This window comes from Triturus cristatus, chromosome 2_2, assembly GCF_964204655.1.
Source record: "Triturus cristatus chromosome 2_2, aTriCri1.1, whole genome shotgun sequence".
Lineage (NCBI taxonomy): Eukaryota > Metazoa > Chordata > Amphibia > Caudata > Salamandridae > Triturus > Triturus cristatus.
This window is the reverse complement of record NC_140582.1, coordinates 209,108,876-209,180,964: the sequence shown is the minus strand read 5'-3', so window position 1 is coordinate 209,180,964 and position 72,089 is coordinate 209,108,876.

Sequence of the window (72,089 nt, the reverse complement as noted above, 5' to 3'; positions counted from 1 at the left end):
CATGATGGACTGCTTCTTTCCAAGCAGAGAGGGATCAGCAGAGTGTGGAACTGTTTCCGTCACATGAGGTCGAATTTACATGCATGAAGGCTGTGTGTCTTTCACACAGGGTAACTCCTTATATAAAAGTGAAGAAGAGGGACTACAGGATGTGCTTTGCCAGAACTGTTTTATCAACGTGAAGTTCAGATGCGATGGGAGACGGCTGTGAGTTTTTTCACACAGAAGGACTGTTTTTGTTTTTATGAATGAAGACCTATAGAGACGCTTTGCTGCGATCGGCGTAGATATTTTCTGACTTAGTGAACAGTAATAACCTGTAGCTATATGAGTTTGGCAGTAGAGTTTCCAGTTTAACCATTAGAGGCATTAGGAGCATTCAAAAGCTTGATTCGTTTATTTTGTGTCTTCATTTAAAGGTGTATCCAGATATCTATGAGCTATTTCTAGATGCACCTGAGTTATTGCTTTTACATGTATTTAGAGAATGCAGACTTTACTTGCTCCAAAGTGATTATCATATACTTTTGATGAGTTTTTAAGTTTTGCAATGGAGCATTTCGATCATAGTTGCTTTTTAGTCATGATAGGTTTTGAATTATGTATTTTTGTGTAGCCACTTCAACACATGAGTTGCTGTTTCAACATGTGTTTTTTAGTAGTTGTGACTTTTAATTTAGAAATGTGGTTTTAAATGGTTTTGCTTTCAATTGAGATATGCAGTACTTTAATGATAGTTTTGTTTTTCAGTTATGTAATACAGTTGCTATTTGCTAGATTTTGTTTTTGACATATGTGAATGGTGATGATCGAGGGTCATGGGGTGCAATGTAGTGAATCAGCCACTTTTGTGGTCTGACACCCTATGATGACCCTCGACCACCACCATTCTGTGCTGACTTAAGTGTGTTCTGCCTTTTAGTGGAATAGTCTTTCCAAGAATAGAAGGTATGGGATGTTGAGGTGCAGTCTTGTGGGTGGTGGTGCACACATGTGCTCAATGTTGTATACTGAGGGATTTAGTGTATAATGTTATTTGGGTTAGGTGAATTATGACTTTGACCTATTGGCTTTGACGTGGTATAATGTCATTCTGCCTTCTGACTTTACCTTGCTTCAAACTTTTCTGTGTGCACAGTGGTGCTTGTAAATTGTGTGGATGAGAATTATAGGTGCTCCTTGCTTTTTTGATTCCATCTTGCTTTGGGCCTTTGTGTGCATGGCTTAACTAACTCTGAAGCCATTTTCTGTGAAGAAGAGGGCATGTTTTGCCTTCCTGCTGTTTTTCGCATTTTACTGACTAGAGAGAACTGGTTCTTATCAGAGGAATGTACATGGTGTGACTTTTAGTCATAACAGGGGCCTGATCAACCCTTGGTCTGACCTTGAAGCAGGCTGGTGCTGGCTCTCATGAGAACTAGGGGGTGTGGCTTGCTAGAAGCTTCGCTGTGTTTTGAATGTGTATTAAAAAGGGGAGTCTACACTGGCTCGGTGGAAGTTCATCCGTGAAGCAGACGTGTTGTCACGGAAAGTGGGGTCACCTTTGAGCTTTCGCCCGGTTCAAGCAATGGACTCCCCTTGAGCAAAGTGGGGTGAAATGATGAGGTGAGGTGTCTCTGCTACTAACTGTCTCTGAATTCTTTCCTTTCCTTCTTATTTTCTGATTCTTAAATATATATATATATATTTCTAAATATATATTTGTCTTGATTGAGTTTCAATCATACTATTGATATGTTAGAGTCTGCTATGTTAGGCGCATTTGGCTTACTGTGTGATGCTATTTACTAATAAATACATCCCAGATATACCAATTCGTCTTTTCCTTGTAGCAGGAGGTGTGGACTCTTCTTGGCCAAGTATTCTGTTGTAGAAGGATGGGTGAATTCCCTTCTAGCAGGTAATTGTGTTATAGGAAGTTGGCGCTACTCCTCACAAGTGATGCGCAAATTATTGTTTTCTTGCCTTGCCTTTGGGGAGTGTTGAAAGTTTGCCCACCTTAGGAAGTGCTGTGTATATGTTATATTCCATAAGTTTGGAACTGATATTCTCGCCCTGGGAAAGTGACGGTACATTCCTTGGTCCAGGGGAGATCTAAGGTTTGTCATTACAGACATGAAGGGGGGATAGTCTCAAAGGGGAGAGAGTAGCCCCTTCATACTCTCTGCAAAACCCGCCTGACCGACCCAATGGTGCGCCAGTGGGGGAGGTGATGGCAAATCCTGCCGTCCACTGGAGTTTGGTGGCCCTGAAGTTACTTCCCTTCGGTAACGCTTTTTCTGGTGGATACAGTATCTACCTGTGGATTCCTCACCTTGTGAATATCCCCTGCGCCAGCAACATTCGGAAACTTTTGTAGCAGTCCACGCCGATGGGGTCGAAGACGACGTCACAGAGACACGGCTCCGCTCGCGACTCCGCTGACGTCACCGGCTCCATAAGAAGACCCCGTCAGCGTGATGACGTCAGTTCCACCCTTTTTTCCGTGCCTTCGAGGCACACGGACGGACTGACAGCAGTATATACACAGTATACACAGTACGTAATATACAAAGCAACACACACAGTGTGGAGAATAAGTTGAAAGGCAAAAGAAACAACACAATGCCTTTGAAAGTAATAAACATAACTTGAAACACCATCATATACTAAAGGTATACAAGGGTGGACAACGGGGAGGCGGGTGGGTCAGTGAGGAATCCACAGGCAGATACTGTATCCACCAGAAAAAGCGTTACCGAAGGTAAGTAACTTGTTCTTCTGATGGATACATCTGCCAGTGGATTCCTCACCTTGTGAATAGATTCTCACAGCAGTCCCACTCCCGGAGGAGGGTGTCCACTCTTCTATACCAGAAAGTCCTGAAGGACGGAACAAGCAAAGTGTCCGTCCTTCCTCACCTCGGTGTCCAAGCAATAATGTTTTGCAAAGGTGTGAAGGGAGGCCCAAGTTGCCGCCCTACAAATGTCCTCCACAGGAATGCCCCTAGACAAAGCAGAAGTGGAAGACTTTGCTCTAGTGGAATGAGCCCTTAAACCCTCTGGAGGTTCCTTACCAGCCAGGGAGTAGCATATCTTGATGCACATGACAATCCATCTGGAAAGGGTGCGCTTGTGCACCGCTCGACCTTTCCTGCAACCAACAAAGCCCATGAAGAGCTGGTCATCAACTCTGAAGTCCTTAGTCCTGTCCAAGTAGAAGCTCACCGCCCTCTTAGGGTCCAAACGGTGAAGTTTCTCCTCCTCCTTGGAAAGGTGAGGGGGAGGGTAGAAGGAAGGAAGGGTAATGGACTGCCCCAGATGGAAAGGAGTTACCACCTTAGGCAGAAATGCAGCCCTGGTCCTGAGTACCATTCTTTCAGCATGAATGGTCAAAAACAGGGGTTTTGAACTTAGAGCTTGAAGCTCACTTACCCTCCTTGATGAGGTAATTGCAATGAGAAAGACCGTCTTAAAAGACAACAGTCTCAAGGGACACTTGTGTAAGGGCTCGAAGGGAGAACCCATAAGATAAGTCAAGACAAGGTTTAAGTCCCATTGAGGCACAATAAAGGGAGTAGGAGGAAACCTGTTTATGAGGCCCTTAAGAAAACGAAGAACAATAGGTGATTTGAATAATGACGGCTGATCCGGCAAGCAAAGGAAAGCCGACAAAGCCGATAAGTATCCTTTTACAGTAGCCACAGCAAAGCCTTGCTGAGCAAGAGAAAGGGCAAACTGTAGAATGTTAGATAGACGAGCCTTCAAAGGATCAATTGACTTCTCTCCACACCAGAGAACAAATTTAGACCACCTATATGAATATATAGATTTGGTGGAATGACGTCTGGCAGACAAAATTACATCTACCACATCAGGTGGGAGAGAAAAAGAATTCAGGTTGCCCCGTTCAATCTCCAGGCATGAAGGTGTAAGCTCTGGAGGTGGGGGTGTAGAACCTGCCCCTCCGATTGCGAGAGGAGGTCTGCCCTCAGAGGGAGACGGAGTGGAGGGCACGAGGAGAGGTGGAGAAGATCTGAATACCACACCCTTCTTGGCCAATCCGGGGCGATCAATATAACTTGGGCCCGGTCTTGGCGAATCTTCCTCAGAACCCGAGGAATCAAGGGTATGGAAGGAAACGCGTAAAGGAGTCGTGAGCCCCAACTCAACTGAAACGCGTCCCCCAACGCTCCCTGCATCGGATACTGGAGACTGCAGAATTACGGGCAGTGAGCATTCTCGTGAGTGGCGAACAGGTCCACCCGAGGAGTTCCCCACATTCGAAAGACGTGACGAACCACCTCCAGATGGAGCCTCCACTCGTGGTCGGCGGAGAACTGCCGACTGAGACTGTCCGCACGTACGTTTAGAACCCCGGCCAGATGATTTTCATCAGACAAATCTGATGGTGCTGAGCCCAGGACCATAAATGCAGAGCCTCTCTGCAGAGACAATGCGACCCCACTCCTCCCTGTTTGTTGATATACCACATCGCGGTAGTGTTGTCCGTCAGTACTTGAACAGACTGACCGCGAAGGGAAGGGAGGAAGGCCTTGAGCGCCAAACGAATCGCCCGCAATTCCAGAAGGTTGATGTGAAGCAACCTTTCCTCAGGAGACCAAAGACCCTTGATCTCCAGATCCCCCAGATGAGCACCCCACCCTAAAGTGGATGCATCCGTAATCACTGTGGCCACCGATGGAGGTAGATGGAAGGGCTTTCCTTTGGGCAGATTGCCCTCCACGCTCCACCAAGACAGATCCGCCGCAGCTTCTCTGGAGATCCTCACAGACTCCCTGAGATCTCCCTTGTGCTGATACCACTGCCTGCGGAGGCACCACTGGAGCGCCCTCATGTGCCAGCGTGCATGGTTGACCAACAGAATGCAGGAAGCAAACAAGCCGAGCAGGCGAACGACTTTCAGAACTGGAACGACCGCTCCATTGTAAAACAAAGGAATCATTTCCTGTATGTCGAGAATCCTTTGAGGAGGAGGGAATGCTCGACACACAGTAGTGTCTAGTACCGCACCTATGAACAGGTTGCGCTGAGAGGGCACCAGGTGAGATTTGGGCACGTTTATCGAGAAACCCAATTTGTACAACAGCTGAGTTGTATCCTGCAGATGATGTAGTACCTTCTCTGGCGACTCCGCTTTTATCAGCCAGTCGTCCAGATAGGGGAAAACCGTGATCCCCGACCTTCTGAGATGGGCTGCCACCACTGCCATCACCTTCGTGAAGACTCGGGGTGCAGTAGTAAGACCAAACAGAAGGACCGCAAACTGATAATGTTGCGATCCTACCGTAAACCGAGAGATACTTCCTGTGCGACTTCAGGATGGGGATGTGGAACTACACATCCTGCAAGTCGATCGACACCATCCAATTCTCCTGATTCAGCGCTTGAAGAACCTGAGCAAGGGTGAGCATCTTTAACTTCTCCTGTTTTAGAAAAAGATTCAAGATTCTGAGGTCCAATATCGGACGCAATCTGCCGTCCTTTTTCGGAATCAGGAAATACCGGGAGTAGCATCCCTGACCCCTCTCCTGCCCTGGAACCACCTCTATCGCACCTTTTTGAAACAACTTCAGGACTTCCTCCTGCAGGAGAAGATGGTGGTCCTCCGAGCAAGCCCCTTGACAAGGAGGGTAATTTGGAGGGAATTCCCAAAAGGGAAGGGCGTACCCAGTTTCTACAAGATCCAGAACCCAGAGATCTGAAGTTACAGAGTCCCAATCTTGCAGGAAATGGGTAAGCCGGCCCCCCACAGGACCAGTATGATCCAGAATAGCAGATCTAGGGCTGTTTTGCGGTGGTGGGAGGGGCCGAGGAGGAGGCGGAGAGTTGACGGCCACAAGAGTGACCCCTGTTTCTACCTCTGTAACCTTTGGACACAGAGCTTTGCTGCTTTTGCTGCTGCTGCTGCTGGGTCTGTCTGTATGAACGAAAGGATGCACTTCCGAAGCCTCTGTATCTTTTAAAAGACCCCCTTGACTGGCTTTGAAGGTCCAAAGACCTAGCGGTAGCCTTGCTCTCCTTAAAGCGTTCAAGAGCAGCATCAGCCTTCTTACCAAACAAACCAGACCCATCAAATGGCAGGTCCAACAAAGTCGACTGCACATCCAGGGAGAACTCAGAAGTCTTCAGCCACGCACTCCTCCTGGTGGCAACAGAAGACCCCATGACTCTTGCTACTGAGTCTGCCGTGTCCAGCCCACTTTGTATTACTTGGCGTGCTGCCGCCTGGGCATCAGTCAAAACTTCATTGAAGCCGGCTCTATCCTGCTCAGAAAGCTTTGGCGCCAATTTCTTCGCCGAGTCCATGAGCGCATGGATATAGCGTCCCAACAGGCAAGTCGCATTCGTTGACTTAAAGGCAAATGTTGGCCGATGAAAAGACCTTCTTGGCCGACTGGTCTACCTTTTTAGCTTCTTTGTCCCCCGGAACCTGAGGGAAAGCACCCTTGGATTTACCCGAACAAGCCGCCTGAACCACCAGGCTCTCGGGCGATGGGTGCGACGTTAAAAACTCAGGATCCCCTGGAGCCGCCCTATACCTTCTTGCGACCGTCTTAGAGACTGCAGGAGCAGAAAAAGGCTTACGCCATACCTCCAGAAGAGGGTCAATAATGGCCTCATTAAAGGGCAACAATGGCTCCGAAACTGTAGTGGGCGAATGCAGCACCTCAGTCAGAATATTCGATCTGAACTCCGTAGTTGGCAACTGAAGATCTAGCAGCTCCACAGCCTTCCTGATGACCGCATGATACGGAGCCACATCTTTTGAGGGTTCATCTGAAGGTGGAGTGATTTCCCACTCAGGAGACAAATCCAGTCCACTAGCCTCCTTAAGCTCCTCATACACCTCATCAGACTCAACCAGCTCTCCCTCTTCAGTTTCCACCACTCTCTGTGCTTCCCATCTGGATTGAATCCGCACAAGCGGCGTCGGCGGCGCCGTGATCGAATCCGACAGCGCCGGCACCAGCATCGAGCGTGGATCCGCAGGAGCAGCCAGCATCGAACGAGGTCGAGCCGGCGCCGGTGAAGATGGAAGCGGCGTCGACGTCCTCGGCGCCGGTAGATGCCAAGACGGCGTCGCTGGAAAAAACGGCATGAAAGGGGCCTGCGGATAGACCTGCGGCACCCCCAAATTAAACGCCATTGGACCCATCGGACCCGCAGGTGCACCAGTGGTGTACATGGCTCTCGCGAACACCCCATACATCGCATTCAGATATTGCGAGGGGTCCTGACCTGGCACAGGGAATGCAGGGTACTGGTCAGGCATCACCGGACTCGGGCCAACCGGCGCCGACGGTGGAACAAGCGGCGTCGCAGGCTCACCTGGACTTGAAGATCCTCAACCGGGGCCAGAGACGGAGCCGGAGATAGAGCCGGAGATGGAGCCAGAGTTGGAACCGGCGTCGGGGATGGCATCGCCGGAGCCGGCGAAGTCACTGGAGAAGAAGGACCAGGAGAATCCGGGACCGGTGAAGGAGACACGGATTCCTTTCGGCGTCGAGCCGGCGACTTCGGAGCCGAACTCTTATCAGAATGATGATGAGAAGAATGCCTCCTCTTCTTCTTATGCTTCTTGGTTTGCGAAGTATGCCCCGAAGTCGACTTTGACGCCGACCTCGATCGTGACCTCGATCTTGACTTCCTTCTTCCTCTCTTTTCTTTTTTCATCTTAGCGATGAAAAGCTTCGCCTCCCTTTCTTTTAGAGCTTTGGAACTCATCTTGCGACAGCAAGAGCAACCAACCACATCGTGGTCGGAAGAGAGACACCAAACACAGTCTTCATGTGGATCTGTAATCGACATGTGTTTGCCACATTACCGACAGGGCTTGAAACCAGACTTCTTCGTCGACATCTTCTTCGAAGAGAAACAGGGAAAACCCAGAAGAAAAACAAAGTAACAGTAAAGCTACCAACAGCAATTCCCGAAATCCGTTGGAGTCGACGGCGCGGAGAAAAGGGAACTGACGTCATCACACCGACGAGGTCTTCTTATGGAGCCGGTGACGTCAGCGGAGTCGCGAGCGGAGCAGTGTCTCTGTGACGTCGTCTTCGACCCCATCGGCGTGGACTGCTACAAAAGTTTCCGAATGTTGCTGGCGCAGGGGATATTCACAAGGTGAGGAATCCACTGGCAGATGTATCCATCAGAAAGGTTGGACTAGTAGGGGTTGTAGGCTGCTGCACAGGGGGCTGTGGTGGACTGGCCCTTCCGCTGGTCCCCAGAAACACGGCGCTCGTTCCGGTGTCCCTGACCGTGCATCAGCTAAACAGCTTGTGCCGGCCTGGGGCTCTGGGTGGGACGTGGCGGGGCACACCTTCCGTAGCCACGAAAGGGGTGGGTGATGGAAAGGCCTAATGACCTGGCCATAGCCCGAGAGTCCTTAAAGCGCTCCAGCGCATTGTCTGCCTTGTCACCGAATAGGCAACGGCCATCAAAGGGCATGTCCGTAAGAGTGGATTGGACATCCCCAGAAAAACCAGTTGACCTCAACCAGGCGTAGGGTCGAAGGGCTACTGACGTAGAAATCGTCCTGCCTAGTGAGTCGCGGTATCCAGCCCACAGCGGATTGTAAACTTCGCTGCATTTCTCCCCTTGGCAACTGCACGGGAGAGCCTGCCCGGGCCTCCTCCGGGCACTGGGGCAGCACCTGCGCTACCATATCCAACACATAGTGGGTGTAACGGCCCAACAGACCTGCTGTGTTTAACAACCCCAGTCCCAAGCTGGAGGAAGAAAACCTTTTCTTCCCTAGGTGGTCCAGCTGTTTGGATTCCGTTGGGTGGTGCATTAGGGAATGCGCCTTGGGAGGTGGAGTCCTGGACCACCAAGCTCTCGGGGGTGGGGTGTTGGGAGAGGAGAGTGGGGTCGCCCAGAGCTTGGCAGTGGCGTCAGGCAATCATCATGTCCACAGGAGCCCCTATGATGGGCCTGGACCATGAGGGTCCGTGAGGGCTTCATTAAACGGCAGCGGGGGCTCCGATGAGCTCGCTGCTGGTTAAAGCACCTCTGTCAGGAGGTGTGAGAAGTTGGCCTGATATATGCTGTCCACTATTTAAAGTGGGCACCTTGTACCAGTCCAAACAACCCTTATGGTGATTAAGTCAAAGATAACCTTTATTGAAAGCTATCCTAGTGGCAGCTATGGAGAGCAGCCTTCAGGCTAAGTCTCGAAGGATTGATAAGCAACTTGTTTTCCCAGAATGTAACCTTATAATATTGGTTAAATGAAAGGGAAACCACACAGTAGTTATACAAATATGTATTTATTATCTATAACTCTCTAGTTTCCTCTACAAGAGGATAGAACATAAATCAAATAATACAGTTGCAAAGAATCAAAAGTAAGTAGCACAATACACAGTGGGCTCCAGGGGGAGATCAAACCATATACTAAATAAGTGGTATAAGAACCACGACTCGGGACTAGACTTAGTCTAGCGGGTGTAGAATTCCTGGGACCCCACAGAACCACCCAAAGTGAATGAATAGGGACCCCACGGAGGATGGTGCAGAGTGAGAACACGACCGCGTGCTCTGTACAATTCAATTGGAAAGTTGCGGTTGGAAAATCAGAGATTAAGGACCCTTCCCAGCAGATTACAAAGACAAACCTTGGAATTTAGGAGTTTGCAGAGCCACCCCACCTGTAGATACCTTTGTACCAGAGTTACCTATCCCAGAGGAGACGGGTGCATAGGTGCGAAGGGGCATCGGAAACCCTCGTTTACTATGGATGTCGACAAAGAAATGCTGCTTCTGAAAGTACGAAAAGTGTCCGGTGGAATCCAAACGTGGATTCTAGATGAGAAGAACCTCAAAGCAGAGGGGACAGAGTCTGGGTCACTTTGGAGTGACCAGGGGCTCGGTAGACGAATGCCCACCGATGTCGGGTGCTTCAGGTGTGTTGACGGTGATCTTGACTCTCAGCTGCGAGGACCCGGAGACGTCTAGGAAAAACAGGAGCCGGAGGCGAGCTTTCCCACGATGGATGTCGAGTGCTGAAGAGTCAGTGTCCGGCTGGAGCACCAACAAGCCTTGGCAGCGGCAACAACTGAGATTGTCAAATTTGGTGTTGATCTTGCCCAGCAAGGACCAGGAGACTCACCACAGCAAGGGGAATCAGGGCAGGCCTGGAGCAACCAGGGAAGCCCAAAGAAAGCAAAGTTGACCCTCAAGTTGACCTACAGGCCGAAGGAACAGGAGTCGTGAGGAAACCTCAGGCGGTTTCACAGGATACCAGCTAGCAGGGCACAGAGTGCGAGGATGCCGGAGTCCTTCTCAGAAAAGATGCGCTGGGGTCAGGACAACTGTTCTCAACAAGGTGTGCGCATGAGCGCGCGCGCACCAAAGTTACCCCAAGCGCGCAGTGTGCGGTATTTAGCACGCATACACACAGCACATCCCTCGAGACCGTTCGTGCCGCCGATTTTACAATGCAAGCGGCGCGAAAAACAGTAATTTCCTGTTTGCGGGAGGAGGAAGAAATGACGACAACACAAGGGAGCGGCAGGTACGTCTCTCCCTTATGGCTCTGGGATTAGGGAGGGCTTGCGTTCCCAAGCAAGTGGCTCTTGCACTTGCTCCATTTCTTTTCTTAATAGTGCGAGGCTGCGGGGCTGATTGTGGGTATTTGAGCTAGTATTAATGTTAATTGCAGAGCACACGAGTGCTGCAATTAACATGAATACTAACTCAAAGACCCACAATCAGCCTTGCACTATTAAGAAAAGGAATGGAGCAATCTAAAGCACTACTTGTGCTTTCAGAGGATTCTTAGAACACAGGTGGTGTTCAATACTCTGCATTCCCTTTCTTAATAGTGTGATGCTACGGGGCTGATTGTGGGTATTTGAGCTAGTATTAATGTTAATTGCAGAGCACACGGGAGCCGCAATTAACATTAATACTAACTCAAAGGTTCACAGTCAGCCCCATAGCCGCACTCTATTAAGAAAAGTAAAGCAGAGTCTCAAACAAAACATGTGCTCTAAGAATCCTCTATAAGGACATTCCCTCTTTGAGACTCCACTTTTCATAATAGTGCGAGGATACAGGGCTGATTGTGACCCTTTGAGTTAGTATTCATGTTAATTGCAGCGCACACGGGCGCTGCAATTAACATGAATACTAAATCAGAGGGTCACAATCAGCCCCGTAGCTGTGCACTATTAAGAAGAGAAAAGCAGTCTCAAACAAAACGTGTGCTTTAAGAAGCCTCTGAAAGCACATGCCATCTTTGAGATTCAGTGGCGGCTGGTAAACTTTGAAAGTGGTGAGGCATAAATACCTGCACCTAAATGCACTGAGCCAGCGATTGAGCCTGACTTTTTGTAGGAAAATTTGAAGAAGTTCTACACCACGGGCCATATGTAGGTAGCCCAATACCGGTCGGTAACGGCCGATTTTCGGTAAATATACCGTTACCGACCGGTATTTTGGCTTTTGATATGTAGGGGGATCATTTCTGTATTCGGTAATTTACCGAATCAGTAAAATTACCGAATCGGTAATTTTACCGAATCGGTAAATACCGAATACAGAAATGAGATGTAGGGGGAGTGTGTGGTGGGTGTGGGGATTCGTTATTTACCACCAACTGAAAGTTGGTGGTAAATGACGAATGACTCAGTTAATGCATTTTTTGGCCCTTAGATGTGTGCAATGTGGCAGACACACATGCCCTCAGGGCATGTATGTGTGCCACATGTGCACACATGCAGGAATCAGGGGTGCAACTCCCCCCATTACCGATTCGGTATTTACCGATTCGGTAATGGTAACTGGCTTCCCATTGATTCCTATGGGCCTCCTGGCCCATAGGAATCAATGAGATACAGGTTACCATTACCGAATCAGTAAATACCGATTCTAAAATACCGACACTTACCGAATCGGTATTTTTTTACCTACATTACATTTACCGATTCATAAATACCGAATCGGTAAAATTCGGTATTTAAGAATCGGTAAATGTAATTTACCTACATATGGCCCCACATCTTTTTGAAAAACAGGGCCAAATAGCACATTTCTGCGCCCAAGCCCTTATTAATATCCAAAGCACATAGGTTCTGGAGGGCACTGATTACATATTACAATAATTTCATGCTCTGACAACTAGGCCTCACCCACGACAACATTGTTTGTGGGCTCGCCTACCACAGCAGAGTTTTTAAATATTTGCTGCAAAACACTGCCTTTTTCAGCACAATTGCCCCAAAATTGGAGACACTGCCCAAGTCAAAATGCGGCATAAGAAATGCTTTGATTCCACTATACAGCACACAAAGCATTGGGTTTGCTACTTTTCTTCTACTCACTACAACCTTATTCTTGAATAGAAGTAGAGTAGTAAAGGTCAGTTCACGCCTGCATGACATTATGAATAGGCATTTTTACCAGCAAACACAAACAAGTAGAAAGTATTACTACATCGGCACTACTAATGATCCTACTCAGACAGAAAACAGATTGTGGTCTGTGAGAGACTTCCGATGACCTGGACATGAAGGTACCCAAATCTGATAACGCTGCCAGCCCAAACTAATGGAATTACAGCACAATACACATCCCTTAACATAAAATCCCATGAGGATGTAAACAATTATGGCATCAAACGCAAATGTGGGACATCACTGTAAATAATAAGCTATGCAGAATGCAAAAATCCAGAAAGTAGTGCAACATGGTCGCAGGCATGAAATATCGGACTTCATCAGTTTTACTGTTATTGTGAAAGTTTAATTTGAGTTAAACCACAAAATACCCTGACAGGGCCGAAGTTAATCACATTTACAAATAGCGAAAATACGAACCAAAACACAATATTCATTGCATGGAGGACTAACATACTGACTGTGGTCCAGGTGCACATCTGCTATGGATAAATTCATTTGTAGATGCTATGTAAACAGTAACTGTGCTTCACGCCCCTATGGAGGAGCAGCCACTGTTGAGATGCTGTTTTTTCCTTCTTAATAGTGCGAGGCTGCGGGGCTGATTGTGGGCATTTAAGCTCGTATTCATGTTAATTACCATGAATACTATCTCAACGAGCCATAGCTGCCAAGGTTTCAGATTGTCAAGTGGGACATTTTCATAATTTCAGTGTAATTATGAGTGACATTTTAACAACTATGATGACACATGCCGGACAAAGACAATTGCCGCTACCTGCCCAACCCCAGCCACAGCGGCACCAGTGATCACACCAGCACCATCTATCTTTGAGATTATTAACGAGGACCCAAGGGACAAGAAAGTTGATATTGTCTCATTTAATAACAATCAAAACAATACTATTTTAGCCCACAGGGGCTCGAGTGAGAACCCTGTTATTAACAAGGAAGATATGTCTAGTACTTCAGCCCATATGTAGAGCCACCTGGATCAACTTTCTATTTCTACATTGGAACCTCCACATGAAGCATGGAAAAGTCAAAGGCATAATAAGAAGCCTTTGCTTAGTAATAGAGAAGAGCCATCTTCAACAAGCCGACTTACAGACTTTTCTTAGAAAATATAATTCCAATGTGATTAACTTTGTACCTGAAAATCTGGTAGATAACTCAGGCCTCTATTAATCAGCTGGCCCATTCCCCTCATCATTCATCGTTTAAAAACATTGCAGGCAGATCTTTTATTAATGTTGCTTCCCTTAGTCACATTGGGACCCAGTTCCCACAGTTATCTCGGGGTCATCGGGCAGTATCATGAAATGATCAATTCTCTTATTAAACATGCCGTAGTTTATACAGAGGCCAAGCATCTGCTGGTTTCTCCTTCAGACTTCTCGCCCTAAGCACTGCTAGCACAGAGATACGAAAAAGCCATGACGCAATATGATGGCACTTCATCTTACAGCCACTTTGCAACACGCTCTAATTTAAGAAACTTAGAGGTTTCCCTTAATTTAGCAGCATATCCATAATGGAAACAGGCCAATTTATATTAGTTCTCTTAGTAATACGACGAATGTTGTCCCGATCAAAGTTGTGGCAGAACAGTCGCAGCTGTAATAAGCATGTGAATCAGGTAACACCAGAATGGCCTCCTGCTCATCCGATTCTCGCAACCATGGGATCTATGTGCAGGGCATTAAACACTATCGGTGGAGCATTTACTCAGTAGTCATCCAAAACAGACATCCACAAACCATTGGTACAAGAAATAGAGTGGCATGGTACAGGGGAGCCAGCCTGTCACAGAGCTAGGACAGCCGGCTCTGCTAAAGTGACGGCAGACGCTCAGGCCGTCAATTTAAACCAGAAAGTAAAGATCAGTGACCAGCAGTGGGCGGCGGCTTCTCTACGCAAAAAGTAAGTTAGTGCCATGCGTCTCTGATCTGGACTCTGATGAATGCACTGAAACTGGTATGGTTAAGCACAGGCGTGGTGGCAGCATAAATGAGCGTGATTGCGCGCTAAACGTTTTTTTAATTAAGGATGAAATAGCATGTCAGTACAAACATCACTCCAGGCACTTACTACTTGCAGCGAGCTGCGGCAAACACGCCTGCTGGTAGCTGCTGCCCACAAGTTCAGACTCTCTTTGCGGCTGGGCCAGCTCGTGGCCCGGGCACAATTGGTTTTGAGGGCTGCTGGTGTGCTCGGGTAGGCTGAAGCTCAGCTGAAGAACCACTTCTGCAGCTAGGTTTACTCAGCTGTTGGTGTGGAGCCTACTCGGGTGTCCGGTGGCGGGATTCCTTATTAGATTTAGTGGTGCGAGGTGCCTCATTCATTGCCAGCAGTCAAAATGTCCTCATGAACTGACGCTGGCGCACGACCCACGGCACTTTAAGACGTCACTCAGTTGTGTCCATATTAATGCGGCGGCGCGCTATGCCAAGTGAATGTGTTACAGCCAAAGCTGCAAGTGGCTGAGCCTGCCCCCAAGCCTGGAGCAATCCGCAGCATGCACTGTGACTGCGTTCCGAATACTCAGAAAAGTGAGAATGCATGACAGGTTTAGGCATATTTCTATTACCCTAAATGTGTTTGTAAATACAGCCCAAATACTCAAGCAAACAAAAAGGAAAACACATTAAAAAAATATTTCACGTAGGAGGAGCCTAGCGCGCATCCAAGATGGTCGCGTGAGCACAGGGCTCCCCGGACCCTCGCTGCTCCTCGGAATTTATCCTGACTCTATCCTGACTTGGTTTTTTTTTTTTTCTTTTTTTTTTTATAAAACCTTTATTTCTGCAAGAAGCTGGACACAGCTATTCAGCCGACAACCCGGAGGTTCGGCAGCTTCGGTAGGAGAGGACAAAGAAGCGTCCACAGTGCATTGAAGGAGCAGTGAAAAGGTTCCATTTTTAAAAATAATTACAAACACACAACAAACCCCAGCAAGGCAACAACACTGAATGCCCACGGTGTTAGCCCCTCAGGGGGGAGCCGGACCCCAATCGTCTAACAGTTACAGTACTGTGAAAAGAGGAAAACGGGGGTATCCTGGCTTGGTTGGTGGAATCTGGGAGACGAATGCTGGCTGAACACTAAACTCCTTTCGGAAATCAAATCGGACCTGGCAATCCGGAGTTATGGTGGTTTGAACTTTTGAGGCCCACCCGACGGCTGTGCCCGATGCGAGGGTGATCTGTGGAGCCGGGGCGTAGTTGAACAACAACGGCAGCGGGGCTGTGCCAGTGGCCGTCACATCACTTTCGGTTTCACTTTTGGTCTTTGAGGGGCTGGACTGTGGACTTGCTTGGTGCGACTGGGCTTTCATTGTGCCTTCGCTTGATGCCGGTGGCTTCGTCTGCTGCCAGTGTGCTCATTGACGGTGGTCCCTTCGCTCCGCCATATTGCGGCCTGTGGTGCGACACGCGTCTGCCTGGCCTGTGCCACCTCGACGCTTCCTCGGTGGTCCCCTTCGGCGATCGAGGTTCTCATGGGAGGCAAGGGAGACCCCGAGAGGCGTAAGACCAAAGCATCCCTACGTGGGGGACCGGTCCAGACGAACAACATGGACCGCTACACTCAGGGTAAAGGATCCCCCGGGACGGCCAATGTCCCCCCGGAGGACACCAGTGGTGGCCCGTCCGTTTCTTCGGATCTGTCCCTGCAGGACATCATGGGCGCCATTAAGGGCATCAGAGAGACCATCGCTACGCAGTACGAGGCCTTGGCCCGTAAAATCGACACGGTGGCCATTGACATTACGCTAATCCGGGCGGATCTCTCTAAGACCAACGAGAGGGTTCAATCGCTGGATGTGCGGACGTCCTCCCTTGGTACGGACGTGTCGGACCAGCAGGCCACTCTCGGCGATCTCAAGTCGGCCAATGATCTGATGGCCCGGCGGCTGGAAGACTTCGAGGGACGGGCCCGCCGCAATAACATCCGCGTCATAGGCGTTCCGGAGACCTCCGATAACCGCCCGGTTGATCTTCTGGTCGAGGAGCTCATCCTCGAACATCTTGCTCCCGCTGGCCTGAGTAAGTTTTTCGCTGTGGAGCGGGCCCATCGAGTCCCAGGTGGCCGGCTGCGACCGGGTGCCCCCCCGAGGCCTATCGTTGCGAGACTTTTCCATTACAGAGACCGAGATGCGATTCTGCAGGCCTCACGGGTCCATGGCCCGGTCCGACATGAGAACTCGTCCATTAACTTTTTCCCGGACTTCACCCAACTTGTCCAGAAACAGCGGATGGGCTTCCAGGGGGTGAGGCGGCGTCTCCGGGACCTCGGTCTCAAGTACTCTATGCTTTATCCTGCAAGGCTCCGAGTGGAACATGAAGATCGGACTACCTTTTTTGACTCTCCTGCGACTGTGAGTGACTGGCTGGATTCGCTGCCGGACCGGGGTGACCGGACTGGGCCCTCTGCTGGTACCGAGGGTGGCGGGTCTCCTTTGGAGTGACTTATGGTCCCGGACTCTGCCATGTTGTACTGTTCGGCTGGGTTCTACTTCTTTTGTGCATTTTGTTTCACTATGTTGTGTGTGGGGAGCGGGCGGGGACGGGTCCCTTCCCTCCTCCGGGGTCTTTTCGTAGAATGGGGTTTGTAGGGCGACAGGCACACTGCAAGTTGGGGTGGTTTTTTGGACCGCAGGGGTGCAGCGTGGGGGGTGTTGGAGTTGGGGGGGGGTTGGTGGGTGCGTGGGGTTGTTTGGATTTGTGTTTTTTGTTTTCAAGGCGAAGTATTGGCTATGGTTCATCCTTGGGTGTTGAGCTCTTTGCTAGGGGGCCCTTGATCTACTGGAGGGGATGGGGGGGGGGACGGGTTGAGATTGATGTCTTGGAACGTCAATGGATTGGGGGACCGTATCAAACGGGGTGTTGTGCTGCAATATGTGCGTCGTCTGACTCCTGATGTGGTGTTCTTACAGGAGACGCATCTGGTTGGCAATGTTTGTCGGGCTATGAACAGGGGGGGATATCGACTTGTGGCCCACTCTGGTTTCACCACTGGTTCGAGAGGGGTGGGCATTCTCTTGCGAGCTTCACTTCCGTTGGAGATCACCAGGGTGGTCCCAGACGATAGAGGGCGCTATGTGGCTCTGACTGGGAGGTGGGAGGGGCAGTCCCTTTCCTTGATCTCGGTCTATGTTCCCCCGGGCCTCCAGAATTCCACCTTCTCAGACTTGGGTCGTATGTTGCTTGGGCTTCCTGACAGTCTTTTGCTTATGGGTGGGGACTTTAATTCGGTTGTCTCGGGTGACCTGGACCGTCATCCGCCCAGGGCCCTCCCTGCTGCCCAGGCGTGGCTGGGCGGGCTCCTGGAGACCTTCGGTCTGGTGGACTGTTGGAGGTTAATGCATCCGACACAGTGTCAGTACACCTTTCACTCTGGGGCCCATGGGAGTCTCTCCAGACTGGATTATTTCCTTATGCCCGCGGCCCAGGCTACTCGGATTCGAGAGGTCAAACACCTGGCCAGGGGTATTTCTGATCCTTCCCCACTGTGGTTGCTTTTTGACACCGGGTCGCGATCCGCTGGGCGGATCGCTCCTATTAACCCTTGGTACCTGCGAGACCCCAAGATCCGTGATAGCCTGATTAAGTCGATTGATCAATATTTTTCTGAGAATGAGGGGTCGGTGTTGTCCTCGGTGTCCCTGTGGGAAGCTTTCAAAGCAGTGCTCCGCGGGCATGCCCTGGCCCAGATAGTGGAGGCCAAGAGGGTTAAGAGAGAGGCGGTTGTGACGCTGGAGACTGAAATATCGGGGCTGGAGGCAGCCTTGGAGGCGGGTGTCACCCCGGAGGGGCTGCATGCCCGCAGCCTGAAGCAGTTTGAATATAAGTCTCTCGTCACTGATGCTGCCAAGACTATGTATAGGGAGCAGCAGGGTAGGTTGTATGACGCCGGAGACAAGGCGGGTAAACTGATTGCCTGGTTGGACAAAAAGGAGAGAGTGAATCGTGTGGTCCCGGAGCTTCGGGTGTCGGATGGAGTGTGTGTGACTGAGCCTGGTGAGATTGTTGAGTGTTTTGCTGACCACCTCCGTGCAGTGTACTCCCCGGTGTCTGATAGAGATGAGGACGACTCTCGTCTTCTGCTTCGGGATATTGCACTGCCCGGCTTATCTGTCGAGGACCGCGAGCTGATGGATGCCCCTTTGTCTGTCGAAGAGATAGCTACTGCGATTCGCTCCCTCCGCTCGGGCAAGGCTATGGGCCCCAACGGTCTGCCGATTGAACTATATAAGTTGCGCCCGGATAAAATCGCGCCTTTCCTCCGTCACATGTTTCAGGAATCGCTCGAGAGGGGTTCCCTTCCAGACGACCAGCGTCTGGCTACTATAGTGGTGATTCCCAAGGAGGGTAAGCCACGTGACCGCTGTGCCTCCTATAGGCCTATTTCCCTGCTAAATGCCGAACCCAAAATCCTTGCTAAGGTCCTCGCCAATCGCTTGCTGAGCGTTATATGTGACTTGATACATCCGGATCAATGTGGCTTCATCCCACATCGTAATACCGCTCTCAACTTACGGCGTCTGCACGGCGTCCTCGCTAGGGCTGAGTACTTCGCTGAACCGGCCATATTGGTTTCCCTAGACGCCACGATGGCCTTTGATACCATTGAATGGCCATTTCTTTGGGCCGTCTTGGCGAAGTTTGGTTTTGGGGAGGGGTTCCTTAGCTGGGTGAAGCTCCTTTATGCTGGACCAATGGCTCAGGTGGTTGTCAATGTGCGGGTTTCTCGGCCTTTCGCTCTCGGGAGGGGAACTAGGCAGGGGTGCCCGTTGTCCCCACTGCTCTTTGCTCTCGCCCTGGAACCGCTCGCTGCCTGGCTCCGTTGGGAGCCCTCGATTAGAGGGCTCCGGTGGGCCCCGGGCTTCGAGGATCGGGTTTCATTGTACGCGGATGATATTCTCTTGTATCTCACCCCACCGCGGAAGTCGCTCAATGTTCTCTTTGATGTCCTTACTTCCTTCGGGAAAAACTCGGGTCTGATAATCAACTGGTCCAAATCTTGTGTGTATCCTATCTCTGGTGGTCTTCCTCTCTTGCCGCCTCGGCTTCCGCTCCAAATATCTCAGTCCGGCTTTAAATACCTGGGGGTGTACGTTTCGTTGGATCCGGCGGTCCGCTATGAGCAGAATCTCCTGTCTCCACTCAGCCGTTTGAGGGCAGATACGGCTCGGTGGTGTAAGCTGCCCTTGTCTCCGCTTGGTCGCACGGCGCTGTTTAAAATGATGTCCCTTCCCAGATTCCTTTATGCACTCCAGAACTCCTTCGATGTCATTCCTGCGGCCTACTTTAGGGAGGTGGAGAGTTTGCAGAGGAGACTGGTTTGGGACGGGCGATCGCGTATCGCTTTGGCCAAGCTGACTCTTTCCTGGTATGACGGGGGCATCGCGCTTCCTGATATTAGACGGTACTATTGGGCCTCCCAGCTGTCTGCCATTAATCATGCTATGTACGCTCCTGGTTCGAACCCGGCATATGAGATGGATAAATTCCTGCTCCCCGGCGGTAACTATAACAGAGCGCTTTACTCGCGGTCTGCTGGTAGGGCCCTTACGGGCCCTACCAGGATTGCGGTCAGTGTGTGGAAGGCGGCTAACGTTGCGATGGGCTGGAGTGAGCGTTTAACGTGCGCCACTCCTCTATTCGACTCAGACCGCTTGGGAAGCCTCTGGACAACGAAAGGCTTCGAGCGCTGGGATACGATCGGCATCAGCAGAGTGGGGGACCTGTGGGTTAAAGGTGCGGTTAAATCCTTCGCGGCGCTTCAGCGCGAGTATGAGCTTAGTGACAGAGAGTTCTTCCGTTATGCACAGGTCCGGCACGCCCTGCTTTCGGTCTTTGGGGAGGGGACCACGGTCCCTTCTTCTTCGCCTCTCGAGGACCGCATACTCGATGGTCACGTCCCCGACAGTACTATCTCCCTGATTTACAAAAAACTGATAAACAATCGGGCTGACCTCTTGGTGCGTCTTCGGGAGGCATGGACGGGAGATGGGGTGGAGCTGGACGATGAGGACTGGCAGACTGCACTGTCATCCCCTAAGGAGGTGGCCATCCCGGCCCGTCTCCGCCTGGTCCAGCTTAAGATTCTCCATCGTGTATATGTGACGGGCCCCCGCCTGGTCTCGATGGGGTTTTCAGACGACGGACTCTGTAAGCGTGGCTGCGGGCTCAGTGCTACCTTTCTCCATATCCTATGGGAATGCCGCGAGGTGGCGGAATACTGGCGCCGGGTGCATGATATTATGAGACGAGTCACCGGGGTCGCTCTGCTGCCGGAGGTGCGTCGTTGTGTGCTGAATGTATGGGAGCCCAATGACTGCAATGCGGCTCAGGCTCGGTGGGCGGCCTTGGGGAACATGATTGCAAAGAGAGATATTTCACAGCTTTGGGGTTCCCAGCGGCCTCCCACCGTGTCCGTCTGGAAGGAGAACATGGACTGGTGCATGTTCAGGGAGAAAACGGTGTATGTGGCTCGTGGTAAACCGGGGGCTTGGGGTAGAATTTGGGGGCAGTGGAACGCGTATCGTGGGTCTATCTGTGCTCCCCCTTTGGTGGATACGTCCGGGGTTGCCTCGTCCCCCTGATCCTTGAGGGTTCCTTGTGTATCTCGTACTTTGGAGTACAGATTTGGTTCTCTCGTGGCCCCCCCCTCCCTCTCAGGTCTTCTTTTTTTTGACCGCCCTCGGGTGGTTGGGTGTTGACTCCCCCGGCTGGTGTTCGCCGCCCTCCATAAGTCGTTTCGCCTTGTTTGTTGTATTTTTCTTTTTTGTTGTTATTTATACTAAAAGTGTGTATTCTGATTTCCCTTATGTGCAGTCTGATCTACTGTGATAGTGCGGAGCCCCTGTGGGCCAGTCATTGTTTTCTGATATGCTGGAACACTTCGACTACTAGCGGCCGGCCCTGGTGGTTGTAGGCCCGTGTTTGTAACCCTTTTTATGCACAATAAAATCTTTTCGAAAAAAAAAAAATCAAAAAAAAAATATTTCACACAATTCATCTTTTCTAGAGGTTGGAAATCATTGCACACCCCTAAACTAATGTATGGTAGCATTCAATGGAATTGATAAATTGAGAGGCAATTAACAAGAACAAAACCTTTCAAAAAGGAAAAACAATGAAAACCGGTTGAAAAAGAATGAGACAATTGTGGCAGGAGTTGGAAACATTTAAAAACAATTGATAAAATGAGTGTGCACAATGATGATTGGCGTATTCAGAGCAATATGGAGTGATAACGGGTTTGAAGTGCAAACAAGATTGGAGGCTTATAGTGGGTAAATCTGTAACATTTGCATACTCTTATAACCACAAAGACTAGAGTAATGGTTCTGCAGCAAACGATGGTACCACCGTTGGAGTCTTGTGCTTTTCTAAACCCGAAGTGTACTTGCCTGTGTAACAAATTCATGTCATGGCATGTGTATCTAAATTGAAAACCTGCCTTAAGACCCTTCATGTGGGGCTGCATGTGTGGAAATGCACCGTCTTTTCACTTTTTTAAGCAAAACTTTGGAGTGATATTTGGCACTGCACCCCCACAAGCGGTCTGTTTCCCGGCACACATAGCCTTGATTGTAGCGCACAGAGACCGTACAGTGCCGCACACACAGGAAAAAAATTAGAGGAAACATTGGTCAGGACTACAAATGGCCCAATGCACGGAATTGTTGCACGACAACAAGCATGTGCAATTGCAAATGAACGCGGTACACAGGAGTATGGGTATAAAGTCCACACGAGGGATATCCGCCTCAAACTCAGTGCCAGGGCAGCTCAACCTTGGAGACCTTCAAGAACCCACCTCCTGTGTTACTGGAGTCTTGGGAGTCTGCAGGAGCTCTGTTGCAGCAAACCGGTCAGATGCGTTACGGTGCCTGCATTTGCAGGGGAGTGACTCCTTCACCCCAAGGGAGATTCTTCTGTTGTCTTGGAGGTCCACAGGGTGCAGTACGGAGCCTGTATGGATCATGGACAGAGACAAGACTAGGGACGGCAAGGGAGGACGAAGTCGAGCCCAAGGGAGGTCCAGCATGTCCAGACGGTCGAAGTTTAGTGGTATCTTCTTGCAGAATCTTGTCCACATACAATCTAATGTCCTGTAGCCAGGTAACCCATTTTATACCCACGGGAAAGGGTTGGACAGATTCTAGGGACCCTCCTAGGGGAGGAACAGGACAGAGGGGTGGCTACACCCATGTCATTTGTCCAGTTTCACACCAGAGCAGGAGCAAATGGCTCTCAGAACTGGTTTGAGCTGGACTATGCACAGGGACATCAAATGTGCACCCTGTGCAGACTTTTTGGCACGGACACCATGCACCCACCCAGCCCCAGTACACTAAATCCTGTCTGGGAGGTGGTCACTCCTCCCTGTGACTGGATACCTATTGTCCGACCTTCCTATGAGCGAGCTTGGCTCAGCAGCAGGAGGGCAGACTCGTGCCTGTGGCTGGCAGAATCCATTTTGTGCTGTAAGGCTCGAGAAAGTTGGTACCGGTAGACTTAGGTACTCCCAGAAACTAGGTTCTGAGGGGAGGAATCATACCTCCCACACCAGTTACTGGTGTTGAGGTATGATTCCAAGGTGCTTGACACCAAACACCACATACTTCATTGCAGTCGTTTGAGATAGCGTTTCCCGCAAGGTTATAATGCACCTTTACCTACAAGTCTGGCAGTATCACGGACAGCCCGGGAGAATGGTCTCCAAAGACTGCAGAGCAGCCCTGCTCATGCAGGAGCACCCTCTCATGTAAAACCCAGCACCCTGACTTCAGGATTGTGAAGGCCTCCTATAGGGGTGACTTATAAAGTTTTAAGTGTAGTGATTTATATAGCTATAGTGAACCTACATCTCTCATAAGTGGTGCAAGCACTAGCTTACACAGGCTGCAGTAGCAGACCTGAGGTTCCATTTTGCATGGCCTCTCATGGGTGGCATAATACATGCTTCAGCCCATGGGAGGCCTCTGTGGTACCTATGTCCTGGGTACAAGTGTACCATATACTAGGGACTGATAAGGGTACCCCAGTATCCAATCTGGAGTTGTACCAAAGTACATACATATCAATTTAAAGGAGAAAGCAGATAGGCTGGGGTCCTGAAAAGCAGGATCCCAGCCAGACTAGTCAAAACAATGGGTGCAAAAAGTGGGGGTAACCATAAGAAGCAGATCCTACTTTCCTATATAACTCCCCCCCCCCCCCAATGAAAGGAGATGAGACTAACCTTGTCCAGTTGAGCCTTCATGTTCTAAGTGGAAATATCTGGAGAGTCCATCTGCATTGACATGGTTACTTACTCCCAGGTCTATGTTCCACTGTATAGTCCATCCCCTGTAGGGAAATGGACCACCTCAAAAGTTTGGGGTTTTCACCCTTCATCTGTTTTAGCTACAAGAGGGGCTTGTGGTCAGTCTGAAAAATGAAGTGAGTTCCAAACAAGTATGCCCTCAACTTCTTCAGAGCCCAAACCACAGCAAAGGCTTCCTCTCAATAAGTGACCAACGTCTCTCTCTGGGGGGACAGCCTTCTGCTAATAAAAGCTACTGGCTGATCCTGACCCTCTGCATTTAATTGTGATAACACAGCCCCTATTCCCAACTCAAATGCATCAGTTTGAACAATTAATTGTTTGGAATAGTCAGGACTTTGCAGAATGGGAGCAGTGCACATGGCCTTTTGACTGCGAACTGTCCACTGAACTTTCTTGGGCATCCTCTTTGATGTATGTTCATTCAAGGGAGTCACTATGGACCCATAATCCTTTACAAATCTTCCGTAGTACTCAGTCAGGCCCAAGAAAGCTCTGACCTGAGTCTGGGTAGTTACAGCAACCCATTTCAAGATGGTCTGGATTTAGCTCTGCAATGGTTGAACCTGGCCTCCACCCAAAAGGTGGCCCAGGTACACAACCTGACTGTGCCCTATCTGACACTTAGTAGCCTTGATAGTGAGGCCTGCCTTTTGCAAGGACTCCAAACCATTTCTCAGGTGAACCAGGTGATCCTCCCAGGTGGAGCTAAAGACAGCAACATCATCTAGATAAGCTGCACTATAGTCTTCCAGGCCTGTGAGAACTTTGTTCACCAACCTCTGAAATGTGGCAGGTGCATTCTTCAAGCCAAAAGGCATCACCACAAATTGGTACTGCCCACTAGGGGTTGAAAATCCTGGCTCTGGCTTGGCATCCTCAGCTAGTCTGATTTGCCAGTAGCCAGCTATAAGGTCAAAGGTACTCAGAAACTTGGCTGAAGGCAAAGTATCTAAAAGTTCATCTGCCCTTGGAATAGGATGAGCATCAGCCCTAGTGACTGCATGGAGTCCTATGTAATCAACACAAAACCTTACCTTTCTCTTACCATCTTTGGTGTGAGGTTTCGGTACCAAGACCACTGGACCAGCCCAAGGACTAGTTGAGGGCTCAATGACTCCCAATTCCAGCATCTTTTGGACCTCAGTCCTAATGCAGTCCCTGACATGGTCAGGTTGCCTGCAAATATTATTCTTAACAGGTAGGTTTTCACCAGTGTCCACTTCATGGGTACACCAGGTGGTCTGACTTGAAGTCCGTGAGAACATTTGCTTAAACTGATTGAGGACCATCCTGCAATCAGACTATTGTTGCTCTGCGAGGCTGCTTGCCAAAGCTACACCATCTACTGAGCTATCATCAGGGTTCTGTGAGAGGATGTCAGGTAGTGGGTCACTCTCTTCCTCCTGTCCCTCATCAGTACCCATAAGCAAGCCCATGCCTGCCCTGTCAACATAACGCTTGAGCCTGTTCACATGTAGCACCCTATGGGGGCTCCTGGGAGTTCCAAGATCCACCAAGTATGTGACTTCTCCCTTTTGCTCAAGTATTGTGTGGGGTCCACTCCATCTGTCTTGGAAGGCTGTTTGGGCCACAGGCTCCAACACCCACACTTTCTGTCCTGGCTGGTAAACAGTCACAACAGCCTTTTGGTCATGCCAGGCCTTTTGTAATTCCTGGCTAGCCTCAAGGTTTTTGAATGCCTTCTTCATATACTCAGCCATCCTGGAGCGGAGACCAAGTACATAGTCCACAATATCTTGTTTGAGAGGTAACTCCCATCCCTCCCTCCCCAAACACAGTGGACCCCTAACTGGGCGACCAAACAAAAGTTCAAAAGGGCTGTATCCAACCTCCTTCTGTGCACCTCTCTGTAGCCAAAGAGAAGGCAGGGCAATAGAACATCCCATTTTCGCCTGAGCTTTTCTGGGAGCCCCATTATCATGCCCTTTAGGGATTTGTTGAACCTTTCAACTAACCCATCGCATTGAGGATGATAGGGCAGGGTAAACTTGTAGTTCACCCCACACTCTTTCCACATTGCAGGTATGTAACTAGACAAAGTTTCTACCTCTGTCTGTTAAGACCTCCTTAGGAAAACCCACCCTGGAGAAAACCCCCAGGAAGGCCCTGGCCACCACAGGTGCTGTGGTGGTCCTAAGGGGAATAGCTTCTGGATATCTGGCAGAATGGTCTACCACCACCAGGATGTAAGAATGTCCAGATGCTGTTGGAGGGTTCATGGGACGAATTATGTCAATCCCAACCCTCTCAAAAGGAACCCCCACCACAGGTAGTGGTATCAGGGGGCCTTTGTAGTACCACCTGCCTTACCACTGGCTTGGCAAGTGATACAGGAGCAACAAAACTCCTTTGTGTCTTCTGACGTGAGGCCAGTGAAAGTGATGGACAAGCCTGTCCCAAATCTTGCTTTGGCCTACGTGTCCTGCTTGGGGAATGTCATGTGAAAGGGTGAGTAGCAAGACCCTAAAGTTCAGAGGTATAACCAACCTCCTGGTGGCACCAGGCTTGGAGTCTCTACCCTCTGAATATAGGAGTCCCTCATCCCAATAGATCTTGTGAGATCCACTGACATTCCCTGCAGCCTCAGCAGCAGCTTGCTGTCTGAGGGGTTCAAGAGAGGGCTAGGTTTCCTGCTCCTGGCTCAGATCTACCCTAGAAGGTCCCCTTGTCCCCAAAAACTCAACCTGATCAGGTTCAAGTTCATCTGGGACAGTTCCTTCCACAGGATGGGAGCCATCTTCCTCAAAAGACTGACCCTCACTCTGAGCCTGGAGAAAGACACAGCCTTACCCCTCCTACTCCTCTTCTTGGAAGGCACCGAAGTCCATAATTTCAGGATCCAGGGCCTGTTCAGTGGCTCTTTTTGGCCGGTGACCTAGTCACAGCAAACAGATCTGCAGTGATGCCCAACATTGCTGCATGAGTCCTGAGTTGTACTTCAGCCCAGGATGAAGTCTCCAAATCATTGCCCAACAAGCATTCCACAGGGAGATCTGAACTTACCACAACCTGCTCAGGGCCAGTTACTCCTCCCCAGGTGAAACTAACAATTGCCAAGGAATGGTCTGTCCTGACATTGCTAGCATTGGTCACTTGGTATATCTCACCAAGTATGATCTGGTCAGGGTCCACAAGATCTTTTGTCACCATTGTAACATTTTCACCTGTGTCCCTGTATGCCATGGCCTCCTTACCATTTATTAAAGGCTGTTGTCTGTATTTGTCCAGGTTACTGGGACTAAAATACGGAGGCAATAACAATGCCTCCATCACAGACTAGAACAGCCTGAGCCTGGAGTTCTGACTAGGCCAGACCCCATCCCAGAGCCCAAGGTTAACCCCACTAATCCCTTGTTCTGTGTACCATCACTTGAAACTGTGCTAGGGGAGCAGTTGCCTTAGGGACATTGGTGGTAGGAGTGGATTCATTGGGCCTTGGACAATTGCCATCTTTTGTCCAATGGGACCTGTCTTTACAGATATGACACCAAGGTTTCCTTTTGCCTTTTCCCTTTTTAGGCTTATGACTCTCTTCTCCCCCTCCCCCCCCCAGATGCAGGTTTGGGGCCAGGATGAAGACTTTTGATCTTCATTCTTGTCCCCACCCTTATCTGAGTTCTTAGAGTCTGGTTTCTTTTGGTCACCACCATTGGTCCGAGTTGTCTGCTTCACCCTGGTTCTGACCCATTTATCTGCCTTCTTTCCCAATTCTTGGGGAGAAGTCAGATCAGAGTCAACCAGGTACTGCTGCAACAACTGGTTTTGGCAATGATTAAGGATCTGCTCCCTCATAATCGAGTTGTACAATCCATTAAAATCATTCACCTTGCTACCAAGAAACCAACCTTCCAGAGCCTTAATGGCACAATCAACAAATTCTACCCAGTCCTGGGTCTGTGCTTTCTGGGCATCTCTGAACTTAATCCTGTACTGTTCAGTGGTTAAGCCAAACCCTTCAATGAGAGCACTCTTCAGGACTGAATAATTGTCAGCATCCTCTTCTCTAACAGTGAGGTGCTTATCTCTACCAATGTCAGCAAAGGAGAGACACAAGGTAGCTGCCCACTGCTCTTGAGGGACCTTCTGTACTTTGCAAGCCCTCTCCAAAGCAGTTATACATTTTTGAATGTCCTCCCCTACATGGAAGGGAGGGACAATCTTGCTCAGGTTCCAATGGTCAAAGGGGTGTTGCCTAACCCTAGGGACACTATAGCTGTCACCATGGGACTCTAGTCCCAATTTCTTCCTAGTTTTCTGAACCTCTAGGGTCTCTTTATCCAGGTCCGACTGCTGTTGCATGAGACTAAACGTAGCTCTCTCAAGCTCCAGGAGTTGGCACTCCCGCTCATAAGAATTATCCCTCTTACTAGAAGCAGAGGTTCCTACACAATGTCTAGAATGGTCAGACTCAGCAGAGGGAGATCTAGATCTCCCTGGTAAACTCTGCACTCTCCCTGGAAGAATAAAGGGATGGTCCTCTTGACCCTCTTCCTCCTCTGGGGGATCTGAGTTGTTCAGGGGTGGATAATTTTGATCCTCCTGTCCTGGGTTGGACTCTAGTCATAGAAGTTGTCCCCTCCTGAACCATCCTCCTCTCCTGTGTCAAGTTACTACGCCGTCCCTTACCTTAACTTGCTTGCAGCAACGTAGTAGAATTTTGCAGGGACGCAAGGGACCAACTTCCCAAATAACTAACTTAAAACTTGTGATTTAACTCACTACAAGGTAAAAATTAGGAATTAGGGAGGAGGGCTGGATACTGGACGTGGTTGAATTCTTGCTGTCGACCTGCGAAGTAACAAGTGAAGGTCTGAACAGACTTCTAAGTTTTTCTTTATTCTGAAACTATCAGTATTCAAGTACTTTAGAAGTCGGTTTTAAGGACTGTCTTTTAGCCTACCTGCGATCAGTGGTTGTCTGGCCTACGTCCCAGTATTTCTTGTGTTGATAGATGAATAATGAGTTGTCAGGCAAATCTCTTGGTTGTGCATCATTATACGTGCATAAATAGGGCTGAAATGTAAAACAAGTAATTACTCATTTATCCTTAAACTTCTGCATTCTTCCTTTATCACCAATTGACCTAATCACTTACTTAGTTGTGATAAAGCTTGTCTTGCACCTCAGTGATCTTTTCTAACTGTTCAAGAGAGAAATAAACAAGAAAACATTCCGCAAAATGTTAAATATACATCACACTCATAAAATCCTTAAACTCTTGAGTATAGATGAAAGCATTCCATAAAATTCCTTTGAGTATAATCCCTTTTTAACAAAGTCTTTCCAAAGCCCTTTTTTTTTGCATTACTAGAGATCGACATGTGAGCCAAATCCAAGTTCTTCTTTTAGATCAGAAGTTCCAAAAATAATTCAAATGTTTTGAACTTTCTTGCGAAAGGCGCCTGAGTATTCAAAAGTTACTTATCTCCTTCTCTTGCTTCATATTGCAGGTCCTGCCGTCGTGGGAAGAGGAGGAATCCGAAGTTGGGAACCCGGAGCCGCTGGAGATTGTTCTAAAGATTACCAGGTAAGTCAGGAGGTTTCCAGCACCGCTCCTGCCCGGGAAACAAGCGGAAGGCAAAGCGTCTTCCAGAACGATGGGTGCGGCTTTTATAGCCAGCCGCACCCAAGCGCTCACACGTACCGTCACGTATTATGGGTGGTGCGCGAAGAGTCTTTGATCCGCACAGCTTCACTGAATAACGAGTCTTCCCGTCTCAATGTGCTAGCGAAGGGCGGCGAATGTAAAACACGTCTCTGTTACTGATTTATCTACAGAGCACTGAAATGTTACTTAGATGCCAAAGGTTGCCAAAGATTCATGAGTTTCATTGATACCAAACAAACATTGATTAAAGCAACATACAATGCAAGTCATTGAATAAAAATACAGGGTTAATTACATATTAGTTTCAGACACAATGAGTATTCACTAAACATACTGACTAAAAGGAGTGCTGGTGCTCGGGAAAGGGGTGGGTTTTTCTCTTATAAAAATAACACTGGTTCTTGAGCCACGTGTGCTGTAGGACTAGCTTAGAAACCAAGTCGTTCTTCATGACAGTACTGCCCTCTCAAGATCCCCCCCCTAAAACTCTTGGAATCGGTCTTGGTTTTGTTGGGTATCAAGTATGAAAAGCTCTTATCAATCTGGGTGCGTTTTTCAGGTTAGCTAAAGGTTCCCAGGTTCGTTCTTCTGGACCATACCCTTTCCAATCAATTAAATGGAATGGAGGAGACCGAGCCTCTTCCAGACTTCCGGTCGGCAACAGAGCAGGATGGGTAAGTGGATGGTGTCAACCTCTCTTCCACCCTGACCCCTGAGCAACAGAATGGCTGCCGCCAGTTGCTGGGACAGTTTTCTGATCTGTTCTCCCTGATTCCCGGTGTCACTGATTCGTGCGTCCATGATGTGGACACTGGGCATAGTATACCTGTGAGGCACAAAACCTACAGGGTGACTGACAGGGTGAGAGCTTGCATCAAGGAGGAGGTCTCCAAGATGCTTGCTTTAGGGGTGATTGAGTCCTCTAACAGTCCTTGAGCCAGGACAGTGGTCTTAGTCCCCAAGGCTGCCGCACCGGGTGCCACACCAGAACTCCGGTTCTGTGTGGGCTACAGCAGGCTCAATTCAATCACCAGGACTGACGCGCACCCCATTCCCAGAGCTGATGAGCTCATAGATAGGCTAGGGGCTGCACAATACCTCAGCACATTTGATCTAATGTTTGGGTACTGGCAGATCGCCTTGACTGATGGGGCAAGAGAGAGGTCAGCATTCTCCACACCAGATGGGTACTACCAGTTCCGGGTGATGCCCTTTGGGATGAAGAATGCCCCTGCCACCTTTCAGAGGTTTGTCAACCAGGTGTTGGCAGGACTGGACGAGTTGAGTGCCGCCTACCTGGATGACATCGCAGTGTTCAGCGCCAGTTGGGAAGAACATCTGCGCCACCTCTGGGAAGTGTTGATGGCGCTGCGGAGGGCAGGCCTCACGATCAAGGTGAGTAAGTGCCAGATCGGGCAGGGTTCCGTGGTGTACTTGGGGCACCAGGTAGGGAGCGGCCAGTTGGCGCCCCTGCAACACAATATTGAAACCATCCTGGCATGGGAACCCCCTAAGACTCAGACACAGGTGAGAGCCTTTTTAGGACTCACGGGGTACCACAGGTTTGTCAAGGGGTATGGCAACATTGTTGCACCCTTGACTGAGCTGACTTCCAGTAAGCAGCCCAAAAAAGTGTACTGGACTGACACCGGTCAGAAGGCTTTTGACGCCGTGAAGACTGCCATGTGCACAGCACCCGTGCTTCGGGCGCCCAACTTCTCAAAGGAATTCATTGTTCAAACAGACGCTTCAGAGCATGGTGTGGGGGCTGTTCTATCACAGATTAATGATGAGGGCCTAGACCAACCTGTAGCTTTTATCAGTAGGAGGTTACTTCCACAGGAACAGAGGTGGAGTGCAATTGAGCGGGAGGCATTTGCTGTGGTATGGGCACTGAAGAAGCTGAGACCATACCCGTTTGGGACTCACTTCCAGGTTCAGACAGACCACAGGCCCCTCAGATGGTTGATGCAGATGAGGGGTGAGAATCCAAAGCTCTTGAGGTGGTACATTTCCCTACAGGGGATGGATTTCATGGTGGAACACCGTCCTGGTACAGAACACGCCAACGCTGATGGTCTGTCCAGATTTTTCCGCCTGCGTGATGAGAACTCCCAGGAGGTAGGGTAGTTCTCCCCACATTTCAGCTGGAGGGGACACGTGTTAGACCTGGCACCTTGGCGTGAGTCTCCCTTCCATTTTTTGCTGTTGCCTCATGTGTTTTTGCTAGTGTTAGATGCTTTGGGCACTGTGCCACTGCTGTCCAGTGCCACAGTGCAAGTGCTCCCTATTGTAAATTGATGTATGAATTAGTGATTCCATGATTGGTTGGTATGGTTTACCTGTCAGACCCTAGTACAGTGCACCAGGATTGCCCAGGGCTGGTGATCCAAATACTGTTGGTCGGCTTGCAGCACTGGTTGTGCCACCTACAGAAGCAGCCTGTAAAAGTGTGTTTAAGGCCTGCCATTGCAGAGCCTGTGTGCAGTCTGGTATTGTCATGCTGACTGGGCAAGTGCACCTACTTGCCAGTCCCTAAACCTTCCCTTTTCTTCATATCAGGCACCCCTATGGTAGGCCCAAGGGCAGGGTGCATTGTAAATATAAGGTAGGACATGCCCTGGTGTGTGTGGCATGTTCTAATGGTGAATTACAGCCATTTTCGTTTTTCACTATTGCAAGGCTACCTGTTCTCAATAGGCCAGAATGGGCAGTTTGATTATTACATCCTATAATCCTAACTGACTCAGGGAACATGGTAGAAATTCGAATTTAGTATGCCTGAACTCAGAATGATAAAATACATCTTTTAGTTCAGTTGGTTTTAACATTCTGTGTTTGAAAATACCACTTTTAGAAAGTAGGTATTTTCTTGTCTAACCATCCAAACCTGCCTCTGCTAGGCTGTGTATTCCTTGTCTGGAGTTTGAGTGACAGGGGCTGGAGATTCCAGGAGACAGGGTGAGTCAGCCCAGTGGTGAATAGAGAGATCTGCATCTAAATGGGAGGGAGGAGTTGCACCTGGGACCTGAATAGGGCTGTGCCTTCTCTCCACAATGCTGGCTCCACCTCATGTGGTGCGTCTGATGTCTCTGCCCTGCACTCTGAAAGGAAAGAAGGAGTCATGTAAACAAAGTACTCTAGGACTGACCAGAATTGGTTTGGACTAGGCAAAGACCTCTCTGCCTTCAGAGAACAAAGAGAAACTGGGTATAAATATTGGGACCCAAACCCAAGAACTTTAGATCACTTTGGGAACAAGAAACCTTTGCCGAGGAGTGGAACCAGAAGAAACGGACGAGAGACTATCCCTGAGCTGAAGTGCTGCTCGGGGGATTGGCCTGCAGTGGTTGCCTCACTGCCAAAGAATGGAGAAAGGACTGAGTGCTTTTTCATTCATCTTGTAAAGGACCGCCAAGGGCTTGGAAAAGAGCTTGCCTTGTGCTGAAGTCTCAGGGACAACAGACTTAAATGACCAGCTCCCCAAGAGTTCTTTAGAAGTGTCTGTAGCTGTATTTTGGCCTTCTGAGGGACTGCGTGTCGCAAGGAGCCGGAAGCGCAACTCAAGAAGAAGCGTGTCGCCGTATCACTGAACAAAGGTGTCGCCGCTGTAGCGGTCGCATTGCACCGCATCACAAGAAGAGTCTCGCAACGAAGAAGCATGTCGCAGCCGCCGCATCCCGGAACAAGGGTGTCGCCGCTGTCGCATTGCACCACAGAAAAGCCTTGCATCCACGGAGAAGCATGCAACCGTCTGAGCCACTGTCGTTGCATTACTAAACAAGGGTGTCGCCGATGCAGCTGTCGCATCGAGCGGAAGTATCTCACATAGTCGGAGAAGAGTGTCGCCGCTGTTGCATCACGGAACAAGGGTGTCGCCGCTGCAGCTGACACATTGAGTCGAGACTTCTCGCAACATCGGAGAAGCGTGCCGCATCAAGAAGATGACATCTTTATTTCTTTGCACCAAACTTTCATCGCATCACCATTGTTGCAAATTTTCGTTGCCCTGCGTATCGCATCCAAAGGTACATTGACTCAAAGTGTCGCATTTTAAGATCTAAAAAGAACTAGGTCAATTCTACCATTTTTAAGTAACAGTATTGTGGATTTTTGTCGTTTATGGTCTTGTGTTAAATCTATATAAAGAATACTTATTTTTGATATAAAACTTGTGTGTTGTCCATCTGTAGTGTTGTCACTTGATTACTGTATGTGTTCACAAATGCTTTACACACTGCCTCCGAGATAAACCTGTCTGCTCGTGCCAAGCTACCAAGGGGGTGAGCAGGGGTTATTTTAGGAGTGTACACCGTTACCCTGACTAAAGGCAAGGGTCCCTATTTGTTACAAATGCCTAACTGTGCCTACTAGAGACCCCCAAATCTAACAGTTGCAAAGAATCAAACGTAAGTAGCACAATACACAGTGGGCAAATACTAAATAAGTGGTATAAGAACCATGACTCAGGACTAGTTTTAGTCTAGGAGGTGTAGAATTGCTGGGACCCCACAGAACCACCAAAGTGAGTTAATAGGGACCCCACGGAGGACGGTGCAGAGTGAGAACAGGACCGCTGGCTGCCAATCTGGTGTAAGAGAGCCAGGGTAGAACAGGGGCACAGAAGTACCCATCGAATCCGGCATCGGTCGACACCAGTCCGGCTCCATGTCTACCTCGAGGTGGAGGCCGGGATCGACGTCGGCGGAGGACACAGCTGATGTCGGCTGAACGTGGTGCCAGTGGAATTGGCGCAGGGAGAGGTGTAACAAGATCAACTGTCGCCGATCCAAATCCAGGCCTGGATCCAAGCGGACCCTGCGGAGCCGAAGCCGCCAACGTCAAAGGCCATGGGCCCCTAGCAGAGTTCACGGGGCACGACGGCGTGCGGCGGAGTTGGGCTGCCCAAAGATGGCGTGCATCGCTTTTGTAAAACTGACAAAGCTGGGCAGGGGTCGCTCCTGGTCCTGGGGAGGGGGTGGGGGTGGGGGGGGGGTTGGGGGAAGAGACTCAGAGCCAACCCTTTGGGCTCTGCACACAGAGCCGCGGGAGGGGCACCACCCACATCCCGCCGGCCGGAGTGAAGTCGAAGAGCGGCGATGCTTTTTCAACTTCTTGTGACTTACCTGACCCAGAGTGCGAAGACTTGGATGAAAAATGGTGTTACCTCCGCGACCGGTCCCTCGACCTCCTATGCGACCGGGACCTCGAGCGACGCGCAGCGCGAATGCTGGGCCTAGAGTAGCTTTTGGAACTGCTCCCGCAAAGACTTCGGGGACATCGTCCGGCAGTCGGAGCACTACTTGGGGTCGTGGTCGCACTCCAGACAGTGAAGGCACACACGGTGCAGATCGGTCACTGACATCAATCAGTTACAGGAACCGCAAGCCTTGAAGCCGGGAATCCCTTGTGCACCAGGAGTCGAGAAAAAGTCAGTAAAAAAATGACTGGGGGTACTGCTCTCTCCAGATCTGCACTTGCTTGCGCTGAAAAAGAAAGAATGGACGACAGCATACAAGGGCGGTGTCTAAACAGCTACAGTGATGTCATCCCAGCGACCACAACGCCGGACGCGGAGTCAACCGACGCCATCTTCCGACGCGCAGAGGTATTGCTGACGAAAATCTTTCCGGATCCAGTCTGACACCTAGGGGTAATTCTAAGGTAAGGAATCTATAACAAAATGGTTACTTACCAGTAGGAGTAGGTTTGCAGCTTGAAGAATTTTCTGGATTCAAATGCTGTGAATCATTCCGCCATCTTGTGGTTGGGTCCGGAGTTGTCTTGGTTTCTTTTTTTTTTCTTGTTTTGGTCGCTGTCAACCACGATTTGGTTCCAGGTACGTCCCCTGTGTGACGTCAGATGGTATCCCGGAGGTAGAGGTGCGTGGTGGCCATCTTCAGATTCTTTTTTCTGTTTTTCTTATGTTCTGTAATCCTTGAGATGGTTTTCACAATAACCGATGTAGTCCTTTGCTTCCCCACCTGTTTGTTTTCCTTATAGGAGAGGCTGGATGTGTCGCATGTGAATCCAGAAAATTCTTCAAGCTGCAAACTACTCCTACTGTAAGTAACCATTTCGTTTTGAAGCGTGAATCCTTTTCTGGATTCACATGCTGTGCATCAGATTATGTAGCTATGTCTGGGAGGCTGTGGTGAAAAAAAGACCTTGCAAACAGATGTTGAAGCACCCTCTGTCCAATTTGAGCTTCCTTATTCATTTGTATATCCACACAATAATGCTTTGTAAAGGTGTGTGGTGATGCCTATGTTGCTACTGCGCAAATGGAATCAATGGGTACATTGGCCATAAATGCCAGCGTTGATCCTTTCTTTCTAGTGGAGTGAGCTGTGGTTGCATGGTCAATTCCCTTTTGGCATTGGCATAACATAATTGGCTAGCTTGTACTATCCATCTTGAAATAGTTGTTTTTGTGACAGCTGATCCTGTGTTGGTATGTGCGTAAGCAACAATTGCTTTGTTTTCCTGATTAGTTCTGTTTTCTGCAAATAATAAAGTAAAGCCCTCCTTACATCCAGGAATTGGAGGCTTCTCTCTGCTTTAGTTGTTGGGTTCTTGAAGAAAACTGGCAGGAGAATGTTTTGATTTAAGTGATACTTGGATACCACTTTTGGCAAAAACTGTGGGTTAGTCTTTAAGATTACTTTATCCTTGTGGATTTCTAAGCAGGCTTCTTGTATTGTTAATGCTCGCAGTTTACTTACTCTTCATAGTGATGTTATAGCAATGATAAAGGCTGTCTATAGAGTAATATGTTTGAGGTCCGCTGCATGCATGGCCTCAAATGGTTTTATCATCAGTTGAGATAGTACTGTATTCAAGCTCCATGTTGGTACAGGAGCAGCTATTCTTTTTGATCCTTCTAAGAAACTTTTGATGACTGGTCTTGAGAAAAAAAGCTTTTGCATGAAAATCATGTGTATGCCACTATGGCAGCAAGGTGCACTTTAAGGCTGGAAAAGTTGATGTTGCTGTCCAAGAAGTAGGATACGTAATAACTGTTTCTTGTGTATTGATTCAATTAGTGTTGTCGTTAGCGGTGCACCATGTGGTATATCGCTTCCATTTTGCTGTACAGCATTTTCTTGTTGACTGTCTTCTTGCTTATTTTAGAATTTCCATGGTTCTCAGGGGTAGATTTAGATGCCCAAATTCCATGTATTCAGGCCAGGCTGCTAGTTGTAGCGTTGCTGGTTCTGGGTGAAAAATATGGCCCTGTTGCTTTATCAGCAGGTTTTTATTCTGATTTGATCCAGACCATTTCTCCTTTGGATAGTTCTAGGAGAGTACAATACCATGTTTGCCTTGGCCAATGAGAATCATATTTGTTCCTGGTTCCTTTGTTTTTTGTAGCACTCTTTGCATCAGGGGTATTGGTGGAAAGGCGTAAACAAACGTCTGTGACCAATTGAGTGAAAGTCCATTTCCCTTTGACAGGTGGTGTGGAAACCTCGAAGCAAAGCCTCGGCATTTCTTGTTCTGCACCGTTGCAAACAGGTCCAACACTGGTGTTCCCCAGATGTGGAATAGATACTGTACTGTTGTCCGTTTCAACTCCCATCCATGGGAGCAGTTGTTTTGTCTGGTCAGTTGGTCTGCTGTAATTTTGTCTACCCCTGGTAGATGTACTGTCTGTAGATTGATTTTTTGAGGTATCGCCCAATGCCAAATTTCCTGTGCAAGTTTGCTAAGGGGAAAGGACCTTGTGTCAACCTGTTTGTTCAGGTAGAACATTGTAGTTGTATTGTCTGTATTAAGTTGGTTTTCCCCTGAATATGTTTCGGAAATGCCTTGAGTGCCAGAAAAACAGTTTATCTCCAGAAAATTGATATGCTTCGTGGAGTCCTGTTCGCTCCACTGACCATGTACTTTCAGCTGGTTAAAATGTGCACCCCACCCAATGAGGGATGCATCCGTGGTGACTGTCACAGATGGAGTTGGGTCCCTGAAAAGTTTCCCATGTGCTATGTTGTTGGATGCCCACCATTGTATCTCTGCTTGCACCCTTTGTGTAACAACCAATAAATCCTCCCAACTTCCTGTTGCTTGTGACCAGCTGTAGGTGAGCCATTTTTGAAATGGGCACATGTGTAGGCAAGTGTGAGGGATAAGTGGAATACATGATGCCATCATGCCCATTAGTTTCATTCCTTTCCTCACTGTCGGAGACTTACCTTACCCCTCTGGTAGATGGCTGTTTTGTGATGGATAGCTTGTATCATGGCTTGTGTGGGATAAGCCTTGGCGTTTGCTGTGTTCAGTCTTGCTCCAAGGAAGGTTTTTTTCTCTTTCTGGTGTTGTAGATGATTTCTTGTGGCTTGAGAAACCCAGGACTTGTAGCATTTGAAGAACGAGTTACTTACCTTCGGTAACAATGTATCTGGTAGAGACAAAGTCTAGCTGCGGATTCCTCAACTTAGAACATCCCCAGGCATCACATTAGATCCGGATTTTTTTTTGCCCAGCAGCTCCTCTGTACACCGGGGGGGGGGGGCGGCGTAGCCCAGCTCCATCCTGACATCGTCCATGGAAGTGACATCAATTTAGCCATATAAGGTACCCCTCAAGCCAACCAAGGCCACCTGTAGGGAAGCAAGTGGGCAGAACCCCACCTGGAAGGCCCTCGCAGAACGGGGAGGATGGGTGGGCGTTAAGGAATCTGCAGCCAGGCTGTATCTCTACCAGATACATCGTTACCGAAGGTAAGTAACTTGGTTCATCTGATAGAGACATCTAGCCACAGATTCCTTAACGTAGAATAGATACCATTGGAGGAGGGTCTGCAACTGAAAACTCACCAAATTCCAAAGAGAACTAAGCTTTCAATAACATTGACGAAAACACGGTGGGGACAGAAAACGCCAGCGCGGCTGATACCAGAACTATGAAGCACCGCAGGGGAGCTATAAAAACAAAAGGGAAGGCAAAGGCACCACAACCGTGCAGAGGACAGACGAGACCTCACTCGTCCAGGCAAGAACGAAATGAAGACACGGAACCAGTGCATAATGAAAGAAAGTGTATAAACTTCAGAGAGAGAATGTGAGATATATATATATATATATATATATATATATATATATATATACAGCTCCAATTTCCACCAAAGCAGGTTTGCGCCGAACTCTTAAGGCGGGTGCCATGAATTGTGAGGATGGAACTCACATTAAATACCAGCTCCGGCGCTTGCAATAATGATGCAGGCTTTAGGCACTCACGAGGACTGTTGAAATAATCTTTTAATCATTAGCAGACGCGTTTCAGCATTAGCTTTCATCAGTGCTTTTTAAAAGATATGACAATGGAGGAGGAGCCTAGCGCGCATCCAAGATGGTCGCGTGAGCACAGGGCTCCCCGGACCCTCGCTGCTCCTCGGAATTTATCCTGAATCTATCCTGACCCGGTTGATGGAATCTGGGAGACGAATGCTGGCTGAACACTAAACTCCTTTCGGAAATCAAATCGGACCTGGCAATCCGGAGTTATGGTGGTTTGAACTTTTGAGGCCCACCCTACGGCAGTGCCCGATGCGAGGGTGATCTGTGGAGCCGGGGCGTAGTTGAACAACAACGGCAGCGGAGCGGTGCCAGTGGCCGTCACATCACTTTCGGTTTCACTTTTGGTCTTTGAGGGGCTGGACTGTGGACTTGCCTGGTGCGACTGGGCTTCCATTTTGCCTTCACTGGATGCCGGTGGCTTCGTCTGCTGCCAGTGTGCTCATTGACGGTGGTCCCTTCGCTCCGCCATATTGCGGCCTGTGGTGCGACACACGTCTGCCTGGTCTGTGCCACCTCGACGCTTCCTCGGTGGTCCCCTTCGGCGATCGAGGTTCTCATGGGAGGCAGGGGAGACCCCGAGAGGCGTAAGACCAAGACATCCCTACGTGGGGGACCGGTCCAGACGAACAACATGGACCGCTACACTCAGGGTAAAGGATCCCCCGGGACAGCCAATGTTCCCCCGGATGACACCAGTGGTGGCCCGTCCGTTTCTCCGGATCTGTCCCTGCAGGACATCATGGGCGCCATTACGGGCATCAGAGAGACCATCGCTACACAGTACGAGGCCTTGGCCCGTAAAATCGACACGGTGGCCATTGACATTACCCTAATCCGGGCAGATCTCTCTAAGACCAACGAGAGGGTTCAATCGCTGGATGTGCGGACGTCCTCCCTTGGGACGGACGTGTCGGACCTGAAGGCCACTCTCGGCGATCTCAAGTCGGCCAATGATCTGATGGCCCGGCGGCTGGAAGACTTCGAGGGACGGGCCCGCCGCAATAACATCCGCGTCATAGGCGTTCCGGAGACCTCCGATAACCGCCCGGTTGATCTTCTGGTCGAGGAGCTCATCCTCGAACATCTTGCTCCCGCTGGCCTGAGTAAGTTTTTCGCTGTGGAGCGGGCCCATCGAGTCCCAGGTGGCCGGCCGCGACCGGGTGCCCCCCCGAGGCCTATCGTTGTGAGACTTTTCCACTACAGAGACCGAGACGCGATTCTGCAGGCCTCACGGGTTCATGGCCCGGTCCGACATGAGAACTCGTCCATTAACTTTTTCCCGGACTTCACCCAACTTGTCCAGAAACAGCGGATGGGCTTCCAGGGGGTGAAGCGGCGTCTCCGGGACCTCGGTCTCAAGTACTCTATGCTTTATCCTGCAAGGCTCCGAGTGGAACATGAAGATCGGACTACCTTTTTTGACTCTCCTGTGACTGTGAGTGACTGGCTGGATTCGCTGCCAGACCGGGGTGACCGGACTGGGCCCTCTGCCGGTACCGAGGGTGGTGGGTCTCCTTTGGAGTGACTTATGGTCCCGGACTCTGCCAGGTTGTACTGTTCGGCTGGGTTCTACTTCTTTTGTGCATTTTGTTTCACTAGGTTGTGTGTGGGGAGCGGGCGGGGACGGGTCCCCTCCCTCCTCCGGGGTCTTTTCGTAGAATGGGGTTTGTAGGGCGACAGGCACACTGCAAGTTGGGGTGGTTTGAACCGCAGGGGTGCAGGGTGGGGGGTGTTGGAGTTGGGGGGGGGGTTGGTGGGTGGGTGGGGTTGTTTGCATTTGTGTTTTTTGTTTTCAAGGCGAAGTATTGGCTATGGTTCATCCTTGGGTGTTGAGCTCTTTGCTAGGGGGCCCTTGATCTACTGGATGGGATGGGGGGGACGGGTTGAGACTGATGTCTTGGAACGTCAATGGATTGGGGGACCGTATCAAACGGGGTGTTGTGCTGCAATATCTGCGTCATTTGACTCCTGATGTGGTGTTCTTACAGGAGACGCATCTGGTTGGCAACGTTTGTCGGGCTATGAACAGGGGGGGATATCGACTTGTGGCCCACTCTGGTTTCACCACTGGTTCGAGAGGGGTGGGCATTCTCTTGCGAGCTTCACTTCCGTTGGAGATCACCAGGGTGGTCCCAGACGATAGAGGGCGCTATGTGGCTCTGACTGGGAGGCGGGAGGGGCAGTCCCTTTCCTTGATCTCAGTCTATGTCCCCCCGGGCCTTCAGAACTCCACCTTCTCAGACTTGGGTCGTATGTTGCTTGGGCTTCCTGACAGTCTTCTGCTTATGGGTAGGGACTTTAATTCGGTTGTCTCGGGTGACCTGGACCGTCATCCGCCCAGGGCCCTCCCTGCTGCCCAGGCGTGGCTGGGCGGGCTCCTGGAGACCTTCGGTCTGGTGGACTGTTGGAGGTTAATGCATCCGGCACAGTGTCAGTACACCTTTCACTCTGGGGCCCATGGGAGTCTCTCCAGACTGAATTATTTCCTTATGCCCGCGGCCCAGGCTACTCGGATTCGAGAGGTCAAACACCTGGCCAGGGGTATTTCTGATCATTCCCCACTGTGGTTGCTTTTTGACACCGGGTCGCGGTCCGCTGGGCGGATCGCTCCTATTAACCCTTGGTACCTGCGAGACCCCAAGATCCGTGATAGCCTGATTAAGTCGATTGATCAATATTTTTCTGAGAATGAGGGGTCGGTGTTGTCCTCGGTGTCCCTGTGGGAAGCTTTCAAAGCAGTGCTCCGCGGGCATGCCCTGTCCCAGATAGTGGAGGCCAAGAGGGTCAAGAGAGAGGCGGTTGTGACGCTGGAGACTGAAATATCGGGGCTGGAGGCGGCCTTGGAGGCGGGTGTCACCCCGGATGGGCTGCATGCTCTCAGCCTGAAGCAGTTTGAATATAAGTCTCTCTTCACTGATGCTGCCAAGACTATATATAGGGAGCAGCAGGGCAGGTTGTATGACGCCAGAGACAAGGCGGGTAGGCTGATTGCCTGGTTGGATAAGAAGGAGAGAGTGAATCGTGTGGTCCCGGAGCTTCGGGTGTCGGATGGAGTGTGTGTGACTGAGCCTGGTGAGATTGTTGAGTGTTTTGTTGACCACCTCCGTGCAGTGTACTCCCCGGTGTCCGAGAGAGATGAGGACGACTCTCGTCTTCTGCTTCGGGATATTGCCCTGCCCGGCTTATCCGTCGATGACCGCGAGCTGTTGGATGCCCCTTTGTCTGTCGAAGAGATTGCTACTGCGATTCGCTCCCTCCGCTCGGGCAAGGCTATGGGCCCTAACGGCCTGCCGATTGAACTATATAAGTTGCGCCCGGATAAAATCGCGCCTTTCCTCCGTCATATGTTTCAGGAATCGCTCGTGAGGGGTTCCCTTCCTGACGACCAGCGTCTGGCTACTATAGTAGTGATTCCCAAGGAGGGTAAGCCACGTGACCGCTGTGCCTCCTATAGGCCTATTTCCCTGCTGAACGCCGAACCCAAAATCCTTGCTAAGGTCCTCGCTAATCGCTTGCTGAGCGTTATATGTGACTTGATACATCCGGATCAATGTGGCTTCATCCCACATCGTAATACCGCTCTTAACTTACGGCGTCTGCACGGCGTCCTTGCTAGGGCTGAGTACTTGGCTGAACCGGCCATATTGGTTTCCCTAGACGCCACGATGGCCTTTGATACCATTGAATGGCCATTTCTTTGGGCCGTCTTGGCGAAGTTTGGGTTTGGGGAGGGGTTCCTTGGCTGGGTGAAGCTCCTTTATGCTGGACCAATGGCTCAGGTGGTTGTCAATGGGCGGGTTTCTCGGCCTTTCGCTCTCGGGAGGGGAACTAGGCAGGGGTGCCCGTTGTCCCCGCTGCTCTTTGCTCTCGCCCTGGAGCCGCTCGCTGCCTGGCTCCGTTGGGAGCCCTCGATTAGAGGGCTCCGGTGGGCCCCGGGCTTCGAGGATCGGGTTTCGTTGTACGCGGATGATATTCTCTTGTATCTCACCTCACCGCGGAAGTCGCTCAATGTTCTCTTTGATGTCCTTACTTCCTTCGGGAAAAACTCGGGTCTGATAATCAACTGGTCCAAATCTTGTGTGTATCCTATCTCTGGTGGGTCTCCTCTCTTGCCGCCTCGGCTCCCGCTCCAAATATCTCAGTCCGGCTTTAAATACCTGGGGGTGTACGTTTCGTTGGATCCGGCGGTCCGCTATGAGCAAAATCTCCTGTCTCCACTTCGGCGTTTGAGGGCAGATACGGCTCGGTGGTGTAAGCTGCCCTTGTCTCCGCTTGGTCGCGCGGCGCTGTTTAAAATGATGTCCCTTCCCAGATTCCTTTATGCACTCCAGAACTTCTTCGATGTCATTCCTGCGGCCTACTTTAGGGAGGTGGAGAGTTTGCAGAGGAGACTGGTTTGGGACGGGCGATCGCGTATCGCGTTGGCCAAGCTGACTCTTTCCTGGTATGACGGGGGCATCGCGCTTCCTGATATTAGACGGTACTATTGGGCCTCCCAGCTGTCTGCCATTAACCATGCTACGTACGCTCCTGGTTCGAACCCGGCATATGAGATGGATAAATTCCTGCTCCCCGGCGGTAACTATAACAGAGCGCTTTACTCGCGGTCTGCTGGTAGGGCCCTTACGGGCCCTACCAGGATTGCGGTCCGTGTATGGAAGGCGGCTAACGTGGCGATGGGCTGGAGTGAGCGTTTAACGTGCGCCACTCCTCTATTCGACTCAGACCGCTTGGGAAACCTCTGGACAACGAAAGGCTTCGAGCGCTGGGATACAATCGGCATCAGCAGAGTGGGGGACCTGTGGGTTAAAGGTGCGGTTAAATCTTTCGCGGCGCTTCAGCGCGAGTATGAGCTTAGTGACAGAGAGTTCTTCCGTTATGCACAGGTTCGGCACGCCCTGCTTTCGGTCTTTGGGGAGGGGACCACGGTCCCTTCTTCTTCGCCTCTCGAGGACCGCATACTCAACGGTCACGTCCCCGACAGTACTATTTCCCTGATTTACAAAAAACTGATAAACAATCGGGCTGACCTCTTGGTGCGTCTTCGGGAGGCATGGACGGGAGATGGGGTGGAGCTGGACGATGAGGACTGGCAGACTGCACTGTCATCCCCTAAGGAGGTGGCTATCCCGGCCCGTCTCCGCCTGGTCCAGCTTAAGATTCTCCATCGTGTATATGTGACGGGCCCCCGCCTGGTCTCGATGGGGTTCTCAGACGACGGACTCTGTAAGCGTGGCTGCGGGCTCAGTGCTACTTTTCTCCATATCCTATGGGAATGCCGCGAGGTGGCGGAATACTGGAGCCGGGTGCATGATATTATGAGACGAGTCACCGGGGTCGCTCTGCTGCCGGAGGTGCGTCGTTGTGTGCTGAATGTATGGGAGCCCAATGACTGCAATGCGGCTCAGGCTCGGTGGGCGGCCTTGGGGAACATGATTGCAAAGAGAGATATTGCGCAGCTTTGGGGTTCCCAGCGGCCTCCCACCGTGTCCGTCTGGAAGGAAAACATGGACTGGTGCATGTTCAGGGAAAAAACGGTGTATGTGGCCCGTGGTAAACCGGGGGCTTGGGGTAAAATTTGGGGGCAGTGGAACGCGTATCGTGGGTCTATCTGTGCTCCCCCTTTGGTAGATCCGTCCGGGGTTGCCTCGTCCCCCTGATCCTTGAGGGTTCCTTGTGCATCTCGTACTTCGGAGTACAGATTTGGTTCTCTCGCTGCCCCCCCTCCCTCTCACGTCTTCTTTTCTTGACCGCCCTCGGGTGGTTGGGTGTTGACTCCCCCGGCTGGTGTTCGCCGCCCTTCATAAGTCGTCTCGCCTTGTTTGTTGTATTTTTCTTTTTTTGTTGTTATTTATACTAAAAGTGTGTATTCTGATTTCCTTTATGTGCAGTCTGATTTACTGTGATAGTGCGGAGCCCCTGTGGGCTAGCCATTGTTTACTGATATGCTGGAACACTTTGACTACTAGCGGCCGGCCCTGGTGGTTGTAGGCCCGTGTTTGTAACCCATTTTATGCACAATAAAATCTTTTCAAAAAAAAAAAAAAAGATATGACAATGTCCAAATGCACGGCGCGTCTTTTAAACACATAAGGTCTTACATGATTGGCGCTTTCAAATGGTGGTAACTGAGGAAGGACTCAAATGAAATTCACCTCCCCAGGCTGCCCTCTCAGCAAGACAATGTTCGAATTTATAACAACCTTGGCCATATCGACTTTTGTTGCATGGTGGATGTTTTGTTATGCAAAAATCAAAGTTCTTACTGGTATGGCATGCCAGCTGCTATTCAGAGCATTTCCGATGTTTTCACCACCATATCGCCGTGCATTAAGTCCCCTCGCCAAGCCTCAGTTTGAAAACCAGGATAAATCCGGTGGCAGCAGTAGAATCACTGTGTGCCATGAACTTGAATAATTCACGACCTTTGGTCGACAGAGAAATCCTTTTGAGACGGTTCAGGCTCCTGTTACACATACAGCTCCAATTTCCACCAAAGCAGGTTTGCGCCAAACTCTTAAGGCGGGTGCCATGAATTGTGAGGATGGAACTCACATTAAATACCAGCTCCGGCGCTTGCAATAATGATGCACGCTTTAGGCACTCACGGGGACTGTTGAAATAATCTTTTAATCATTAGCAGACGCGTTTCAGCATTAGCTTTCATCAGTGCTTTTTAAAAGATATGACAATGTCCAAATGCACGGCGCGTCTTTTAAACACATAAGGTCTTACATGATTGGCGCTTTCAAATGGTGGTAACTGAGGAAGGACTCAAATGAAATTCACCTCCCCAGGCTGCCCTCTCAGCAAGACAATGTTCGAATTTATAACAACCTTGGCCATATCGACTTTTGTTGCATGGTGGATGTTTTGTTATGCAAAAATCAAAGTTCTTACTGGTATGGCATGCCAGCTGCTATTCAGAGCATTTCCGATGTTTTCACCACCATATCGCCGTGCATTAAGTCCCCTCGCCAAGCCTCAGTTTGAAAACCAGGATAAATCCGGTGGCAGCAGTAGAATCACTGTGTGCCATGAATTTGAATAATTCACGACCTTTGGTCGACAGAGAAATCCTTTTGAGACGGTTCAGGCTCCTGTTACACATACAGCTCCAATTTCCACCAAAGCAGGTTTGCGCCGAACTCTTAAGGCGGGTGCCATGAATTGTGAGGATGGAACTCACATTAAATACCAGCTCCGGCGCTTGCAATAATGATGCACACTTTAGGCACTCACGGGGACTATTGAAATAATCTTTTAATCATTAGCAGACGCGTTTCAGCATTAGCTTTCATCAGTGCTTTTTAAAAGACTTAATGCACGGCGATATGGTGGTGAATAGCAGCTGGCATGCCATACCAGTAAGAACTTTGATTTTTGCATAACAAAACATCCACCATGCAACAAAAGTCGATATGGCCGGAGCTGGTATTTAATGTGAGTTCCATCCTCACAATTCATGGCACCCGCCTTAAGAGTTCGGCGCAAACCTGCTTTGGTGGAAATTGGAGCTGTATGTGTAACAGGAGCCTGAACCGTCTCAAAAGGATTTCTCTGTCGACCAAAGGTCGTGAATTATTCAAATTCATGGCACACAGTGATTCTACTGCTGCCACCGGATTTATCCTGGTTTTCAAACTGAGGCTTGGCGAGGGGACTTAATGCACGGCGATATGGTGGTGAAAACATCGGAAATGCTCTGAATAGCAGCTGGCATGCCATACCAGTAAGAACTTTGATTTTTGCATAACAAAACATCCACCATGCAACAAAAGTCGATATGGCCAAGGTTGTTATAAATTCGAACATTGTCTTGCTGAGAGGGCAGCCTGGGGAGGTGAATTTCATTTGAGTCCTTCCTCAGTTACCACCATTTGAAAGCGCCAATCATGTAAGACCTTATGTGTTTAAAAGACGCGCCGTGCATTTGGACATTGTCATATCTTTTAAAAAGCACTGATGAAAGCTAATGCTGAAACGCGTCTGCTAATGATTAAAAGATTATTTCAACAGTCCCCGTGAGTGCCTAAAGCGTGCATCATTATTGCAAGCGCCGGAGCTGGTATTTAATGTGAGTTCCATCCTCACAATTCATGGCACCCGCCTTAAGAGTTCGGCGCAAACCTGCTTTGGTGGAAATTGGAGCTGTATGTGTAACAGGAGCCTGAACCGTCTCAAAAGGATTTCTCTGTCGACCAAAGGTCGTGAATTATTCAAATTCATGGCACACAGTGATTCTACTGCTGCCACCGGATTTATCCTGGTTTTCAAACTGAGGCTTGGCGAGGGGACTTAATGCACGGCGATATGGTGGTGAAAACATCGGAAATGCAGCTGGCATGCCATACCAGTAAGAACTTTGATTTTTGCATAACAAAACATCCACCATGCAACAAAAGTCGATATGGCCAAGATTGTTATAAATTCGAACATTGTCTTGCTGAGAGGGCAGCCTGGGGAGGTGAATTTCATTTGAGTCCTTCCTCAGTTACCACCATTTGAAAGCGCCAATCATGTAAGACCTTATGTGTTTAAAAGACGCGCCGTGCATTTGGACATTGTCATATCTTTTAAAAAGCACTGATGAAAGCTAATGCTGAAACGCGTCTGCTAATGATTAAAAGATTATTTCAACAGTCCCCGTGAGTGCCTAAAGCGTGCATCATTATTGCAAGCGCCGGAGCTGGTATTTAATGTGAGTTCCATCCTCACAATTCATGGCACCCGCCTTAAGAGTTCGGCGCAAACCTGCTTTGGTGGAAATTGGAGCTGTATGTGTAACAGGAGCCTGAACCGTCTCAAAAGGATTTCTCTGTCGACCAAAGGTCGTGAATTATTCAAATTCATGGCACACAGTGATTCTACTGCTGCCACCGGATTTATCCTGGTTTTCAAACTGAGGCTTGGCGAGGGGACTTACTGCACGGCGATATGGTGCTGAAAACATCGGAAATGCTCTGAATAGCAGCTGGCATGCCATACCAGTAAGAACTTTGATTTTTGCATAACAAAACATCCACCATGCAACAAAAGTCGATATGGCCAAGGTTGTTATAAATTCGAACATTGTCTTGCTGAGAGGGCAGCCTGGGGAGGTGAATTTCATTTGAGTCCTTCCTCAGTTACCACCATTTGAAAGCGCCAATCATGTAAGACCTTATGTGTTTAAAAGACGCGCCGTGCATTTGGACATTGTCATATCTTTTAAAAAGCACTGATGAAAGCTAATGCTGAAACGCGTCTGCTAATGATTAAAAGATTATTTCAACAGTCCCCGTGAGTGCCTAAAGCGTGCATCATTATTGCAAGCGCCGGAGCTGATATATATATATATATATATATATATTTGGAATAACGTTGGCGCCGATTGACGAATCTTCGGGAAATTTTCCAAACTTTTGGCCAGCTCCGGCCGCTCCTATCCTGAAAATTTCACGGTGATACGTCAAGCAGGGGCCGAGAAAAAAGGGGGGTCCCAAAACGCGTTTTCCCCATGCATTTTCCCATAGGACCTGTTGACGCAGCTACAGCCCGAACTGCTGGACGGAATTACACCAAATTTGGCAAAGAGGTAGTCCTCAGTTCAGTCTCATGCCTTTTGCTTAAATGGTGTAAATCCGTTCAGTAGTTCCTGAGAAAATTAGAGTTGGAAGGTGATCTATAAGCTAAACTGAGAGCATATTTTCTCTAAGTTCACATTATCTTTCTCAGTCATGTGACAATGAAGTCTGACATTCTCAGTAAAACATGTACATCCAACAAGGGCAGAAACTGTGAGTTGATTCCTTTGTGTTCTACTGCAGCTTCCCAGAGTGTTCTAAAGAGCAATTAGAGCGCTAACAGTCCTACTTATGACAAACGTATTGCACACCTGAAGCCATCTTGATTGGAATAAAGTGGTAACTCTTAAAACATTTAATTTGAAAAGGAACAAAATGAGGGGGTTCATTTTGCCATAGAAAGTATGATTAGTGCTGCAAAAAGAAAAATTAGGGCACATTTTGAGTGACTTCTCAAATCCTCTTCTATTTCATTAAAACATTCTGACATGCGGACTGAAACATGCACTTTCAATACCAGCAGCAGACTTCCCTGGTGAGCAGTAGCTTTACTACAGTGATCTAATAAGCAACTAGAGTGCTAACATTCTGAATTTATGGCAAATGTGTGACACATCTGAATGCCTTCTTGATGGAATCAGAGTAAAAAACTGAAAGTATTTCCTACTGAGGAGACTGTAGTAAATGAGGAAATTTGGAAACTTCATAACAAATAAGTCTCCCAAAATGGCCACCAGAGACAAAAGAGCCCAAATATCACCCAGATGTAGCCCAAGTATAGCCCAATGACAGAATGTCCCAGAGTGTTCTAACGAACAACTAGAGCGCTAACAGTCTTACTTATGACAAAAGTATGGCACACCTGAAGCCATCTTGATTGGAATAAACTGGTAACACTTAAAACATTTAATTTACAAAGGAACAAAATGAGGGGGTTAATTTTGCCATAAAAATGATGATTAGTGCTGCAGAAATGTCAAGAATTCCTGTCATACAAGGGAAACACGCCCTTATGTAAACAGGAGAGCTGTTACATAACTCAAGGGAAACACGCCCTTATGTAAACAGGAGAGCTGTTACATAACTCAAGGGAAACACGCCCTTATGTAAACAGGAGAGCTGTTACATAACTCAAGGGAAACACGCCCTTATGTAAACAGGAGAGCTGTTACATAACTCAAGGAAAACACGCCCTATAAAGGGAGGAACCGGGAGGTACAAGGCTGTCGGATATTGTGTTTACACCGACGTACCTGCTTCGTGAAGAGCAGTGTTCCGGAGTGGTGCTCCAGTAAGGCAAGAACGGAGGTAGGTCGAGTCGTTACTCCCTGGGCCGTGTCTTGCCCCATCGTCACCTGTGAAGGACCCGGAAGCTCTACCGGTCAACCATTGAGCTTCGCTTTTTGACTCGGCTGAGTCCAAGCGCAGTGGCGCTTTTGCTGGTTGGAGTCGTAACTCCCAGCCCGACCAGAGACACAGGGACTGCCAGCTGTAACGCACACCAGGAGGTGTTTGCCGCGTTACAGACTCGGAAGTCCACAGGATCGATCGAGCGGCTGCTCTCGGTTCAGTCTTCTTGCTTGTGATTGGGGTATCGGTGACGCATCACCAGGAGGTGACTCCGCGTCCCGGTGCAGTCTGAGGAAGAGGTTGAGCGGCTGCTCCCTTCAGGTAGAGACCCCGGCTGGGTGTTTCCCTGACTCCTCGATTCTCCCCAACACTCTTCGTGCCCCTCACAGCCTACCGATTGGCATTGTCGGCCATTTCATTTCTGCCCTCTGTTGGCATACGCCGGGATCGGCGTATATGCAGAGGACGGTTAGGACCATCCGTGCTGTGGGCTGGTAACGTACTTAGCCTGGAGGATTCCAGTGACTATAACTTTTGTTTGTTCTTTGTATTTTATTTGCCTTCATTAAAAGAACTAACCCTTCACAAGTGGTTGCGTCCTCATTGTCGTGTCTGTTAAACGATCCTGAGACGTTCAGGGCGTTACAAGAAAGAAAAATTAGGGCACATTGTGACTTCTCAAATCCTCTTCTATTTCATAAAATAATTCTGACATGCAGACTGAAACATGCACTTTGAATACCAGCACCAGACTTCCCTGGTGAGCAGTAGCTTTACTACAGTGATCTAATAAGCAACTAGAGTGCTAACATTCTGAATTGATGGCAAATGTGTGACACATCTGAATGCCTTCTTGATGGAATCAAAGTAAAAAACTGAAAGTATTTCCTACTGAGGTGACGGCAGTAAATGAGTAAATTAGGAAACTTCATAACAAATACATCTCCCAAGATGGCCACCAGAGACAAAAGAGCCCAAATGCAGCACAAATATCACCCAGATGTAGCCCACATGTAGCCCAATGACAGAAGTGTGCACAACACTTATTTTTTGTGTATTTGCAGTTTTATACAGTGAAGACTTGTCAGGTATTGGAGTGCTTTACATGAGCATTGGTTACATCACACAAGATCAAATTCATTTTGGTTGTAGACATGGGGAGATTAAGTGATTTGACCAGAATCACAGAATGTTGAGCTGAAGCAGAAACTCCAACCTGGTTCCCCAGTCGCAAAGTCTGCAGCTCTGGAAGTAACACCACATCCTCTCCCCTAGGTGCAACATTTAATCAAGTGGTCAACTGGATAAAAAAACATAAAGATTACAGTTCTTTGTCGCTATTTGAAAACTCAGAAAATATGTCCTCATTTTAGTTTTTTAGAGCACTAACCATAATTTTGATGCAAATAAGACCCTCTCATATATGTAATTTCTAAAGGAAATGCTCTAGGTATTACAGTTTTGATTACATCAAGATGACGTCAGGCGTTCCACACTTTTGTAATAAATATAGAATGTTAGCAATCTAGTTGTTCATTGGGATACTGTTGAGAGGCAGAGGACAGGGGTACGGACTCTGAAAATTGAAGGCAGGTAGGAGAGTGCAGAGGCAACAATTTGACCACACTGGGCAGGCAGGAAGGGCAGTGGCAGCACAACAGACTATGGAGGGCAGTGGAAAGGGGGGCAGGGGCAACAAACCAACAATACAGGACTGGCAAGAGAGGCTGTGGCAATATAATAGACCATTGTGGGCAGAAGGAAGAGGCAGTGGTAGTACAACCATACATGCCAACAGACCCGTTTCAGCCAGGAAACGTCCAATGTTTTTAAGCTCAAATGGGCTTTATTTGATCTGTCTCCTGTCTACAATCTCCTCTTTTTCAATGTAACTCAAAGGGGAAAATCAATACCCCAGTTTTTTTTTCAAAATCTCCCTCTTGCCAAGTTCAAAATGTTCGCAAGTATGGTACATTGGATCATGGTAGGCAGGAGGAATTGGGGTAGGGACATGGACTCGGATAACAGAGGACAGGAGGGACATGGAGAGGGGCACCAAACTGACACTACAGGGCAGGCATCAGGGTTTGCAGCAGCACAATACACCACACAGGGCATGCGGGACGGGAGTGCAGCACAACAATCCATAGAAAGCAATAGGGAGGGGACAGGACCATGCACATGCACATGGACAACAGAGAACAGAGGGGAAGAGGCAATGGTAGCTAGCTGACCATAATGGACAGACAGGAGAGAAAGCTGCAGCATAACAGACCATAAAGGGCAGGAGGGATGGATCAGGGGCATTACCATGGAACAGACAAGCCAGGAGGGAGGGAATAGGGGTCTGCACATGGAAACAGAGGGATGGGGGCAAGGGGGCAGGGCAGGAGCACCAAGATGACCATGGATGTCAGGCAGGATGAGCACTAGAAACAAGACACACCCTGGAGAGCAACAGTGAGACTATGATGGCATACACACAGACCATGAAGGGAAGGTGGGAGGGGGTCAGGGGCAGCTAGCTGACCACACAGGGAAGGTGGGAGGGGCCATGGCAGCACAGCAGACCATGAATGGCAAGCGGGAGGGTTAGTGGCAGCACAATGGCTATGATGGGCAAGAAGGAGGGTGCAGGGGCATGCACAAGGGACCATGGAGGATATAAGGGAGGGTCAGGACGTGGCCACAGACAAGAGAGTTCAGGGGGAAGGGGCCTCACAACAGACCGGGCTGGGCAGGCAGGAGGAGCAGTTGCAGCACAACAGACCAGGGAGGGCAGAAGGGTGTGGCACTAAAATGGACCATGGAGGACAGGAGGAAGGGGATAGAGGCATGGCATGTGGACAGGCAGGGTGGAGGTGGCAGGGACAGGTTACAGTCATCTGACAATGCTAGGCAGGTGGGAGGGGAGTGGCAGCTCAACAGAACACTCAGAGTAGATAGGAGTGGCAGGTCCATGGAACATGGTGGGCAAAAAGGATGGAGCAGGGGCATGCACAAAGATATCGGAGGACAGGGGGAGGGAGAATAGGGGCAGCAAGCTAAGCACAGAGGCTAAGCAGGAGGTCAATGATGGGCCAAAGAATTGGGCAATGGAGGGCAGGAGGAGTGGACTGGTACATCATGCTAAATGGAGGGCAGTGGCAGCACATCAGACCATGCATGGCAGGAGGGAGGAGGCTAGTCCATGGATTCAGACAAGAGAGGATAGGGAGGAGGTGGATGAGGCAGCAAGCTAACTGTTCAGAGAAGGCGGGTATTAGGAACTTTATTGTTTTTAAAATGTGTGTCTGTGCGAACCACTTAAAATATGAACAAGTACGCAGCATAATCTCACTTTTATTCAGGAAGAAGTGGACGTTTGTGACTGACTCCGGGCTCACTTGGCAGAAACACCCCCTGACCCTCCACCCCCCATCGCAAAATGTAATGCCCGTGAAAAGGGTAGGTGGACGCAGTGTTATATAGAACATAGTCCTGAGAGCACGATTGAAAATGAAAACTAGATATAGTATATGGTATAAACTATACACCAAAAAGTGTGATATAAGATGAACCGGGGCGTGAAATATAATATGCAATACATTGTGCGCAATGACAGATTCATTGGAGAGCGCGAGATAGCACAGGCACTAGCGCGTGCTATGCGATATGTGCCTTGGAGTGTAATATGCACAGGGCAGTGTTGTGTAACCTAACTAGTCTCTGAAGTTGTAATATAAAATATGTTCTGGGGAGTGTAACGTTGCATATGCACTGTGACAAAGATATGGATCCCAGATTGTAATATGTATGGCATAGCGCTGTGCGTTATAACATAGGCATCGAGGAAGGCACGCTAGATGGGGAAATATAACCTGTGCGAAGGCAAGTGTGGCATGACATATTCACGGGGTGGTGTTACAGTGCACATGGGCTAGAGAGTGTCATAGCATACGCACTAGCTGGTGGAATACAACACAGAGGTGTGTGGCACTCGGCGGGCACTGGTGGGTGTAACACAGCATTGGGCTCAGCCAGGAGCACGCTGTGACTCAAGTGAGGTTCGTCTCCTTTCCAGAGAGTAAAATAAAAAGTATTAAGCATCCAGCGGTGGATGTGTGTTTTATTAACCGCGAGGAGGGTTTCTTGCATAGTTTGGTCGAATTTTTGTCGACTCCCCTTTGAATGGCTTGGTGTGCGTATGTATTAAATGTGCCCGTCAATAGCTACCCATGTTTGTATAAATAAACGACAAGGGTGTCTACTTGGAGAGTACCCCCGGCGGGTGCGCCCGGATTAGGCACGGTAGGGCGTCAGACACGTCAGAGCTTCACTAGCGTTGTAAATACATTCCACGTGGATTCATTGTATGCATAGTTGCCTTTTAATGAATATCACACAAATCGTCATGGTGATAGGTACATACAGTTTGTCCAGCATGTCCTAGGTGTTTCTATAAATATATTGTTAGAAGGCGACCTCAGAGGAGCCCGGAGGGGGCCCTGACTGTCCTGAGACCAACCCTCGAGGTATCGTAGCCGGGCACTGGCGGGAGACTCCTTAGGGGAGGAATCTCGTATCTAGGATCGTACCCTCGGCACCACACGACAAAGAGACACCACACCGGGAGTTCTTAAGAATAAATCTTTATCAGATCGGAGTTGTGGGATCTTTATGATCAGCAAGGCAAATATATACAAGTGGAGCGCGGGCTCACAGAGTCTTTGAGGGGGGTAGGAGGTAGCGGGACAGTCTTTTGGGGATATGGATCAAATGCAGGAGCGTACCCGGCGCACAGCTCACAATCCTCGAGCTGGGGGATACGCTTGTCGTCGTGGGGTCCGGCGGGACCAAGAGAGTCTGTGGGAGCCGCGAGTCACTCAGCAGGGCTCAAGTACAAGTTCGGAGGTCTTACAATCTTCAGGGAGCCGCGAGTCACTCAGCAAGGCTCAAGCACGAGTTCGGAGGTCTTACGATCTTCAGGGAGCCGCGAGTCACTCAGCAGGGCTCAAGCACAAGTTCGGAGGTCTTACGATCTTCAGGGAGCCGCGAGTCACTCAGCAGGGCTCAGGTGTTTCCAAAGGCGAATCTGCCGGACAGTCCCAGAGCACCCCTTGTTATAGGGCGACTCCTCTTTGATGTCCGGAGTCTGTGCAGGCAGGGGTCTTGTCACCTGGGGGGTCGCTTGTCGGGGTTTCCTGCCATTGTCTTTTGATCCTTTCAGGGCCGGGTTGGGAGGAGTCCCAGACACCCAGCAGGCGTGGAGCCAGCCCTCGGGGAGGCCGGCGGGCCGATCGAAACCCACCTTCCCAGGGGAGCTCAGAGGTGTGATAGAAACTGCTCCTCCCTCTCTCATCCCAAGGGGAGCGCGATGTCCTCCAGCCGGAGTGGCGCCTCTATGCCAGGGTCGAGCTGGGGCCGGGTGGCCATCTTGGTGCATGAAGTGGGCACGCGGGCCCGGTGTGGCCGAAAGGAGGAAGGCCACGGACGGGGAAGTCCGGGTCGGGTGTGTGTGTTCTGGTGGGAAGGATCGGCTAGGTCGTGGGCTCGGGGGCTGTGTGAGGTGCAGGGGTCAGGTATGGCTATGTTACGAGGGCCGGGTCTAACACGCGTCCCCCCCAGCTGAAAGCCGGAGAGAACTACCCATCCTCTTGGGGGTTCTCTTCGCTGAGGCGGAAGAACCGGGAGAGGCCATCGGCGTTGGCGTGGTCAGTCCCAGGGCGATGTTCCACGGTGAAATCCATCCCCTGGAGGGAGATTGACCACCGCAGTAGCTTGGGGTTTTCTCCTCGCATCTGCATGAGCCATCGCAAGGGGCGATGGTCGGTTTGGACCTTGAAATGGGTGCCGAACAGGTCAGGGCGTAACTTCTTGAGGGCCCAGACTACGGCGAACGCCTCGCGCTCGATGGTGCTCCATCTCTGGGCAACAGCCTTCGGCTGAGGAAGGCCACGGGCTGGTCTAGGCCTTGGTCATTCACCTGGGACAGGACGGCCCCAATTCCATGCTCGGAGGCGTCCGTTTGGACCACAAATTCCTTGGAGTAGTCGGGGGCCTGGAGGACGGGGGCAGTGCACATGGCCGCTTTCAGGGCATCGAACGCCTCTTGGCAGGCAGGGGTCCACTGCACTTTCTTGGGCTGTTTCTTGGACGTGAGTCCCGTGAGGGGACCGACCAGGCTGCCGTAATTCCGGATGAATCTCCGGTAGTAGCCCGTGAGGCCCAGAAAGGCTCGGACCTCCGTTTGGGTAGTGGGGGGTTCCCAGGCTAGGATGGCGTCGATTTTGGGCTGTAGAGGGGTGACCTGACCGCTTCCGACCTGGTGCCCCAGGTAGGTTACCGAACCTTGCCCAATCTGGCACTTGCTGGCTTTCACGGGGAGGCCTGCCTGGCGCAGGGCGGTTAGCACCCTCCGGAGGTGCTGGAGGTGCTCACTCCATTCAGAACTAAAAACTGCGATATCGTCGAGATATGCAGCGCTGAATTTTTCCAGCCCGGCCAGGACTCTATTTACCAGTCGCTGGAAGGTGGCCGGGGCATTTTTCATCCCGAAGGGCATCACGCGAAAGCAATAGTGCCCATCCGGGGTGGAGAAGGCGGACCGCTCCTTGGCTCCTTCTGTGAGCGCAATTTGCCAGTAGCCGCAGGTGAGATCGAATGTGCTGAGGAACCGAGCAGCCCCGAGTCAGTCAATGAGCTCGTCGGCTCGGGGAATGGAGTGGGCATCGGCTCGGGTGACTTCATTGAGTCCCCGGTAGTCCACGCAGAAGCGGAGTTCCGGGGCGACACCGGGGGCAGCTGCTTTTGGGACCAGGGCCACGGGGCTGGCCCAGGGGCAGTCTGAGGGTTCGATCACTCCTAGGGTCAACATCTTCGAGACCTCGGCTTGAATACAGGACCGGACCCGATCAGGGACTCGGTAGGCTCAGTGTCTCACCGGCGGGCTGTCTCCGGTATCCACGTCATGGACACACCAGTCGGTGACTTTGGGGACCAGGGAGAAGAGGTCGGAAAACTGCCCTAGGAGCTGGCGGCAATCCTCACGTTGCTGGGAAGTGAGGGATGGGGAGAGGTTCACTCCCTCTACGGAGCCGTCCTTCTCTTTGGTGCACAGGAGATCAGGGAGAGGATCCGACTCCTCCTCGGACCCGTCATCAGTGGCCAGTAGGAGGCTCAGCTCCGTCCGCACAAAGTGGGGCTTGAGGCGGTTCACGTGGAGGACCCGGAGGGGGTCCCGTGGTGACTGGACGTCCACCAAGTACGTGACCTGGCTCTTCCGCTCAACCACTTTGAAGGGCCCGGTCCATTTATCCTGGAGGGCGCAGGGTTTCACGGGGGCCATGACCCATACCTGCTGGCCCGGCTGAAACTCGACCAGAGTGGCATTCTGGTCGTACCAGCACTTCATCTCCTCCTGGCTCGCCTCCAGGTTGGCCTCGGCCATCTCTCAGAACTTCCTAGTCTGGTTTTGGAGGGTCAGGACGTATCGGAACACATCTCGGGGGGGGCCTCGGGGCGGCGCCTCCCACCCTTCCTTGACCAGGCTGAGGGGCCCCCTGACGGGGTGCCCGTAGAGTAACTCAAAGGGGCTGAACCCCAAGGATTTCTGGGGAACTTCTCGGTAGGCGAATAGGAGGCAGGGGAGCAGGACGTCCCACTTACGCCGGAGGGGCTCTTCCAAGCCCGCGATCATCCCCTTCAGAGTCCAGTTAAACCGCTCTACCAGGCCGTTTCCTTGGGGGTGGTACAGGGTGGTGAATTTATAGGACACCCCGCATTGTTGCCACAAGGGCGTCATGTATCTGGAGATGAAGTTGGTACTGCGATCGCTCACGACCTCGCGGGGAAAACCCATGCGGGAGAAGATTCCCATCAACGCCTGGCCCACCACGGGGGCTGTGACGGTGCGCAGGGGGATGGCTTCAGGGTATCGGGTGGCATGATCCACCAGGACGAGGATAAAGCGGTGCCCTTGGGAGGTTGGGGGGGTCCAGAGGCCCCACGATGTTGATCCCGACCCGCTCAAAAGGGGTACTGATGACAGGGAAGGGTTGGAGGGGAGCCTTGCGCTTTCCTCCGCTCTTCCCACTGGCCTGGCACGTGGGACAGGACTTGCAGTGGGCTTCTACATCTGCTTTCATTCTGGGCCAGTAGAAGTGAGTCATGAGGCGACTGTAGGTTTTGTCCGGGCCCAAGTGGCCTGCGAGGGGAACGTCGTGGGCCAAGCCCAGGAGGAGGTTTCGAGAGCGTAGGGGTACCACCAGCACCCGGCCGGATCCTAGCTCCACCGACTTCTGCTCGCTGTACAAAAGGTCATTCTCCCAATACACCCGGTGCGTCCCAGTCTGGTCGCCCGCGGCATGGGCCTCTACCTGTTGCCGGGGCCCGACCAGGGAAGGACAGGTAGCCTGCTCTCGGCAGAACTCCTCTCGGGAGGGGCCCCCCTCGTGGCGCCACTGGGCCAATTCGGGCAGATCGCCTAACTCGGTGACCTGGGCGGAGTCGGAAGGTGGGGGTTCGTCACTGGCGACCGACCCTTCTTGTGGGGGGATGTGGGGACCCTCGGCGGGGACCATCCTATCTTCAGTAGTCGGGGCGTCGTCGACTTCCCCCAGGGGGGTCAGTCGGGCCGCCATGGATCGGGTGGTGGCGCACACCCACTCAGGGAGGCCCATCATCCCTAGGTGGGTCTTGCGCTCGACTTGTTTCCAGGGGGAACTTTCCAGGTCGTTCCCCAGGAGACAGTCGACTGGCTGGGAGGTTCTCACTGCGACTTTCAGTTTACCGACCACCCCTCCCCACTCAAAAGGCACCAGGGCTACTTTACACAGACTTTCCGTGTTGTCAGCGGAAATGACCGGGCAAAAGACGTTGGGGAGGACCTGGTCTTCGTTGACTAAATGACTGAGGACACCGGTGATGCTGGCCCCGGTGTCACGGAGGGCTTCTACTTGGTGGCCATTGATCGTTACGAGCTGCCCATATTTCTTAGTGTTGGAGGGCAGGAGGCTTCCAGGGACCATTTCTCTATCTCCTAAGGATACTAGGGCCATGGCTGCGGGTTCCCACTCTACGGTCTACTCAACCTCCTCCCCCAGTGCTACATTGGCTATCTGTCTAGCGGGGGGTGCTGCCTGGGTGGTGTGTGGGGCCATGGGGCATTCAGGGTCGTTGGCGTAATGCCCGGGCTTCTGACAACGGAAACAAGTGATGGTCACCCGGTGCCCCCGTCTCAGGGGGGGCCGGATACAGCTGGTGGGGGTGCCGGGAAAGGCGGAGGTTGGGTCTTCGGGGGACTAGACTGGGACTCTCTCTGCCCTCCCTGGTTTCCCCCCCCCTCTCTGACGGGGTGGTCCATGACTGGCTCGGGGGTACTCTCCTACAGGGCCCCGGGAGACCCGGGTGTTGGTCCAGCGATCCGCCTCGACAGCCAGCTTTCTCGGATCCGTGAGCTTGCTGTCGAGCAGATGCTGGCGCAGTTCCACAAAGCAGTTCGCAGCCAGGTGTTCCCACAACATAAGGTCTGTTAGTTCTTCCAGGGTGGTTACCTTGCTGCCCTTGATCCACCCATCGAATGCGCGGCTGAAGAAGTTCACATACTCCACCCAGGTGGTACCCGGGATCTTCCTGCAGTCCCGGAACCGCTGGCGGTACATCTCCGTACCTTGTGAGGAGGGCCTCTTTCATGTGGTCATAGGAGGTCTGCATGGAGGTTGGTAGGTCGAGCAGGGTGTCTCTCCCTTCGCTCAGAATCGTCCCCACAACCCGGCCCCCCAATCCTTCTGCGGGACCCGATGGGAGGTCATGGCGACCTCGTAGGCCCGGAACCACTGTTGAATGTCATCGTTTTTGTAATATTCTTTGACCACATCCTTGGGGATGTGGGCCTTCTGCTCCGCTGGGGAGGCCGCCTCTCGGTTCCCCGGGGACCGCGCTTCTTCGCTTTTTGCTTTTAGCTCCATTTCCTTCAAGCTGCGTTCATGTTCCAGTTGAAGTCTCCTTCCTTCGTGTTCCCTTTGGAGTTTCTTCTCTTCTAGTTCTCCTTGCACCCGCATCTGTTCCACTGCTAGCTTTTTCTCGGCTAATTTCAACTCGCCCTCAATTTTGAGTTTGGCTAATTAGAGTTCGTGATGGCGACTTCTCTCTCTGTCTGCGAGTTCCTCCGGGGATAGGCCCCCGTCTGGTACGAAGCTTCGCACCTGGTTGCTGCTGCGTTCTCCTTGGGAGGGTCCAGCTTCGTCGTGGGGCTCCACCGCTCCTTCTGGGCGGGGGGCTCCAGAATCTACCCAAGCTTTCAGTGCCTTTTGCATATCTTCTTTGGTGTTGAGACCAGTGGTAGCGATTTTGAGTTCCTTGCAGAATTGCTTCAATTCTCTGTGTGTGTACTCTTCCAGTTGTTCCGCTTGGAACACGGTACTGGTGTCGTTTTCTGTGAGGACCACGGTGTTTCCTTCTGCCATCTTTGTCGGTAGTGCGTCAGCCGTTCACGGTACAATCTCTAGATTATGGGCCCGAATCCCGTCGCTTGCCACCAATGTTAGTAGGCGACCTCAGAGGAGCCCGGAGGGGGCCCTGACTGTCCTGAGACCAACCCTCGAGGTATCGTAGCCGGGCACTGGCGGGAGACTCCTCAGGGGAGGAATCTCGTATCTAGGATCGTACCCTCAGCACCACACGACAAAGAGACACCACACCGGGAGTTCTTAAGAATAAATCTTTATCAGATCGGAGTTGTAGGATCTTTATGATCAGCAAGGCAAATATATACAAGTGGAGCGCGGGCTCACAGAGTCTTTGAGGGGGGTAGGAGGTAGCGGGACAGTCTTTGGGGGATATGGATCAAATGCAGGAGCGTGTTAGACCTGGCACCTTGGCGCGAGTTTCCCTTCCACTTTTTGATGGTGTGCCTCGATTGTTTTGCTGGTGTTGTCCGCTCAGGGCACTGCGCCACGGCTAATCCGTGCCGCAGTGCAAGTGCTCCCTAGGTAAAGTGTACCTGTAAATTGATGTTCCTGATTGGTTTATTGGATTCACTGTCAGTCCCCAGTAAAGTGCACCAGGGGTGCCGGGGCTTGTGAAGGCCAATGCTGCTGGTGGGCTTGCAGCGCTGGTTGCGCCACCCACAGAAAGCGGCCGTGTAAAATGTGCCTAGGGTCTGCCACCGCAGACCCTGTGCGCGGTCTGGGACCGTCGCGCTGACGGCGCAAGTGCCCCCACTTGCCAGTCCCTAAACCTTCCCTTACCTACATATTAGCCACCCCTCTGGTAGGCCCAAGGGCAGGGTGCATTGTAGCATAAGGTAGGACATGCCCTGATGTGTGTGGCATGTCTTAGTAGTGAATTACAGCCATTTTCGTTCTTCACTATTGAAGGCTACCTGCTCTCCATAGGCCAGAATGGGCTGCTGGAGTCACTACACGCTGTGACCCCAGTGGACTCAGAGAGCATGGTAGAATGTCAAGTTTAGTATGCCTGAACTCAGAATAATAAAATACTTCTTGTAGTCAAGTTTATTTTAATATCCTGGGTTTGTAAATACGACTTTTAGAAAGTTAGTTTTTACTGACCTGGCCATTTCAGTCCGCCTCTGCTGTGTGTGTGTGTTCTGCCTAGCAACAGTAAGGAGCAGGGTTGGGGAATCCCCAGAGACAGGTTGGCTGCCAGGTGGTGGGTAGGGAGATGACACCAGGATGGGTGGGAGGAGTACACCTTGACTCTTGAATAGACCTGTGCTCTACCACCACAAAGCCGGCGCCACCCCCTGTGGGGCGGCTGATGTCTCTGCCCTGCTGCTGAAAGGAAAGAGCCGAGTCACCACAACAGAGTGCTCCAAAACTGGACTGAGCCAGGCCCAGGCCCCCTGGCGCTAAAGAACAAAAGAATCATGGTATAAAAGTAGGAGCCTGGCTCCTAAGAAATCAGAATCCTGTTTACCACAAAGGACCTCTGCCTGACTAGGAGGAGAAGAAGACGCTGGAAGGACTGGCCTACTGCTTGCCTTGCTGAGAAAGGAGAGGAAAAGACTTGCTGAAAAGACTTTGCTGCTTTGTGCTTGAACATTCTCCAAGGGCTTGATCTGAGCTTGCCCCCTGAACTGAACCCCAGGACCAGTGGGTTCTCTGTGCTTTTGCTCGTCCACCAATTCGAGCCGTGTGTGCATCCCGCTGGAAAGAGACTGCGCCCCTCATCGCCCCTCCTAGGGCCGTGACACTCAGGAGCTTGCCTGCCTCAACCCCGTGAGAGCCCCGCTCCGTCCGGAGCCGCACTCTGTCCCCGGGCTAGGTTGCCTGCACCCCTGTCACCGCCTGCCACTGGAGCGCACTGAAAGCGCTGTCACCCCTCCCGCCGGAATCCTTCCAACGATCGTGATCTTCGCCGGGTCACCAGCTGCACGGACCGTGCCCTGTGACCCCGCTTCGTTATCCTTGGAACACCCCCAGGTCGCGCCGCGCCCGCTGTGGAGACCCCCCTGCACCGCCGTGCTGAGGGTCGCTGGCCACGCCTGCCTACCTGCCCACACCCGCTGATCGAGGACCCAAGACCACTTCCCAAGCTGAGAGTCGCACCGACCTGTGCCGACTCTCCCCATCACTGAAGAAGTTCCAGTATCGGGCTCGGGGCCCGCAACGCCTTATTTCCCCGTTCGCAGGAGCCGATCTCTGTGAGTACTGGAACCAAAAGTAACATTTGCGAGAGACTACACAGTATCCATTTGAAACTACGAACAAAGAACATTTGCCTGCTTTATAACCTGGTGGCATAGCGAAAACTTTATTGGTCTTGTGATAAGTCTGCTGAGATATATATACCTATTTTTACATAAAGAAGCGTATTTTTCTACATATCCAAGGCTGGTGTCCGTTTCTGGGGGGATTGATGTATTTACTGTGTGTGTGATTTTAAGTGCTTAACCAACAACGCCTGAGGAATCGCCTTGGCTGCTCACGCCACGCACCTAGAGGGTGAGCAAGGGTCATTCACAAGGGGTTATCCTGCGCCCTGACGTAGAGGAGAGGGTTCCTGCTTGACACAAGGGCAACCTTGCGCCAACCAGAGACCCCCAAGTCTAACATTGTTGGCAGCAGCTGGGATTTCGGATTTGCATTTGTAATTTGCATACAGTGAATTATTAATCACCAGATAGTGAGAGCAGACCAAGTAACGCAGCCACAGGTTTTCATTTTTGAACTTTGTTGAGACATCTGCCATTACTGCAACCATGCCTGGCTCACTCTCCGCTGGAAGAGCACTCTCTGTGATTTCTGGAATGGATGAGGTGGATTGGGAGGGACTGGAAGGCTACACGATAGAGCAATTGAAAGGCTACAGTGTAAAATTCAGAGCTCCCCATGCTGGATTCAAGAGAAGGGTCCAGTACACCAAGGCGTTGAGAGCCTGGAAGGAGTCAAGAGATCCACAGAATGCGGGGGACATCGTTCCACCCGACAACCTGGGGGAGCCCAGCAGAGTCCGGTCGCCAGAGGAGCTGGCAGACAGAGCAGCAGACAGGGCGCATGCAATGGAGATGGCAAAGTTGGCAGGACAAATGGAAATGGAAAAGCAGAAGTTGGCCCTGGAGGCACAACAATGCCAAATGGATCATGATATAAGATTGAAGGAGTTGGAGCTGAAGGCGAAAAGTTTGGACACCGCTCCTTCTGTTGGCAGCACTCCACCGGTGCAGGTAGAGTCCAAGGTGTACATCCCCAAAGATGTAGTAAAGGAGTATTTCAGAAAGGATGACATAGGGCAGTGGTTTAGAGCCTATGAGGTGGCCATGTCTTCACACCGGGTCCCTGAGAAAGACTGGGGAGCGGGGTTGTGGGGAAGGTTCGTTGCTGAAGGGCGTGACACACTGTTAGATTTACCCTTAGATCTCCAAGCCTCATACCCCCATATGAAGGAAGCTTTAATGACCAGGTATGGGTTAACTCCTGAGCTATATCGACAGAGGTTCAGGGAGACTAAGAAGATCCCTGAGAGTACGTATGTGGAGTATGTAACTTTTTTCTGCAGAGCACTGGATGGTTGGGTGAAGGGTAGCAAGGTGAGTGATTATCAAGGGTTGCTTGATTTAATTGCATGGGAGCACTTGTCCAGTCAATGTTTTCCTGAGCTACGCCAGCACCTGATTGATAGCAAGCTGTCCAACCCGAGGAAGCTCGCTGAGGAGGCGGACCGCTGGCTCAGCACCAGGGTCCACAAGGGTCAAGTGGGAGACTCCGCCAAAGGTGGGCAGGGTCCCCAGCAGAAGAGTGGGGGGGACAGGGGTAAACAGAAGGGGTTCCAAAAAGGCCCCCAAAGTAATTCCCAAGGGAACCAGCAGAAGGGTTCTCAGCCTCCCCCACCCCCGCAGCAGAACGGGGCCCGACAGGTAGGCCTGTTCCAAAGGGGCCCTTCAATTGTTACAGGTGTGGTGACCCGGGTCACATTGCCTCTGATCCTAAGTGTCGCCTGTTTGGTAAGACAGCACCCACTGGTGCTCCACCCCGGCAAGTAGCTAATGTTAATTTTGGGGAGGAGGTAGCAGTCCAGGGGGGTGGGGATCCTGCGCATATGACCCTAGTCTCGCTAGGAGACAGTGAGATGGTCCCTGAAACCTACTTACCCTCTAACACTAAGAAATATGGGCAAGTAGTGACCCTCAATGGAAAGAAGGTTGAGGCTCTTAGAGAAACAGGAGCCAGCGTGACCTCGGTGAGGCAACACCTGGTGTCTCAAGAGCAGATTGTACCCAATGCCTACTGTAGGGTTGTTAATGCTGACAACATAGAGAGTCGTTGTCCAATGGCTCAAGTTCCCTTTGAGTGGGGGGAGGTCTCTGGTACTCTACAAGTCGCTGTGAGAACTGATATGCCTGTAGACTGTCTGCTAGGGAACGACCTGGAGAGCTCCCCTTGGGAAAAGGTGGAGAAGACCACGCATCTGAGGATGGTGGGTCTACCCGACTGGGCGTGCGTGACCACCCGGTCCATGGCAGCCAGTAGGGGTGTTCAGAGGGTCCTGGAGCCTGAGGGAGAGGTCCAGGAACCGGCCTTAGGGAGAAGGCGCAGGAGGCGCGGGAAACCGGCCCCCGAAGTTCCCACGGCCCAGGAGGAAGTAGACCCTGAGGGGGATGCTCTGGAGCCTACCGGGGAACAGATTGCCGAACTGGGAGACCTGCCTGAGCTGACCCATTGGCAGCAAGAAGGAGGTCCCTCCAGGGAGGAATTCTGCAGGGAGCAGAAAGAATGCCCTTCTCTCGTGGGTATGCGGCAGCAGGCTGCAGACCAGGCCAATGGTGTTCAGGCCAAAACACACTACGTGTACTGGGAGAGTGACCTCCTGTATTCCGAGCCTAAGGCTGCTGAACCTGGGTCAGCCCTTGTGCTGGTGGTACCCCAGAAGTTCAGAACCTTCCTACTGGGGCTGGCTCATGATGTGCCTTTAGCAGGACATTTGGGGATGGACAAGACCTATGACAGGCTTGTCACCCACTTTTACTGGCCCCAAATGCACAAGAATTCAGATTCCTACTGCAGAACCTGTCAGACTTGCCAGGCAAGTGGTAAGAGCGGAGGGAAGCACAAGGCTCCTCTGCAGCCCTTCCCCGTGGTCGGTACGCCATGCCAGCGAGTGGGTATTGATATTGTGGGGCCTCTGGACCCCAAGACAGCCCTAGGCAACAGGTTCATCCTGGTCTTGGTGGACCATGCCACCCGGTACCCTGAAGCCATCCCTCTGAGGACAGTGACGGCCCCCGTGGTGGGACGAGCACTGATGGGAATTTTCTCCCGAGTGGGATTCCCTCTAGAGGTGGTGAGCGACAGGGGGACCAATTTCATATCCACCTATATGAAATCCCTGTGGATGGAGTGTGGGGTAACTTACAAGTTCACCACTCCTTACCACCCCCAAGGAAATGGGTTGGTTGAGAGATTCAACCGAACCCTCAAAGGCATGATCATGGGCCTGGACGGTCCAATGAGGCATAAGTGGGACGTCCTCTTGCCATGCCTGCTCTTCGTTTACCGAGAGGTGCCACAGAAGTCTCTAGGGTTCAGCCCCTTTGAGCTCCTGTATGGTCACCCGGTAAGAGGACCTCTGAGTTTGGTAAAGGAAGGCTGGGAGCAATCTCCCAGGAAACCTCCCCAGAATGTATACAGTTACATGCTGGCCTTCCGAAACCAGACTAGGCGTTTCAGGCAACTTGCTGAGGCAAATCTGGAAGCCAGCCAGGAGGAGATGAAGCGGTGGTACGACCGGAATGCCACTCAGGTAGAGCTTCAACCTGGACAAAAGGTGTGGGTCTTGGCCCCAGTGGAGCCTTGTGCACTTCAGGATAAGTGGACAGGTCCATTTGAGGTTGTGGAGCGCAAAAGTCCTATCACCTACTTGGTGGACATGCAGTCTCCCAGGAACCCTTTGAGGGTCCTACATGTTAACCGCCTTAAGCCCCACTTAGAGAGGACCGAAGTGGGCATGCTGCTGGCCACTGATGATGGAATGGAAGAGGAGACCGAGCCTCTTCCTGACCTCTTAGTAGCCTCTGAGAAAGATGGGTCAGTGGATGGAGTTAACCTCTCACCCACCCTGACGCCCGAACAACAGGAAGATTGCCGCCACTTGCTGGGGCAGTTTCCAGATAGGTTCTCCCTGGTTCCTGGTGTCACAGATTGGTGCGTCCATGATGTGGAGACAGGAGACAGCTTACCTGTGAAGCACAAGGCTTACAGGGTAACTGACAGGGTCAGAGCTTGCATCAAGGAGGAGGTCTCCAAGATGCTTGCGCTAGGGGTGGTTGAGTCCTCCAGCAGTCCTTGGTCCAGCCCCGTGGTCTTGGTCCCCAAAGCTGCTGCGCCGGGAGCCACACCTGAACTCCGGTTCTGTGTGGACTACAGAGGACTCAATTCAGTAACGAAGACTGACGCGCACCCCATCCCCAGAGCTGATGAGCTCATTGATCGGCTGGGGGCTGCTCGGTTCCTCAGCACGTTTGATTTACGTCTGGGTACTGGCAGATCGCCTTGACCGATGGGGCCAAAGAGAGGTCAGCATTCTCTACACCAGATGGGCACTTCCAGTTCCGAGTCATGCCATTTGGAATGAAGAATGCCCCTGCCACCTTTCAGAGGTTGGTCAACCAGGTACTGGTTGGGCTGGATGCGTTCAGTGCCGCCTACCTGGATGACATCGCAGTGTTCAGTACCACCTGGCCCGAACACCTGCGCCACCTCTGGGAAGTGTTGATGGCTCTGCGCCGAGCAGGCCTCACGATCAAGGCAAGCAAGTGCCAGATCGGGCAGGGTTCCGTGGTGTACTTGGGACTCCAAGTGGGGAGTGGCAAGGTGGCACCCTTGCAACCCAAAATTGAGACCATCCTGGCTTGGGAACCCCCCAAGACGCAGACTGCAGTGAGGGCCTTCCTGGGGCTCACTGGGTACTACAGGAGGTTTGTCAAGGGCTATGGAACGATTGTTGCCCCCTTGACAGAGCTGACTTCCAAGAAGCAGCCCAGGAACGTGATCTGGACTGACACCTGTCAGAAAGCTTTTGACACCCTGAAGACTGCCATGTGCACGGCGCCCGTGCTCTTGGCCCCTGACTTCTCCAAGGAATTCCTAGTGCAGACAGACGCTTCAGAGCATGGTGTAGGGGCTGTTCTCTCACAGATGACTGAGGAGGGCTGGGACCAACCCGTAACCTTCATCAGTAGGAGGTTACTTCCACGGGAAAGTAGGTGGAGTGCAATTGAGCGAGAAGCATTTGCTGTGGTCTGGGCGCTGAAGAAGCTAAGACCCTACTTGTTTGGGTCTCACTTCCGGGTTCAGACGAACCACAGGCCCCTCAGATGGTTGATGCAAATGAGGGGTGAGAACCCGAAGCTGTTGAGGTGGTCCATCTCCCTACAGGGTATGGACTTTACGGTGGAACACCGTCCTGGTACAGATCACGCCAACGGTCTGTCCAGGTATTTCCGCCTTAGTGACGAGGAACCCCCTGGGCAAGGGTAGTTCTCCCCACATTTCAGCTGGAGGGGACACGTGTTAGACCTGGCACCTTGGCATGAGTTTCCCTTCCACTTTTTGATGGTGTGCCTCGATTGTTTTGCTGGTGTTGTCCGCTCAGGGCACTGCGCCACGGCTAATCCGTGCCGCAGTGCAAGTGCTCCCTAGGTAAAGTGTACCTGTAAATTGATGATCCTGATTGGTTTATTGGATTCACTGTCAGTCCCCAGTAAAGTGCACCAGGGGTGCCGGGGCTTGTGAAGGCCAATGCTGCTGGTGGGCTTGCAGCGCTGGTTGCGCCACCCACAGAAAGCGGCCGTGTAAAATGTGCCTAGGGTCTGCCACCGCAGACCCTGTGCGCGGTCTGGGACCGTCGCGCTGACTGCGCAAGTGCCCCCACTTGCCAGTCCCTAAACCTTCCCTTACCTACATATTAGCCACCCCTCTGGTAGGCCCAAGGGCAGGGTGCATTGTAGGCATAAGGTAGGACATGCCCTGATGTGTGTGGCATGTCTTAGTAGTGAATTACAGCCATTTTCGTTCTTCACTATTGAAGGCTACCTGCTCTCCATAGGCCAGAATGGGCTGCTGGAGTCACTACACGCTGTGACCCCAGTGGACTCAGAGAGCATGGTAGAATGTCAAGTTTAGTATGCCTGAGAATAATAAAATACTTCTTGTAGTCAAGTTTATTTTAATATCCTGGGTTTGTAAATACGACTTTTAGAAAGTTAGTATTTACTGACCTGGCCATTTCAGTCCGCCTCTGCTGTGTGTGTGTGTTCTGCCTAGCAACAGTAAGGAGCAGGGTTGGGGAATCCCCAGAGACAGGTTGGCTGCCAGGTGGTGGGTAGGGAGATGACACCAGGATGGGTGGGAGGAGTACACCTTGACTCTTGAATAGACCTGTGCTCTACCACCACAAAGCCGGCGCCGCCCCCTGTGGGGCGGCTGATGTCTCTGCCCTGCTGCTGAAAGGAAAGAGCCGAGTCACCACAACAGAGTGCTCCAAAACTGGACTGAGCCAGGCCCAGGCCCCCTGGCGCTAAAGAACAAAAGAATCATGGTATAAAAGTAGGAGCCTGGCTCCTAAGAAATCAGAATCCTGTTTACCACAAAGGACCTCTGCCTGACTAGGAGGAGAAGAAGACGCTGGAAGGATTGGCCTGCTGCTTGCCTTGCTGAGAAAGGAGAGGAAAAGACTTGCTGAAAAGACTTTGCTGCTTTGTGCTTGAACATTCTCCAAGGGCTTGATCTGAGCTTGCCCCATGAACTGAACCCCAGGACCAGTGGGTTCTCTGTGCTTTTGCTCGTCCTCCAATTCGAGCCGTGTGTGCATCCCGCTGGAAAGAGACTGCGCCCCTCATCGCCCCTCCTAGGGCCGTGACACTCAGGAGCTTGCCTGCCTCAACCCCGTGAGAGCCCCGCTCCGTGCGGAGCTGCTCTCTGTCCCCGGGCTAGGTTGCCTGCACCCCTGTCACCGCCTGCCACTGGAGCGCGCTGAAAGCGCTGTCACCCCTCCCGCCGGAATCCTTCCAACGATCGTGATCTTCGCCGGGTCACCAGCTGCACGGACCGTGCCCTGTGACCCCGCTTCGTTATCCTTGGAACACCCCCAGGCCGTGCCGCCCCCGCTGTGGAGACCCCCCCTGCACCGCCGTGCTGAGGGTCGCTGGCCGCGCCTGCCTACCTGCCCACACCCGCTGATCGAGGACCCAAGACCACTTCCCAAGCTGAGAGTCGCACCGACCTGTGCCGACTCTCCCCATCACTGAAGAAGTTCCAGTATCGGGCTCGGGGCCCGCAACGCCTTATTTCCCCGTTCTCAGGAGCCGATCTCTGTGAGTACTGGAACCACAAGTAACATTTGCGAGAGACTACACAGTATCCAATTGAAACTACGAACAAAGAACATTTGCCTGCTTTATAACCTGGTGGCATAGCGAAAACTTTATTGGTCTTGTGATAAGTCTGCTGAGATATATATACCTATTTTTACATAAAGAAGCGTATTTTTCTACATATCCAAGGCTGGTGTCCGTTTCTGGGGGGATTGATGTATTTACTGTGTGTGTGATTGTAAGTGCTTAACCAACAACGCCTGAGGAATCGCCTTGGCTGCTCACGCCACGCACCTAGAGGGTGAGCAAGGGTCATTCACAAGGGGTTATCCTGCGCCCTGACGTAGAGGAGAGGGTTCCTGCTTGACACAAGGGCAACCTTGCGCCAACCAGAGACCCCCAAGTCTAACAGAGCGTACCCGGCGCACAGCTCACAATCCTCGAGCTGGGGGATACGCTTGTCGTCGTGGGGTCCGGCGGGACCAAGAGAGTCTGTGGGAGCCGCAAGTCACTCAGCAGGGCTCAAGTACAAGTTCGGAGGTCTTACGATCTTCAGGGAGCCGCGAGTCACTCAGCAAGGCTCAAGCACGAGTTCGGAGGTCTTCCGATTTTCAGGGAGCCGCGAGTCACTCAGCAGGGCTCAAGCACAAGTTCGGAGGTCTTACGATCTTCAGGGAGCCGCGAGTCACTCAGCAGGGCTCAGGTGTTTCCAAAGGCGAATCTGCCGGACAGTCCCAGAGCACCCCTTGTTATAGGGTGACTCCTCTTTGATGTCCGGAGTCTGTGCAGGCAGGGGTCTCGTCACCTGGGGGGTCGCTTGTCGGGGTTTGCTGCCATTGTCTTTTGATCCTTTCAGGGCCGGGTTGGGAGGAGTCCCAGACACCCAGCAGGCGTGGAGCCAGCCCTCGGGGAGGCCGGCGGGCCGATCGAAACCCACCTTCCCAGGGGAGCTCAGAGGTGTGATAGAAACTGCTCCTCCCTCTCTCATCCCAAGGGGAGCGCGATGTCCTCCAGCCGGAGTGGCGCCTCTAGGCCAGGGTCGCGCTGGGGCCGGGCGGCCATCTTGGTGCATGAAGTGGGCACGCGGGCCCGGTGTGGCCGAAAGGAGGAAGGCCACAGACGGGGAAGTCCGGGTCGGGTGTGTGTGTTCTGGTGGGAAGGATCGGCTAGGTCGTGGGCTCGGGGGCTGTGTGAGGTGCAGGGGTCAGGTATGGCTATGTTACGAGGGCCGGGTCTAACATATATATATTTTTAAAAATAATAAAAAACAAAGGCCGGCCCTAGAGGATGGGGTCCCCGGGGCCATAACTGGCCTGAGGAGGGGGGCAACGCAACCCCCCTCGTAAAGAATTTAAAAAATAAAAGGCCATGACCCGGGGGTTGGGGTCCCCGGAGCCGATTAAGGCCTTGGAAGGGCGAAATTAATTTTTTTCAACAAAAAAAATTAGGGTGCAGGCCCTGGGGGATGGGGTCCCCAGGGCCAATAAATTAGAAAAGGAAGGGGGGCCACACAGCCCTCCTTCTTAAAAAAATAAAATAAAGGCATCATGCCAGAGGCCATGCCCCCTCCTTGCAGCACTCTGCAAACGCGCCCCCTGGCCAGTTGTAAGTTGGGGAATTAATTCCCCTTCAATACTGAGGGTCCCTGAGGGCCAACTAGCCCAACAGGTATCTCCAGTATGCGCCAGGGAGCTGCGTTGTAGATAGGTATTCTGAGGCCACGCCCCTTTTTTACACTTCTATGCAACGCAGCTCTGTGGCGCTTACTGGAGGTACCTAGTGGACTAGTTTGACCCTAGGGACCCTTAGGATTCAAGGAGACTTAATCTCTCGACTTAGAACGGCCACAGGGCGCATTTACACAGTGGTGAAGGGAGGGGACGGGGCCTGAGGTGACGTGTGCAAACACGCCCTGTGGCGCGTTTTAAGTTGGGGAAATAATTCCCTTTCAATCCTGAGGGACCCTGGGGGCCAACTAGCCCACCAGGTGCTTCCAGCAAGCGCCACTGCTCTGCGTTGCAGAGAGGTGGTGCAGGCCGTGCCCCTTTTTACACCTCTCTGCAATGGCGCTTACTGGACGTGCCTAGTGGGCTATTTTGCCCCTAGGGACCCTCAGGATTCAAGGGGACTTAATCTCCCAACTTAAAAAACGGCCCCAGGGCGTGTTTACACAGTGGGGAAGGGAGGGGACGGGGCCTGAGGTGACGTGTGCAAACACGCCCTATGGCGCGTTTTAAGTTGGGGAAATAATTCCCCTTCAATCCCAAGGGCCCCAGGGGGCTAACTAGCCTACCAGGTGCTTCCAGTAAGCGCCACTGAGCTGCGTTGCAGAGGTGGTCCAGGCCGTGCTACTTTTTACACCTCTCTGCAACGCAGCTCTGTGGCGCTTACTGGAGGTACCTAGTGGTCTAGTTGGACCCTAAGGATTCAAGGGGACTTAATCTACCAACTTAAAACGGCCACAGGGCGTGTTTACACAGTGGGGAAGGGAGGGGACGGGGCCTGAGGTGACGTGTGCAAACACAGCCTGTGGTGCGTTTTAAGAGGTAGTTTTAATCCCCTGCCCTATTATATACTAGGGGCTTACAGAGGAGGTCATGCTAATCACAGGGGGACCCCCAACGCATAGTGTTCCCTAGTGTATGTAGGTGTTTTCACTGTATTCTGAGTGTCTTTTAACATA